The sequence below is a fragment of the Tetrao urogallus genome (genome assembly GCF_951394365.1).
Source record: "Tetrao urogallus genome assembly, chromosome: 6".
Classification (NCBI taxonomy): Eukaryota; Metazoa; Chordata; class Aves; order Galliformes; family Phasianidae; genus Tetrao; species Tetrao urogallus.
In genome coordinates, this window is record NC_136819.1 from 12,733,045 (window position 1) to 12,805,133 (window position 72,089).

At 42.7% G+C, this 72,089-nt stretch overlaps 4 protein-coding genes across 5 annotated transcripts; 1 reads left to right on the forward strand and 3 right to left on the reverse strand.

Moving 5' to 3' along the window:
* Positions 1-1,028: 1,028 nt before the first annotated feature.
* Positions 1,029-5,922, forward strand: LDHA (lactate dehydrogenase A; the record flags this gene model as incomplete). The annotated part of the gene is made up of 7 exons (XM_079537214.1): positions 1,029-1,154; positions 1,917-2,034; positions 2,721-2,894; positions 3,337-3,510; positions 4,320-4,437; positions 4,829-4,952; positions 5,134-5,922. 7 exons carry the CDS (start codon positions 1,029-1,031, stop codon positions 5,296-5,298), a joined length of 999 nt encoding a protein of 332 aa, XP_079393340.1. The 3' UTR covers positions 5,299-5,922.
* Positions 5,923-6,628: 706 nt separating this feature from the next.
* TSG101 (tumor susceptibility 101) lies at positions 6,629-20,064 on the reverse strand (the record flags this gene model as incomplete). Of its 2 annotated transcripts, none has more annotated exons than XM_079537573.1 (10): positions 6,629-6,718; positions 7,767-8,006; positions 9,113-9,315; positions 13,068-13,159; positions 14,529-14,592; positions 15,874-16,000; positions 16,714-16,877; positions 17,231-17,296; positions 18,154-18,238; positions 20,023-20,064. In XM_079537573.1, 10 exons carry the CDS (start codon positions 20,062-20,064, stop codon positions 6,629-6,631), a joined length of 1,173 nt encoding a protein of 390 aa, XP_079393699.1. The 2 variants fall into 2 exon arrangements, with proteins under 2 accessions (XP_079393699.1, XP_079393698.1); XM_079537572.1 differs by having other exon boundaries at positions 13,068-13,162.
* A 1,742-nt stretch (positions 20,065-21,806) lies between these two features.
* UEVLD (UEV and lactate/malate dehyrogenase domains) lies at positions 21,807-31,913 on the reverse strand (the record flags this gene model as incomplete). Its single annotated transcript, XM_079536915.1, has 12 exons — positions 21,807-21,971; positions 23,591-23,714; positions 24,342-24,426; positions 24,977-25,150; positions 26,071-26,241; positions 27,786-27,891; positions 28,300-28,424; positions 28,962-29,097; positions 29,780-29,943; positions 31,121-31,183; positions 31,651-31,735; positions 31,872-31,913. The coding sequence occupies 12 exons, from the start codon at positions 31,911-31,913 to the stop codon at positions 21,807-21,809; spliced, it is 1,440 nt and encodes a 479-aa protein (XP_079393041.1).
* A 5,559-nt stretch (positions 31,914-37,472) lies between these two features.
* Positions 37,473-49,392, reverse strand: SPTY2D1 (SPT2 chromatin protein domain containing 1; the record flags this gene model as incomplete). The annotated part of the gene is made up of 6 exons (XM_079537190.1): positions 37,473-37,569; positions 39,696-39,773; positions 40,359-40,518; positions 41,093-42,655; positions 44,065-44,179; positions 49,333-49,392. The coding sequence occupies 6 exons, from the start codon at positions 49,390-49,392 to the stop codon at positions 37,473-37,475; spliced, it is 2,073 nt and encodes a 690-aa protein (XP_079393316.1).
* Between the last annotated feature and the right edge of the window lie 22,697 nt (positions 49,393-72,089).

The following is a 72,089-nucleotide window of genomic DNA, read 5'->3' on the forward strand; positions in this document are numbered from 1 at the left end:
GCCGTTCTGCCGCCGGCCGCCCGCTCCGCTCCCCCTCCCCCGCCGCCTGCCGCCCTCCGCCCCGACGTGTCGGCGGGCACGTCCCCACCGCCGCGTCCCGCCCGCCGCACGTCAGCCGCCCGGCCCTTACTTAAGGCGGCGGCCGCCTCACCCGCCCCGCCGCGACCGCCGCCGCGCTGCAAGGGAAAGACACCGGGTAGGTGCCGGCCGGGGCGTTCGCTGAGGGGGAGAGGTGAGGGAGGGGAGCCGCTCCGGGGAAGGTGCGGTGGGCGCTGGCTCCCGCGCCAGGCCTCGAGCCGCGCCGGCACCGCCGAGCACCCAGCTGCGATTCCTCTCCTCGCTGCCCGAGTGCCTGTGTGCCCTGCTGGGAAGCGAGAGCTTGGCACGTGGAGGTTACGGCCCTCTAAGCACGTCGATGGCTTTAAAAAAAAAATAAAATAAAATAAAATAAAGACTGGAGAGCTGGTAGCCGTACTCGGGAGTATTATTATGTTCCAGGGACACGAGTAGCAAGGTGCCTTATGCAGGATGCAGGTTCTGCTTGGAAACAAATCCATAAAGTAGACTTTAAGGAGCACAGCGTTTCAGCGAAGGCCTTGCGAAGGTGTTGTGTAACTTCAGCTCCAAAAACGCTTGAGGCATAGAATACCGGTTTTTCAGGGCAGCGGGACTGGAGGTTGGCAGGCTGTACTGTCTGTAGAAGCACTAAAATGGCTTCCTTTACCTACATGTGACATGGATGGTCGCTGAGAGCATTCTGCTAATGCTGCAGGAGTGCCATCCAGCTATATCATCAATACTTCTCAGGTTGTGTTTGCAGAAACAATCTTAAATGGTGGATTGGCAACAGCAGTTCAGCTTTTAACCGTTTGGCCTTATTGCCAGACACCTTAGGCATGTAATTTAGATGCATTTTCCTACTATCTTTTACCATCTTATTTTACTGTCTGCTTGTTGTGAACATTCCAGCGTCTGGAAGCTCCCAAGCCTGCAGAAATAACGCACTGCTTTTCTTTCAGCTGTGCACCATGTCTCTCAAGGATCATCTCATCCACAATGTCCACACAGAGGAGCACCCTCATGCCCACAATAAGATCAGCGTGGTTGGTGTGGGTGCAGTTGGAATGGCTTGTGCCATCAGCATCCTGATGAAGGTAAGTGTCAAGTGGGAATGAAGCAATGCAGTTCCGACTACCTGAAACCTCAAAGGGTGGGACAAGAAGTAATCTCCCTTACTAGACTAATTGAGCTAGCATGTATGACGACCTTTTGGTTGTAATTCCTTTACTTGAGCCTGAAAAGAAGCAGCAAATTTCATCAATTTCCTGTTGATGGCTTGTAGTTCTTCTAAACCAGGTTTTCTCCAGTATCAGATGCAATATGCTCTTAGGAGCTGTATTTACCATTGGCTGACTTCCAGGTGCCCTTCTAAGCAGAAGCCATCTAACATTCTAGGCATACAGAAAAAGTAAGAACTCAGGAGTCATTTTGTCTGAAGCTGAGAAAAGTAACGGAATAGTTCTTTGCAGAGTAAATTGGAAAAAGAGGTCCAAGGCAGTCTGAATTGTCTTCCACACCGCGTTATTACATTGAAAATACTGTGGCAACACCAGGCTTGTTTTACTTAATTGCAAACTAGGTTGCTTATAAACAAGTATTAAGTTATTCTTCATCACTGTCCTGCTAAATTGTCCAACTGTTTGACATCCAATGTAGATATGAAAGGTATACAACTTACTCAAGTGGATATCCCAGGAGACTAATTTAAATACCCAATTTGGGAGGAAATTAAGTCATGATGAATTCAGTTGCTTAAATTGATCGCTACTCATAAAAGAATCATAACTTCACAGTTTTCTCTGAGGAAATAACTCAATTTGTAATAAACGGAACTCTTTAATGCTGGTCTCACACAGGAGTTGGCAGATGAACTTACCCTTGTTGATGTTGTGGAGGACAAGCTGAAAGGAGAAATGCTTGATCTCCAGCATGGCAGCCTCTTTCTCAGAACACCAAAGATTACATCTGGCAAAGGCAAGTAGTTGGTTCCAATGGAGTCACCTATTTCTAGTCGATAGCGACATCAAACCGGCTATCCACGTCTAGCACTTGTCCTGTCATCCTAATCATGAGGGATGCTAGCTTCATTTCTGTTCCTACAGAAACAGTATTCATGTGACACATTTTCATGCATCTTTTTAAGGTTGGTCCAACTAGTACTTTCAGTACAGAAAAATAAATTTCTTAAGTACCCATGAACCTCTTAAGAATTTCCTTTCACAGGCAGTTAGCTTCTGAATCCTTTGCTGGTTGTCAGCTATAAATGGTGGATGGCTTAAAGCTCAATGGTAGCTTGACCAGGGCAAGTAATAGCAGTCTCACAACCTAGTAAATATGTGGCTCCAGAATCCACACGTAGTAAATGATGAGAACAGTGCCTTCTTGCTTCTCCTCCTGTGCAACTGTTCCACTAGAGGCCATCCCAACAGCTACCCTGCATGCCCACCAATGGCTGACAAGTATGAAATACTGTTAGTCAATTTCTGCTTAGTAAGTCTTGAACATGCTTTTAAGGTTGCCACTTGCAGCGATAAACTTTTTATAGAAGCAAAAAACAACCCTCAAACTTGAGAGTTTTAGATATCAATGCTAAAAGCAACTGGACTCCTGAACCATAAATAGAAAGAGGTCACGTTTGACACGCAGCCTTTTGTTTTCAGATTACAGCGTGACTGCACACTCCAAGCTGGTCATTGTCACTGCTGGTGCCCGTCAGCAAGAAGGAGAAAGCCGTCTTAACTTGGTCCAACGCAACGTCAATATCTTCAAATTCATCATTCCCAACGTTGTGAAATACAGTCCTCACTGCAAGCTGCTGATTGTCTCAAACCCAGGTTTGTCTCGTGTTGCTTATCAAGAGATTCGGTTTAGAATACTATTTTCTTCAGTATAGTGGTGTCAGTATATCAATATAGGCAAGCATAGGTTTTAGTAAAGTAGCTATGCCAACTGAGTGCATAACAAGAAGTGTCATCTTCCTTCTCCACACTCAGCAAGTTGATTCTTTGAGAAATCAATTAGGCTCCCTCCAACTTTGGGCTGCCAGTTCAGCACAGAACAAAGTAGGGAGCACTGGTAATTATATGCATAGCAGCCTCTTAATTTTGCATTTAAAATAGTGCTCATGTTAGCCCACTGCTGGACCTGGTGATGAGCATTGCTTCACTCTCTGTGCCACCTGGCATGCACATAAAATCCCTACAGATAAGCAGAAGATACTACCCCAGATATCAGACTGCTTGTGACTGGCACTTATCCTCCCTGTTCTACTTACAGTGGATATTTTGACTTACGTGGCCTGGAAGATCAGTGGCTTTCCTAAGCACCGTGTTATCGGTAGTGGCTGCAATCTGGACTCAGCCCGTTTCCGCCACCTCATGGGAGAAAGACTGGGCATCCATCCTCTGAGCTGCCACGGGTGGATTGTTGGAGAGCATGGAGACTCCAGTGGTAAGGGCAAAACCTGGCTGTTACACAGAGCTTCTTCTCATGTTGTTGTTTTGGTGTTTTTGTGTTTTTTTTTTTTTTTTTTTTTTTTTCCAATAAACATAATCTGCAAGGGCTACACAAGAACGCTGCTCACAAATTTATGCACTGCAGGAACTTAAGAATGCAAGTCCTACTTTAAGTCTTCTACAGCAACAGAGTAACCCTAGATGATCTATATTTGACCTGAGTTACTCTGCTTAGAAAAGGTCATTACTGTAACCTAAGGAGACTAAAAATGTCTAGGCTAAGTTGTTCTCATAACTCTCTAAAAAGCATACTGAAGAAGCAAGAGGGTGAAGATCTCGGCAAGAGACTCACAGAGATCCCCACTATATGTAGAGGGAATCACTCAGTTGTCTTCACTACTTCAAGAGCCATATTTAAGAATGGAAGTGTGGAGTCAAGTCTAGATGAGAACAAGAGAAAGAACAATACTCTTCTCACTTAGTCTGCACTTCTCTAGCAACAGCAGAGCAGCACTGTCTGCTTCCTGACACCCAATAGAGTGCATTTGGAATCCATCTTTATTTTGAGGAACTGTTGCAAAGCATGGACTTACTGCCATTTTTAGTTCATGAGTTGTGGGGTTCTTACCCTACAACTTCAATTGGTCTCATATTTTATACTATTTTTGGAATCAAGTCCATGTCTGTGATGTGTCACAAACTAATCCAGGTAGTTCTACCTTAACTGTTAATCTGAGCATTACATTCTTGTCTTTTGGGAAGATTCTTTACTTTGTGAGGTAATTTAATCTCTCTGCAACTCAGTGCCTGTTTGGAGCGGAGTGAATGTTGCTGGTGTCTCCTTGAAGGCTCTTCATCCAGACATGGGAACTGATGCAGACAAGGAGCACTGGAAGGAGGTTCACAAGCAGGTGGTGGACAGGTAATACCACTTTTAGTTCTCCATCATATGATCTCATGTTGAAGAACATCTCTGAACTGCATTACTGATTTCTGGTTTAGTAAGTGGCCCAAAACGAAGGTCAAACAATGCAGAAATAATACAACTTCAGTGTTTTAAGGACTAACATAGATTTGGCAGTTAACTTTTCATGGTTAGTGAGCTTTAAATAAAGAAAATGTTTTAACTTCCAAGTTTCTATTGTTAGTGAGGGGCACGGTGTGAAGTACAAACAGTGCATTTCAATCCGGTCAGCTATCAGTCAAATCTCCGCTGTCTCCAAATTGTTTAAGGGATCAAAAGCCTTTCCTACAGCTGTCAATTAGTTCCATTGATGCTACTTGTTTTTTAATAAGTAACTTTCACTCTGCAGTGCCTATGAGGTCATCAAACTGAAGGGGTACACGTCATGGGCTATTGGCCTTTCCGTGGCAGATCTAGCTGAAACTATTATGAAGAACTTAAGAAGAGTGCACCCAGTCTCTACAGCTGTTAAGGTGAGCAGCTCTTTCTTGCTAACTTTTCTTTGTTTTAACTGAGAACTAAAAACTTAAGAATCCCGAGGAACAGTGACAACATTCACATTTCTCTTAAGCTTACTTGAATTTTCCACACTAGAATACTCTCTAAAGTAGATGTGCACAAATCCTAGCCTAACTATCCTTACCTACTTTTCAGGGCTTGCACGGAATAAAAGATGATGTCTTCTTAAGTGTTCCTTGTGTACTGGGCAGCAGTGGCATCACTGATGTAGTGAAGATGATCCTAAAACCTGATGAAGAGGAGAAAATAAAGAAGAGTGCAGATACACTCTGGGGAATTCAGAAAGAACTACAGTTCTAAAGTTGTCCAAGCAATTCACTATTTGCAGTTTAACGGTTTAGTGGTTTGTCTTAATGTTGCACTTTCCAAGTAGGTCAAATCCTTTGGTGTATTTCAACTAGAACACAAACTAAAATCTGAACAAATGAGTTTCCTAAAGATCGCTATTAGGAAACTATTCTAGGGTTTTCCCTGTCCTCAGACACTTATATTCTTAGCCATAGCTCCAGCCACCTAGTATTGTACAGTGAAGTGGTGTGACATCAATCCAGCATTCAAAGCAGCACTGCCTTTTCCTCACGTTGTCTAAACATTAGCCAGAACAATAACTAACCAGCTAACTAACACAACGTGAAACCAAAGACTATTTTCTTGCAGTCACAGGATTGTCAAACTGATTGACAAACCTTCTCTGCCAGCTGAATAGCTTAAATATTTCACTGTTGGTAGGTCCAAATATTTTCCTAACACTTCTTTGGAACTTGTGTATACCTTTTTTTTAGAGGAACTTATTTTTGTGTACTGTATCGGACTAGTTGTAAATTTGTCTCCAAAGCACATTTAAAGAAAAGGTTGAAGTTTATATATGCAACAAGACAATGACCTGTAGTACCAGCTCCAACACCAAATAAACCATGAAATGTATTTCAGCCTCCTGAGTCTTTTTTGAGGGGGCATTCTGGTCCATCGTGTTCCTGGCCTTGGAGGCAGTACATCAACAAATGCAGAGGTCTTTGTTTTTCCTAGCATTCTTTTTTAGAAAAAACAACAACAAAACATTAAGGCTTCTAAGGTACTGTATGATACACTCTACAATGGCCATAACCTGAGGGTAGAACAAGGCAAGACAAGAGAACCATTGCTAAGCTTACTTAGGAAAACAGTCATTGGCTGTCAGCAGCTACATCAAACAGCGGTGCCTTGAATTTTTGAGGTTTCCAGCTTTCATCTATCATAAGGGAGTTTACTTACAAACTCCAGCTGTGAATTATTCTCAATCAGGACACTGGCACATCTTCCAGCTATCGTAAGTAAAGTGAAAGAATGGTTAAGCTGATACCACATGAGCTAGGGCTGTTTGTAAAGAAAGTGCATTCAACACAATTCTATAGAGGAAGAAAATATGCAACAAGTTTTATTCAGCTTAAGTCCACCAGCACAAAGATTACAGGAAATAGAAAGTGCATTAATAAAAGCTAGTATTTACCAAAAAGAAAATATATTATTGATTCAAAATATTTTACAGTTGAATGATGCAATAACTTATTCTGGGCACCTACTGATTAAGAGAAAGATCAAGAAAATGGCTGCTTCACAAGTAAATCTAACTTCCCAGTTAAAGTCTGAGAGTTTAGTAGAGATCACTGAGTCCAGCAGTCTTCCTTGCTTTCTGCATTAATGCTCTCAGCTGGAACTGCTTGCGAGACAGAAGACGTACATGCTGCAAAGAAATAATAAGAAGAGCTGGCTGGTAAAAATGGTAACTCTATAGCGATCCAAGTTTTGAAAGCATGACCCAATGAGATGTCTGTTTTGGGGAATATTAAATGTGTTGGTTCATTAAATGGCTTTTTCTTGGCTTAGAATGACTTGCTACCATATACAATCACTATAGTGTATTTTTATAATTGTAATAATCAGATCCTCACATTCCTATCAGAGAAGTCATACGTATTCTAAGGTGAATCAAAGACAAATACAATTCCCATAGTATCATTTCCTTAAATAGAAGCTAAACAGAATTAGCAAGCTACATAAAAACAAAGTATGTCTCTACTTAGGACACCGTCCACTGAATGTTTAAAACAAACCTGAAGTGGCAGTGAGGTGGAATCTCACCTATTAGAAAGGGACCTGACTGGCAACTCTGGTTACCACTCTTGGCCAGGGGACCAAGTGAAGAGTGTTACACTTCGACACACTGATCCTTTCACATCCAATGGCTATACTAGTTACTAGGACATTTTATGAAGTTCTAGCCTCCATGTTAAGTGTTCTTAATAAATTCAAAAGTTCAAAATAGATATGAAAGAAAACTCTAAGCATTAAGAAAAACAAAGAAAAGGAATAAGTGACCTAAGTTCTTTACTAAAGGCGCAAAACGCGTGGGCTTCTCAAGAACAGCTCTTCTTTTTCTTCTGTGAGCCTAACACTCCAGTGCCTGCTGCAAGAATGGCATCAACACACTGCAAGTGGAAAGCTAACAGTTCTCTAGTCACCTCTAAAACTGGTTTCTCCACAATCAGTAGCTCAGACCAAAGGAAACTGTATATTGACACTAATAGTAAATAACCTCTATATATCTACAATGCTTTTAAATTAGCCCATCCTAATCCTGATATTCTTTTGAGACTCATGTTTCAACCTATATGCACTTACTGTATTTCTTCAGCGAGGACATCATTAACATCAAAAAAGCTGAACATAAGAGTTCACAGTACTTACACACATTTAAAGTGCACATATTAAGAATATCTCAAGAAGCCTACCTTTAAAAAGACATCTAGATCTATCACTCCACGCCTCAATGCTTCCCCAAGATAAAAGATGGTGTCTTCAATTGCATTTTCCTCTGCATACAAGTTCAGGATCTGCTTGTAAAGTGGTGCTGTAGGAATGATAACTTCATCTATGTCGTTGTTTTCTGATTGACTTTCCATTTTCTCCAAGGCAGAACTGAGCTCCTCATCCTTTTTTTTGAGAAGTTCAATGTTCTTGTCAACTTCAGCCTAAAAACATTGAAGATGTTTATTTCTTAACTCTCAAGAGCTGAATACCTGCTTCTGCCAAGATGACTTTAGAACTATGAAGAACTTTAGAAACACTGCTTGATTCTTTTTACTTCTATATTCACCTTCATCATGACTTTCGTAAAAGAATGAGCTAGCAACTTACAGATTTGAGATTCTACCATCGAAAAAGTAAATGCTCTTTTAGATTATAATGCCAATCTATTGCCATTTACATTTTTAAAGAAGGCATGCTAGCAGTCTGAGTATTTTGAAGATACTACATAAGGAAGAACGATGGTTTAAACTAACTAAAGTAATAAAAGCAAAGCAGAAAAAAAAAAAAAAAAAAGGGTTTCTTTTGAGGTGTATGTTTTGGAGCAAGAAGTCCTAACTGATTTAGTCATGTCTTATACAGAAGGCAGCTCGTACATTTCTGCCTTTTTGTCACATATCAACAGTTCTATTATGTCCCTCATTTCCCCAATTACACGCTGCATTTACTGTGGTCACATCGTGGATTTACACAGCGCAATGGTACTTCCTGTTCTTTGTTCCTCATTCATAATTGCAAATACTCACTTTAAAAAAAAAAACACACAGAATTTGAACATGAAGCTGATTGTTTCAGAAACTGGTCATCAGTCCCAAAACCTTACCCCAAGCAGTAATGCAAGGAGCAGACACAGGATGTGGAAGTTAGGCCTTCATGAAAAAAATTCTGCAGCCATTTCTGAGCACGAGGAATAGGAAAGATTCTTGTTCAGAAAAAATCTGAAGTTACAAAGGAAGCTGTGACTAAAATCAGTGTGTCTGCAGCATGACACTGAAATGTTCTCCAGCACTACTGTCACGCACTATTAGCTAGAAAATGACAAAGTAAGTACTCCTATACCACTTATCATCTGGGGGGGGTAAAGCACTGATGCTGTTCCCCTGCTACTAACAGTAACGCTTATAAGACATCAGACAGTGCATCTTGGGATCACTAGGATTTCCATCTTTCATCTGTCTAAACACACGCACCTCAATTTGGAAAGAAAATACACACTTCAAAAGCAATACACTCTCATGCTGATACAGATCAGCGTTTCAACTCAGCTTACCACTTCTTGATCCAGACGAGTTACCATCTCTTCCAGTTTCTGGTGTCCTTTCTTCAGGTCCTCTTCCGTGCGCTTCAAGGCATTGAGTTCAGCTTGAGCACGATCCATTTCTTCTTTCATCCGCCATCTCAGTTTATCACTGACTGCTGAAATAAGGGAAGCTCTAATGGTGTCTTCACTGATTGTTCCATCTCTACTGGGTCCTGTGCAAGAAAATTCACCAGCACACAATTAACTCTCAATTCTGCACCAGCTTCAGTACAAAGCCAGTTTGGAAAGAGCAGTGTACACAAAACTTCAACAAGACCACACACCTCAGAGAATCCTTGTAACATCCAAGGAATTTTTTGGATCTCCACAGCTGAACAGAACAAGACTGCATAAATCCATCTTTATTCCCTACGCCTCTTACATTATCCCTATATGCTTTCTAGCACACAAAGCTTACATAAAGCCATGTATTTGGGAAAATAAATCTATGCAACTGACAAGAGTTACTATGAGAAAATTTACATTGTGCTTACTAACCATCAATTTCTTCTGAAAATTAAGGAAGCATCACATGTTGACAATTACTAATGTTACTACTTCTTACACACAAATTGTACCGGCACATGTATAATTTCACCAGCACATGTGTAATTTCTTAAAGCTAAAATGAACTACTACTGAGAAAAGAGACTGAATAAAGTACTGCAAAGACAGGCTCGTGAAAATACAAATGGCACAAGAATTGACCTGCTCTACAGTTCTGGCTTAAGCAGTTCAACCTGCTGCCAGTCAACATGACCATTTTTAGCATTTGGTCAAGTATCAGAATCAGCAGCAGAAGCTGTCAAACTGCACCACACATATAAACTCAAGAATTTAGCACCACTACTTCTTATGGAAAGGAGTTAAGAACAGCATTTTGTGCACTGGCAAGTAAAACTTAAATCAAGCCAGACTTAAACCATGAGGGACAAAGAGTTCATTCACAGTTTAGGACTGTAACTGTAAGGCAGCCAATTGTAAACATACATCTTCCTAATCCAAACAAAAAGGTCTGATTTCACTTTAAGAACAGCATTAGCATGAATTCAGCTACTGTTTAATTTATCTAATGAATTATTCTCTATGCCAGAACCATCAAGCAATTCTACTTCTTTTTGTCCTCCCCAGTCTCTCTCACTCTTGGATATTTTATGCAAAGTTCACCTCGTCATTAAAGCAGGACAGAAAAAAATCACAACACAACTAATGATTAAAGTTCACGTGTAAGTGCCGACAGACCAGAAAAAGGTCTTTGCATGCGGATCATCAGTTAGATTTTATATATCTTCCTAAAGAGCATGAACCCTTAGCATTTTCTGCCACTTCCATAATTAGTGCAGCTTGGGGAAGACTTTATGGCAGAGAGCCAGTAAATCCAGAGAGCACTGAAACCCTTAACCTTTACCAGGCAGAGTCTGGTTTCAGAACTGACCTTAGAGAATCAGACTCGTATCTGAATTAGATCATTAGTGGCACACAACCGAACTGAATGAGAAAAAAAACTATTTGAAAAAATAATTTAAAAACTGAAGCAAGTCTGAGTATTTTTGTCCAACTCAAAATAAGCTCACTGAAGGAAACACTTCGGCACCATATATACAGCTTTGCAAGTTGTAGCTCCCTGTAAGCTCCCAATAAACTGGCACGGTAAACCATAGTCCAACAGCAGGGAAAAAAAAAAATCAGAATAGGAAAGAAACATTTGCAGTCTCAAGGAAAATAAGTTTACTGTAAATACACTGGATGACTATAGAGACATCTCCACATTTCATCTGGTGTGGGATAAACCACAGTCATGCACCTGCTATATCTTAGTTAGCTGCATCTAGTGAATCTGACTTGTGTTAAATTGCTACTACAAAATCTGGCATTACAACATGGTACCAGATGACCTAACAGAGGACTTGTGAAGTATTCTGTAATACCTGGCATATACTCCACCCCTCTTCATCTTCACTGAGAATGAAAAGGAAGAAAATAAATGAAATGTGACATCTATTTTAAATTAACTCTTTACACACAAAAGCAAAACAGGATTTGTTTTCAGAGAGAGACATTGTGGAAAGCCAATGTTCTCTAGAAAGGTTCCCAACACTTTTCTGTATGTCTGACAATGAGAGCCAGCATGGACTATCAATCCTCAAGGACCCAACGACCCCACAACAGTGAGCAATACTTGGCTTTCTTGTAGGTTGTGTGGTAGCCACAACTCATGTCAGAGTGGAAACGACAGCTGAAATGACTTTCAGAGAACGCTTCTGTAATACACAAATCTGAAAGAACATGGACATGAAGGATGGGATCAGGCACAAAAAATAAGAACGATCATTTCTTGTAGTTTCCAAATTCTGTAACACAACAATTTCTCAAGTATTGTTAAGAGTAAAACTAAAGCATTCACCTTTCTTTACCAATCTATGAGCTTGCTTTGTTCCCAAGGCAAACTAAAGCTTCAAGGGGGAAGAGCATATATAAATAACTGGGAGTTCACACATGAAATTACAAACCTGTGAATACTCCTTTAAATTACAGAGCAAGAGATTATAAACACCTTATATTCTGAAAAAAGACACAAATGTCTTTGTCCTTACCATGCAACTGTTTCAAAAGGACTGCCCAATTGCAAAGTTATGCACCTTCCTACTAGAGAACACTTGCCAGTGGTTCCCTATCCATCACACATACCCATATTAGAAATGAGACAGAGCAGAATCACAGAATGGCCAGGGTTGGAAGGGACCTCAAGGATCGTGAATCTCCAACCCCCTGCCCATGCAGGGCCACCAACCTCCACGTTTAATATCAGACCAGGCTGCCCAGGGCCCCATCCAATCTGGCCTTGAATGTCTCCAGGGATGGACAGGGCATCCACAACCTCTCTGGGCAGCCTGTTCCAGCACCTCACCACTCTCTCTGTAAAGAATTTCACCCTGACATCCAACCTAAATCTTCCTTCCCTCAACTTAAAACCATTTCCCCTTGTCCTGCAGTTATCAACCCTTTCAAAGAGTTGATTCCCCTCCTGTTTGTAGGCTCCCTTCAGGTACTGAAGGCTGCACTGAGGTCACCCCACTGCCTTCTTTTCTCCAGGCAGAACAAGCCCAGCTCTCTCAGCCTGTCTTCGTAGGGGAGGTGCTCCAGTCCCCTGATCATCATTGTGGCCCTCCTCTGGACCCTCTCCAACAGCTCCCTGTCTTTCTTACACTGGGGGCTCCAGACCTGGATGCAGTACTCCAGATGGGGCCTCACAAGAGCAGAGTAGAGGGGGACAATCACCTCCTGGCCACCCCAGAAACAATGCTAGTGTATTTTGCTAGTACAGGATGACTGAGCAGCAGAATGGGAAAACATGAATCAATGCTCTTGGTTTCACTGCTGACAGGAGGTAAGAAGAAAGTAAAACAAGGAGCAACAGCAAAGAGGCAGAAAACAATAGACCTAGGTAAAAGGCCTACCAAATATGCACTGAAAATCTCAGCTTCAGGACTTTCAAAATAAATAAAGTATAAATAATGAGTAAATAAAGCAAGTCCCATAGACAATTAAGTGAAGACAAAAGCATTTTAAAAAGCAAGACAACAAAGAGCAGTACAGACAATCAAAAGTCACCTACAGTTTAAGAGTGAAAGGAAAAAAAACCCTTCGGTTGCTTATATACACTGTTTTTTAACATATTCATAGAGCAGACAGTGCACTGCACATAATCAGGAATTTTATGGGTTCCTGAGTGAAAAAAATACGAAGAACATAAGAAGTGTCTTCTTCTGGGTGACATCTTCTTCCCCATTAAAAAAAAATAAAAAAAAAAAAAAATCAATATTTTGGAAGGCTGGATTTAAGAACAATAAATTCCTTTTCTCACTGGTGCTCTTTATGCATCAATTACAGTGGGAAGCTTTGCTTTGATGAAATAGTTACTCACCAACAGTAGTCACAGGGGGCTGAGAAGGATAGTATGGAACGTTAGTGGTAGGTGGGAATGGAACACCAGCTGGATAAGGATAGTTCGGGAAGCTGCTTTGACAAAGAAACACAGGCTGAAGTTATTTAATTACTAGTAAAACTTGATCCATGTCACCATGTTAAATATTTATTCATATCACGTTTAAACTACAGGCCGAATTACACTCTTTTCCTGTCCCCATTAACATCTCTCACAACTTGTAGTTCTGATACAATGGATGATGATATCATTTTAACTGAAGCCCTACCTACTTATTTGCTGGTCAATCACGTAGATCATTCCAAATTCTCAACAGGCTGCCTTTCAATATCTAAACTGCCCTTCTAAAACCCAGAAGTACCCAAACCAAATTGTTTTAACTACAGACTGACAAAACATTCAATCCTAACAATTCACAACATTATACGAAAATTTTACAGGAGACTTTGATTGAACTGCTTCAAGTAAAAGAGAACATGCTGCATGCAGAACACACCACGAGCACTTCCAATAGGTACAATAGGAAAATGTCTGCCACACGACCTCTCTTTTTTTTCCACTCCTTAAAGCATGCTCCCAGTGCTTACAGTTCCTTTGCTTTTCAATACCACAGTGTTATGTACTACAGCAACTCCTCATATTATCCTAACAGAATCAGCACATTAGGATGTCCAGAATTAAAAAAAAAAAAGGTACAAACTAGAAAACAGGCAGCATTTATTTGTCAAGGAAGAATGCTATGTGCTAAGAAAGAACGCTAATAGTGAGTGGCAGAGCTGATGCACAAGCTGCTCCTCTTTTTTGGAAATCAGAAATTTCCAAAGAACACACCAGAAAGCAACAGTTTATTTCAAACTATAATTGCAGTCACTACTATATTTCTGAGGAGTTAGTTCTGTTGGACTCATTTTCAGTTTTTAATCTCTGTGAAATAAGACCTAGCACTGGCAAGAACAAAACACATCAAGGTTCATCTTAATCCAGTAGCTGCTTTGTTCAATTATTTGAGTTGCTCATGACCCAACCAATGCTATCAATGCTGTTAAGAAAAAAAAAAAACAACAACTTTTAGGAATGTGTATCTTTCTACAGCATATAAGCACAACTACCTTATAAAACTAATTATGTAAGTGAATCAAGAGAACATGCAGGAATTAGGTAATCATTTTTCAAAACATAATTGTCACACAGCTGTATGATAACTGAAGTAAGCAACACTAAGAAAACGAAATCTTCCCAAACTTTCTCTTGGTCATTAACAAAGAGTTCAGTCCTCTCTTCTACACAAACAGCTATCACGATAATTACATGATAAATACCAAGATCCAAATCCATGGTAATAAATAAATAAATAAATGGAACAGAAATAAGACTAGATGCTGTTCAGTGAAGCCCCCCGTTAGGTCAGTGATGATGAAAAGTGCTCAAAGTGGCTCTTACCTTGGGTTTGTAGTGCTTCCTGGTGGATAGGGAGATATTCCTGGCATGCCAGGCACGTAGGAAGCTAAATAAAATAATGATTTTATGTATTTCTGCTTTTCAGAATTTTACCGCATACAAAGATCACACTAGTGAGAAGCATTATGCTGTGATACTATGCTTCTCAAAATACTGAACAATATTTATTAAGATATGAATTTGAAAGAGCAGTAACTGTACTGAGTAAAGTATGCCTGCTTAAGGAAGAGTATCTGCAGGAAGGGAACTCAAACAGGAGGCACGTAAAAGATGACAGACGTGACTCTTTTTTCAGATAATAGCTGAGAAAAATAAGATAACCTTCCCAATGAGCCACTGTTCTCTACTCTGCTCATTAAGTAACAAGCACATCATTTAAGTAGCTTCAGAATAGACAAGGGTAACAGTCAGTTAGCTGCTTAACAACCCAATGTTATTCAGTGATTTCTTCCATTTAGAAATCTAAATAGTTCTAAAAAACTTTTACCAACAAACATGCCTTAGCAATTTTATGTTTCTTCTTAGAAAGCTGACAATTCTATTATAAAAATTGCATTTTCAATGTATTTATTGCTGATTAGTAGTAATTATAGGAGCATTACATCAAATACAGGAGATTTTTTTTTTTCTCTTTTTCTTATTTTTGTTGAAGTCTCCCTAGCTATTTTCACCTTCTAAAACTGCAAATGATTCAGGCTTTTTATTTCTCAAAGTGCACCTAGAACTTAAGACAAACTGTTTATAAAATAGATTTTTAAAAAAGACTACACTAGTAAAACTAAGTAGCTATTAATCATGTAAAATCCAGAAACACTGTTTGTAAAGTTACTTCCAATACACCAGCCTTCAATGACTACAAAAGAACAAAGCAGTGATGTTTCAGCTGATGATCTCATCTTCCTTAAAGCACCATACAGGTCACAGTCCCCACCAAAACTATACTAGTAGTGACACCTGCTGTTCTTGGAAAACTCAACAGCTTGTTCATTGAATCACCTGGTGCTCTTACAACACCAGACAAGCCATAAAGCCCCACGCACTTACCTTTAGCCAATTATCTCTACCGGTCCCATTTAGTTACTCCTCTTTGGTCCCATTTGGTTATTTGTTTGTGGCTCTCCCTCGCCAATACAAGCATTAATTTTGCCCCCACCTCCACACAAATTCTTCCAGTAGCTCAAGTACAGCACAAGTGAACTACTTGTGAATATCCATCAATGTAGAAAGCCATTTTAGAATGATATTTATCAACCATTGAGGCAGAAAGCCTTTGGTACACACTCTGGAGAGTGAGGATTTGTATAAATCAGCAGCCCAGAGCACTTACTGGTTGGTGGGCCAGTTGCCTGGTACGATGGGTAGCTGGCTGAAACAGTGGGCCGAGAAAAGACTGGAGGCTCCTCAGCAAACACCACAATCATAACTTGAATCAGTTCCAGCAGGTCTGACTGGGGCTGCAAGGATACATACATGACAAGTTGGTGCCATCTGCTAACAGCTGGTTTTACTGACTGTAACAACAAAATGGGACCATTCCACACGCACACATACACATGTATTTATTGCTATTTATGCTACGCAAACGCTGAACTACCACTCGCATTTATTACATTTATTCCTCCCAATCACTTTTGATAGAACTAAGCCTATTCTACAGTTACGGCCCCGTCAGCACATTTCATCTTTTTTGAAAGTTCACATTTTAGTTAAAATGTCTGAGGCCTGCACCGCTGGATTTAGTTATTAACAAATACACTCAAAGCCCCAGCAAAGTCTACCTGAAGCAGTCATACAGCACTTCATCTCAATCTGAGATCAATTTCAGCCCAGAGATGCGTCAAAGAATTTGTAGTTCACCTTCAGTAAACATTCTGGTCTCACAGTAAATATTCTTATCTTCAGGTCAGCTCCCTACTAGGCAAGGAAGCCTATGCTGCACTGTTCAATCAGACAGGCTGTTACTAAAGGCACAATTAACCAGACAACAAAACCCACAGCATTCTGAATGTTAAGATATTAAAAATAACAAGCAGTTGTTTCAAAGGAAAAAAAAATCTGGATTAATATCTCAGAAAAAGAGAGTTATGTTTCTTGTTACAGATTGTACAACTATCTGAAAAAAGAAATTAAAAGAGTAAATTAACAAGCTGAATTTCCCTCTACTTACGTATTTCCACTCATGCAGGTAAGGAAGGTATATCTTTCCATTAGCATCAACATGCTTCCCAGTTTTTATTGTCATTGAGCTAGTGGGTTTAACAAAACAGATTGGGGGATTGAAAGGGTAGGTGTCCAGCAGCCACAAGCAAATGGGGATATTGTATATGTTACCTAGAAAGATGATTTGAAAGATTTTAGGAGTGCTGTCCTTTTATATTCAGATGTTTAAAGCATACATAAAGTACCGAAAAGAGTACTGAAATATAAACAGAAATTAGAGAGCTGCACAAGCACAGAGCAGCAGTGATACGCACTACAGTTTGGTTCCATAACAAAACCAGAAACAAATATTTAAAATATGACACCATGACAAGTAAAAGCTTTCACAAAAATGGTGATCACTGAAATAGTGTAACTGAAGCATTACGAATATACACAGCTTTTCACGTGATTCTGTAGAATAAATATAACAAGCAATAAATATAACAAGCACAACAGTGACTATATTAATAATAAAGGCATACCTCTGTAAGGCACAGGAATGGTTCCACTGAGGCTCATCAACTCTCTAGATGAACCATCGTTAAAAACTGAAAGGGAGCAGAAGGCATTTTGAACACAAACCTATTTGCTGTGTCAATCTCTGTTCAGGTGATAGGCTGTCTACTTGTTAATGTACATTTTCAGAAGTCATGTGTGAACACACGTACACATACACAGATACACTGTATCAACACAGCTTGAGAAGTTCTGCTCTTGCACATCTCCCTGGCAAATGGTTGCCTATAGTCAGATAACTCCTTATGAGTAACATATTCCTGAGAGATGGTTTACTAATTATTGACAAACTACCATTACTGCAAATAAAACTGCTTCCTTCTTTACAGCTGAAGTAACACATGAATTTTCTCATTTCACCCTACCAACCAGCTGCTATTGGCTCTGTGCTCAAATCTTCCAAGGCAGCTTTGGAAGAGACAGGTAACAGAAATGAGCTTCTTGCTACAGCTCAATGCTATTCTTAATTCTTAATCTTCATTCAAACTTGCATACTTTAAAGCACTGTCACAACTGTTCATTTTTAGTGAAGTATTTACATTTATTTACAATACTTTTAAAACAGACAGAACTGTAGATGTATCTTTGCATCACAGCAAATCTGAACTTGTAAGATATCAGCAATCTCCAGGGCTCTCAGCGATAGGACTTATCTGAGTGACCAAATAAAAGCTAAAAAGGTGGAAAAACATACCACCTCCTGGCACCTTTCTGTATTACTGAGTCTATTTCAGAAAATTAATGTCTGTTCCAGGAGAGTACTGACATCAAAGTTCAAAAAGAATAACTTTAAATTCTAAATTCTAGCTTTAACTCCCTACTCTCCACAAAAACTATCAGATACATCTTATACAATGAAAATCTGATAAGAACTTGCTCAAAGCCTTACCATATGAATCCATAACAGGTTTGAGGTCCTTGTACTGAGAAATGACACTGTTTGTCTCCTGTATAGTTAGGTCTCTGTACTTATACTGGAAAACAAAAGAGAAAAGAAGTCATTATAGCCTAAAGATGCAGTGTAAATTGCTTTTTGTTTCACAGAATAGCCTCTGTTTATGGAAGGTACCGATGGGCATTCTTCGGCACTCTTACTTTTGAGTGAGATTTTATTTTATTTTTTTTACATAATCAAACCAAACACTCCATTAACACCTTGAACAAGGTATTAGGACATTTTTATTCTTAAATAAGAGTCCACAGATCAAGTTTTGGGGAAAGCTATCACATTTCATTCATATTCTGCCATAATCAACAATGCATTTTAAGCAAAGGCAAGTGTTGGGACAAAGCATTTATCAGAAGTTAGTTACCAGCATCATGCAAGGCACACATTAGAAGAGGCCATACTACAAACACTGGTTTCATCCCCTTGCTTTCATCTCAGCACAGACCTGAAGTCTCAGAACTATGACCCACAGACAAGAGGAGATGCTCCTGGCTAGCAGAGAGCTGTTTCACCACATGGTGTGGATCTTCACCCTTGTGGCCTTTCTTCTCGCTAATAACCACTAAAACCTAACAATGAAGCCCCTTGCCCACACTCAATGCATTTCCAAAGAAGGCAACCATCAGGTGGCTCAAGGAAGGGATGCTGTCTAGTCCACCAGCCGTGGTAGGAAGACAAAGGGCCCTGCACCAGGTGATGTCTGATACCCAACACTGCCTGCACTGCAAACAAAACAAATGAATTCCAACATTCTCCAAGAGCAGAGGAATGTAGATCATTACAAGACAATCTTTTTCTGGGTTCATTTAGCCAATAACTGAGGATGTATAAGAAATGTTAAAACCTCTTTGGAAAGAGCAACACCCTGGCGACTTCTATAAAGATAACTACAATTGATTCATTTAAACACGCTTTTCTTCCTCCTGAAGCCTCAGACAGCAAACACACCTTCCCCATTTTACCCATCAGGAAACAGAGCAGAGAGACGAAGCTGTCCGGGATCAGCCAGCAGGCGAATGCTGATATTTGTGTTCACTCAGAGTAAGGCCTTTTGCTGTATCACACACACAGGGATTCCTATAGGAAGTACCACCAAGCTTCCCTCAATAGAACAGAGCATGTAACTACTCATGGAAAATGAAGGCAAGTGGTGAAATAGTAACTTCGTTTTTCCATCAGGTGCAAAAAGTTTCCCCCCACTTTTCACTGAGCTGACAGGAAGCCAGATGCCACTTGTGGTTTAAGAAGGGCACGAGGTGGAGTGGGAAAAGAAGGCACCGCACTGCCTTACCTCCTTATGGCATGTCGCACCTCAGCCACTCCTTTAGGGAAGCCGGGTGAGTACAAAGACGCACACCTGCTTACCCCACGTTAGCGATCAGCATTCAGTCTCCAGCCGATGACAGAAGCACCAAGTGGAGGAAAGGACCTCCAACCGCGAGCAGCCCTTAGCCTGCCACAGCTCGCTTTTGGGCGGTACCAACAATACGACTGAACGGTAAGAAAGCAAACGCCCCCAAGTCAAAGCCACGGCTCCTCGCAGCTACCCGGCCACAGGGATTTTCGTTTCAATCTGCTGGACGAGGCCCGGTTTCCAGCTGACTAACAGCGTACCGCTACCGCACTGCTCGCACCGCCTCGATGACCAGCAGCCATTTACCTCACCGCGAGTTTTGTTTCCTCAAACGTCACCCATTAGAAAACAACACCCCCCTCCGCCGCCCCGCCGCAGCCCGTGCCCGCACTCCGCCTCCCGGCCGCGTCCGGCGGAGAGGGAAGGGCCTCTCGAGGCGCCAGGCCGCCGCCTACCTTGGCGAGCATTTTCTTCAGCTGGCTCTCCGAGAACGCCATGGCGGCGGCTGCCGCCCGCCCCCCCAACGCAGGCAGCGCCGCGCGCCCGCTTCCGCCTGGCACTGATGGCACTTCCGGGCGGGAACAGCGCCGCCCGGCAGCACGGCGCGGTACGACTACGGCCCTGCCCGCATGGGGCAGCGCCCCCCCTGGAGGCGGGACGAAGTGCCGGCTGCTGCCGCTGCCAGCTCGTCAGTGATTAAAAAAGGGCGTGCGGCATTTGGGGATGAAAACCATTACCAAGAATCCCCAACACGAACACCTGGACTGTTCACGCTGGTATAACAAACGGAGGAAAATAAACACACAAACCAACACAAGTCCGGCCCCAGCACTGGGCACTTGTTTAATGTAGTGTTTAAGTCACACAGCTGCTGTTAGCACCCATTCTGCCCCACCAGAAAGGAAACTTTAGCATTCACTGAAAACCCATCTGAATTACCCAATTACTATATATGTATATAGTAATATATATATTATATATATATATATAATTACACTATTTTTACCAATATAAAATCCTGGTTTATGCAGCGCTGGCTCTTTGTAGATACAAGTGGAAGGCAGGAAGGAATAATCTTTGGCTCTGACAAGTATTCTACTTGTTCTCTGGAGGTTCCACTGCTATTTCAGAAGCCATAGTTCAGCACATGCCCAGGGAATGACAAGCTGATGCTGCACATAGCAGCAGAGAGACCCATGCTGCTCTGGTTCTGCAGCCTGATGCTTAGCTATACCTGGGCTGAATGCAGTCTGCTCTCTCAACAGTGCAACTATGCCAGAGTTTAGAACACAGAAAGCTCTTCACCTTAAAAAAATACGTGCTTTTTCATCTAAGAATTTGCATCTTTTTCCATCGTGTCTTTGGCCTTCCTGCAGAAGGATACAGATCCTGTTGCCTCCTCAAGGAGCTACCCTCTCCTCCTCAGTCGGGCAGCAAGTAGCTTTGGATCAGAGCTTGAACTCCAGCCACCTCCACGCTGCCCAATGGGCAGACCTCATTCCCTACCTGGTGCCCATTCCCACTTCTCCTTTCAGGAAGGGCACCCATTCCGCTGCTGCACGGGACATACCAACACCTGCAGATACTTCGGTGCTCTGAACACCCTTAGAAAATAAGAGCTAACAAGTCACCCAATGACAGAGACTCAGATATCAGTAAATATACAACAGAAATTCATATGCAATACTTCATGCTTTCACATTTTCTTTCCCCATAGTAATATGCAAGAATAGAGTCCATTGGCATTAGACTGCCTGCAATAGGTTGCTGCCCTGCAACCATATTCTGAGCAAGCCCATACCAGCCCTCAGAAACCAGGAAGAGCTCTTGTTGGCTCTGCACACCAGAGCTTCCAAGGTGCTGGATAAGTTCTTGTCCTAGGCTGTGTCCTAATGAGGTGCACAGAGCTATGAAAAACCCAAGAATCAAGCCATCATTAGCAGCAAAAACAAAACAGAATACAAAGAAAAAGAACCAGGCAAACGTTACCTGATTTTAGATAAAGTATTCTTGCACTTCACTCTGCCCATTTTGGCTACCGAAAGTGCACTTTTCAAGTGAGACATTCCCACTGGGCAGTGCAGTATTAAATTATTTCAACCAACAGTAAGTAAGGAAAACACTTTTGAAAGCAAGTTAAAAAAATTTGTTTTGCATAGAAAAATGTACGCATCAAGCAACCCTTCCTGCCTAGCAAAGCTTCAACTTGTGTGAGCAGATGCTGTAGCTTCCTTTGTGCTTACAGTTTCAGCTGCTGCTGAAGGTCATGAATTGATCCTGCACTGCTTTGCAGTTTCTCCTGTACCAGCAGATCTTCTTCCAGTGTGATCGTTTCAATTACTCCACTGGTTCCAAGAACACATGGAAGGCTTAAGAATACTTCACTGTTTATACTGCAAAATCCCTAAAACACACAAAGAACACTGTCACACAAACACATATTTCTGCTCTGTTCTTACCTGAAAAGCATGAAGTAACTTTTTTAATTTTAACTAAGCAAGGACACTTTTTCACATGGCATGACTTTGTAAATCTCCAATTATTTTAGATTCTGTGCAACAGATTATAGCAACAGTAAAGTATTACTGCACAGGTAAAAAAAACTTTGGTGCCACAGGAATTATTTCCCAATGCAAAAAATATCAGACCTCTGCAATGCAGGCAAAGCTTATTCTACAAGATACAGTTTAAGCAGTTTTCTGGGTAGAACAAGCAGTGTTACTTTTTGTATGATCAGTTCTCCTGAGACTGAGCAAAATGGTTGTTACAATACAGCCAAACAAAACTATCCAAGGAAAAATTTTCAAATACTGATCATGTATTCATTCTATAGAGACTTTCCCAAAGTTACATCACTATAATTCACTAACAATATTGTCACACTATAATGAGATGATAATAGCAGGGTGGCAAAGTCTTTGGCTACAGCAAATGAAAACGAGCTCAAATGCAGCACCATGGATACAGAAAGGAAGGAAGGAAAAGAGCTGCTTACCTTTGGAAGGCCTCAGGTAGGCAGGAATCTCCAGCAAGAGATGCCCTCCCCTGCAGTGCCAACCCTTAAAAGAGGTCTGGGAAGGGGCAGATCCTGGCTCCACCCCTTCTGGTCACTCAGATACACTGCATACACATGAGCTCCCCTGGGTTGGCCCTGCCTTCCCACCAGGTGCTCAATCACTGCTTCAAACTGTGACTTAGCATTTCCACTACAAGTACAGGTTTTGTTTCTTTATAGGAGCTGTATATGAAATTTTACATTCTGTAGTTACTCTACAGTTTAAGAGACTTGGCACTCCTCTACTTCTGTGTTTCATTTGTAGACAATTACAAACTTGACTTGAAAAAATGATGAAATTAGCAGTATATCTGTTACAATTGACACAGTAAGAAGAGTTTTGCGCTCTATTTCCCTGCACTGAGAACCGGGAGGGGCATAGAAACAGCCAATAATGGTTTCTATAACTTTTTTTCCTCCTCTGAAATGCCTTAAAACTTTAGTGAAGCCTCTTTGGATGAACTTAAAACTGTGGGCTAAACCTTGTATGACATTACATGTACCTTAATCATCTAAAGAATGCAAAAGCAGATAAACCTTTCAAAGCTGGTCAAATAAAGTACTGGCAGGAAATGCATTTAATACTTTCCTAAGTGATACTGAACTCTTTTGGCCCCTGGAAAAATATACACTGAACACTTGGAAACTGTGACGCATTTCTCTTCATTTGCCAAACTGAGCTGCTCGTGGGGAGCTGGTCAGCAAACATGGACACATTTTCCCCCAAATGCTTCTATTTGTTTTGAAAACAATCTACTTCCAATGTTGGTTTCAGGTTAACGCAACAACTGATCCATACTTCATCTGGACTGGAATTAAAATCTCCTGTTGGAAGACGGCAGTAACCATAATGCTACTTCCAAACAGCTGCTTTATGCAGCAGGTCTGTGCTGATACAAATTAACTATCACATCCAATGTAAATCACATAACTGTAGTGGCAACCAGAAGATATTAATAACACATTACCTTCGCAAGAGTGGATACAGAATGAACCTTCCTTTTATCTTTCAGGATACTGTCAGTTAAATCAGCAACTGAGAGCCCAACAGACCAGGATCTCTGACCTTTTCCCTTGAGAACTTCCACAGCTCTAAATAAACCAAGAAAAGGGGAAACATAGAATGTTTAGATTTTAATTAATCCTGTTTTGATTCGTATGTTGAAACCTTATAGACAGGTAAGTCTACATAAGAACATGATTCTTCATTCTGAAAAATTACATAAGAAAATAATGAACTGCTAAAAGAATGTCTTCATATATATTTTACCCAGAGTAGTAACAACTCTTTTTTCTGGCTAATTAAATCATGTAAATTGATCCAAATTTCTCCCTAGCTTTGAAGTTTACTGCTTTCACACAGTCTCCGAGAAGTGTGCTAGAAAGCTTGCCTCTCTTTTTCTTTTCAATGCATGTAATCTGTAATTGAACTGGCAACTCTGAAACTCTGGTGTATCTTCCACCAAGCTCATCATCTCATCCTTAGGGATCACTGTGGGCAAAACATCGTTTAAAGCAGAAGAACATCAAGTGTATACGCTTGCATGGAAATGAATGACACACACACCTATGGGCTCCAGGAAACTCGATGTGTGAACATTTTACAGCAAACTTCCTCCTGTTTGTGAGGAACTGAGGAAAAGAAAACAAAAAACCCCAAAAAACTGCAAACCAAGTGTTAAAGCATGTAGAAAAACGTGAAAGTTATGACAGAGTTACCTGTTAGCCACCTTTTCTCTGGAGTCATGAGCAGCAATTGTTTCTGTTTCATTTGTAACTGACTTAGAGCTGGTCCATGATGGTACTGGACAGAAACAAACACAGCATTAAGTGTACACCTAAGCAGCAACTAAAATAAGGATGAAAAAGGTTGGGGAGAGATAAAAAAAGGATATTAATTAATTAACTAAAAAGGAAGCTTCCAAACCTCCCTTTCCTCATAACAAGCCAAACGTAGGGTCTCTAGATTGCAGAAATAAAATGATAGCAGCACTCTTCCCAAGACACTTGCTTAAAAATGAATTGCTATGCAAAAAATGTCACATCAGCAGTAGCCTAACATATCTTACACCACACTTCCTTCCTTTTTCAATACCTCTAATCTGCATCGCTGCACCAAATACAAAGCATTTGAGGTTATATACGTATATTTTTTTAAACAGTGACAAATGCAAAACAACTCCAGGCCTACAGGCTTGGGCACAGACCAGAATCTTATTCTTTAGAACCACTATTAGTAAAAATCACTACCCTGCTCATTACTACCTTTAGTACATTTTTCAATCACTCTGTCATTAATACCATTAGTTAAGTACTGTCAGGACATTAAATACTCATAATGAGTATCACTTTACCTTTGTCTTCCCCTTGTTCACCAACAATCCAAGCATCTTTTCCCAGCGTCTCTGCTTGCAAAAGCTTTGTGAGTATGTACTGAAATCTCTCAGTATCCAGATTGCCACCTACTCCAATAACTCTGCTTTTGGGAAATGCGCTCAGCTTCCATGATACGTATGTCATTATTTCAACTATATACGAAAGAGAAAAGATGTTGACAATAAAGGATCGATCAAAATTCAGCCCATTTGCAAACTGTTAGTCAGAGTTACGTAACTCCAGAGCAACTCATTTACTTTAGAAAAGGAAAAAGCATTTTTTGAGAATATTTCAGTTTATTTAAACCAAAACAGCAAGTCAGATGGGGAGATGACGAAGGAAACTCACAGCCCACATGAAGTTTTCAGAGAAGGCAAGTGAAACCTCAGGATGAGTCACTATGCTTCCCTTCACCACAAATCTCACATACTTCTAAATTTAATGCACTCAGTGGTTCCCTTCCCCGATCCCCATTTGGCAAGAACTCTTTTCCCCATTTTTACAAGTCTAAAAGATAAGAAAGGCTAAGAAGCACTTGAAAAACAGAAAAGGGCTAAGGATGCCTTCAGCCTGTTTAAAGGACAGATGGGTTCACTTGTATTTCTCTTGTAAGAGCATTTTTGCTTTTCTCTTTTCATAGTAATACTGAGCACACAGATTTAGACTTTTCCTTAAAATGTAGCTGCAATATAGTCCATGAGTTTCATCACAGAACACACAACACATACACACATGCATCTACCCTTACTGCACAGGAGAAATGTAAAAAAACACTCACAGCTGACAAGACAACAGTCAATGGTTGCTAATCTTGTAGATACAGTGACATTTAAGCTACATACAGAAATATGCAGAAATACATACCTTTCAAACAAATCAAAGTACACTATTTTCTTTTATCTTGGTAACAGTTAAAAAAACACTGTGTCCTGCTCAGTGCTGTAAAGGAAAACATCTTTCAGAGTAGCAAGAATTTCTGACTAAGAGTGCATATTCGACAGTAATGTGTTTTTTAAACAGCCTAAAGAGAAGCCATCACAGGGACAGAACATCAGGTGAAGGGCCAACACACCTGGCTGAGAAGCAACAAGCAGCACGCAGTTCTGACTGTAGTGCGATATTGCTGGGATAATTCCTCGGAACAAATCCACATTGCTCTGTATGACATCCAGGTATGTCTGAGCATTACCCAGAGAGTTCACTGTAAGCACCACAACTTTTGAATCAGTTGAAGCTGAAAAATCTGAAAATATAAAGAAAATGTGTTTTAAGAACGTGTGTAATTGTATCAAGTTTTAGGTGCAAAACCAAAACACTACTCTAAATGCTGAACTGCAACATCCAATTTAAGTTGAGGATTCTTTCCTTCCTATCTTGCTTGCCTCCAGCTCCCTGCCTGCAACGTGGAGCACTTCTGCAGCACCTGTAAACAGCTCTCCCACAGAGCTAGTTTTCCCACCTTCTAGTTGACAGACAGAAGAGAATGAAGTTTGGCCAAGATGACAGAGCACAGATCACAAAACAGTTCTGACACAAGTTTCCCATCTTAATTTTCTCAGCAAGGGAGAAAAAAATACATTTACGGAAAAGATCCTTCATTTTTACTCCAACTTAAAAAAGAAAGGCAGAGACTTCATTTCAACAAATAGGAGCTTGCTATATCACAGCTACATATAAATATTTAATACGTAATGACAAAAACATAAACAGAAACTTGTGGCATGGTTACACAAGGAGAGCTTAGGAAAAGAACGCACAAGCATCTGAATTTGCAAGATAAGATCAAAGGATGTAGAACAGGCAATGCCAGGTGGAAACTGAACAATCAAGTAGAATACCTGGTGGAATGGGAAACTGAGATAAACTACGTTAGAGGCAAATGAAAGCCTCACTTCTTGTCTTGCAGAAGGTCTGAAGCATGAAAAAGCACCGTGGACAAACAAGAAGCGAGGATGAAAAAGGTCATTCTACTCACTTCCATCTTCTACTGTAGAAGAGCTTTTTTTACCATCTCAGCCTCTGCAACTAAGCTTATCAAGGACTGTACTCATCACCACTAAGTATGGGGACATGATTATTGATTCTGCTGAACTGTACACTAGCAGCTAATTGACAACCAGGTCACAGATTCATCTGGTCTGGAACAGACTTCAAGACCACCAGGTCCAGCCATTCATCTGACCCAGAGTCCCATCTCTAAAACATGTCCCTTAGTGACACATCCACATGTCTTTTGAACGCTTCCAGGGATGGGTTAAGAATTAATTTCTTGAATACATAATGATAATGATTAAGAATTAACCACTGGTCATAAACTGATGTTTAACAAACATCAGTTGAGGAAGGTAGTACTTTGAAACTCACATTATTTATCAGTCTTTCCAACACTGCTGTCAGGGCTAGGTCTAATTCCCTACATACATACCTCTCCTCACCTTGCCCTCTCTGCAGCAGTGACATTGATGCACTAGATTGTTTTTCTACATTTCTGCATGTGTCCAAATTCAGAAAAAGCCTCTTAACCCAGAAGCAGGCTCAGATACTTCTAACTCTATCAACAACAAAGCCTGAAACAGAAGCATTTCAAGCTTTACTGAGTCCTCCCTTACCAGTTTTTCCACAGGAAGATACGAAAAAGCAAGAAGCTATGAAAAGATAACACCCTTTTAGAAAAATGCCTTGTATACTAGAGCTTCTATAGCACCCAGGGTGCCCCGTTCTCACTGAGACAAACACAGGCACACACACTACAGCATCAGCTCCCACTCTAGCAATGACAGCCAGCACCTTTGCTGATCTCTACGTTTGGCAAAGCAAAGATCTCCAAATCCATGGTTCCTCCTTTTGCTGCACCTTCAGAAAGATCCAGAAGAACCACCTTGTCAGCAACACCCTATATGAGTAAAAACAATACAGATCAACAATAAAACCTAACTTGTTCCTGCCAGTGGTGGGGAACTATAAAAATATATTTCTCCAGTTCAAAACAGTGTTTGTTGCACTGTGTGTACAGTAACTTCCAACAAGCCACAGCTTAGGCAACGAACTCTTAATTATGGATTTTCAAAATAAGTGCATTCCTAGTTTATCTGTCTGTATTTACAAAAGCAGAATGAGAAAGCATAGCAGAAACTAACACTTCTGTGTGTCCATAAATTAACAGGACAGAAGAGGCAAATGATATAGGCAGTGGCAACAACGTTAAAAGTGCTGAGCTACTTCTGTATCAGACACTAAGAACTAGACTGGAAGCCCCTGTATTAATTAATCAGGTGTACAGTGACTTACATTAATTACATACCTTTGCTACCACCGCCAGCACACATGCAATGCCGAGATCTCCAGCTCCAACCACAGTAACTTTGTTAAAGCACCCTCCGTTTCTCACTCCACCCATTTTACTCTTAGATTTTATGTCAGTCTCTCCTACAGTTAAAAGGGAAACACAAACTTAAGTGCTGACCCATACTACATCAATACAGCTACTGATGCTTCACAAAGTGTCGCGTCACAAAACACAAACCTCTTCAAAACAGCGGTCAAGTCTGATAACGCAACAATTCTCATACTGAGCATAATTCATGGAGACTTGTAACAGAAATGTGAAGATTAATTGGACATATGTATTGCACGCACAAAGATTCAGTTACTAACATTAGGTAGGCATTTATGTCGGGAGGAAGTTCTTTACAGAGAGAGTGGTGAGGTGCTGAACAGGCTGCCCAGAGAGGCTGTGGATGCCCCATCCCTGGAGGTGTTCAAGGCCAGGCTGGATGGGGCTCTGGGCAGCCTGGTCTGGTATGAAATGTGGAGGTTGATGGCCCTGCATGTGGTGAGGGGTGGTGGGCATTCATGATCCTTGAGGTCCCTTCCAACCCTGGCCATTCTGTGATCCTTATGATATCAAGTAATAAATAAAACATACGTTGCCTTAGAACTACAAATATATGAAGACAACTGCACCTTCAGTAATCCTTGCGATGTAGGAGAGAAGTTCTGATTGCCTGTCTGCATCAGAAGATGACAGTGAATACAAAGGCAGCTCCTCCTCAAATTTTGCAATCATTTCCTTGATTAATCCAATGATAGTTGATTTAGGCTGAAATATAGGAAGAAGACAAAACTGTTGAGGAGCTCTTTCATATCGTTTGGTACTTGGAGCTGTGAAGTCAGTAGAAGTTAAAGCAATAAAAGCAATTCCCATCCGTGGGAATTTCTATAATAATCAGGAAAAATACCTCTCATCATTTTTAGAAAACCAGCTTTCAGTAAATCACCACCGTGGGCCTGACAGTTGCATTTAAGTATGTTATCTAGATGGAGGACACAAAATCATTTAGAAACAGCAGTGGGTTTTCAATCTCCATCCATTCATAATGTTATAGTCAGAAGAGACATCCCCAAAAGATAGGAATTTCTGTGGAACTTAACTGGAGATACTCCGATTGTCAGGTATTATACTATTCATTATTCACTGCAATATGGGGGAAAAGAGCCAAAAGGCCCACGTGGCACTTACAATGTCTTGTAACAGAGACAATCCCCCTATTTTTTTTCCATCTGAAAAGAGTTTTCCTTACAATCACCTATAATCTTCCTTGTAAACCCTTTGGATGGGCTGAAAGCTGTAATTTTATGAGGTGAAATATCACTTCTCTTAGCATAAGCATTCCATATTTAACAAGCAATGCAAAATACAAAAAGCTCCAACCAGACCCACTGCTCTGCACTGCTCTCCATGTAGCATTGTGCATTATTCCCAGACATCTCCCTCCTCTTACATGGCTCCAGTTCTGCAGATAGGGCAAATAAATCCTGCCGTGAGCATCCACATGCTTCCCCACTGCAATGCCCATGTTGGCAGTCGGCTTCAGGAAGCAAATGGGAGGAGCAAAGGGATGAGAGTCCAAAATCCACAGACGAATGGGTATATTATAGGAGTTACCTGTTCAACATAAACCAAAAGCCATTACAAGCTTCCGCACTGAGAAGAAACACTAAGAAACAGGTCTGTGTGCATTTCATAATAACAAAGAGAAAAGAAGCCAGACAAATAAATGTCCTGATTTGCACTTAAAGCATTTATGTCACTTAGGCTGGTTGACAGAAGCAGACTTGTCTGGATCATCTTGGAGCGTCACTGATGAGTTGTAATTAACACAGGAATTTTTCCTTTTGTTGTTTTTCCACTGGCATTTTATCAGCCAACATGACCAGTTCTATAGGCAAATAAACTTCTTATTTATTTTTATTTTTTAAGAACTCACGATAACTGATACAAAGAGGCATCTATTAAGAGCTTTACCTCAGCTTCAAAGGCTTTAAGTTCAGAAATAAATACTTACTAGTTCTTTTTAAGCACTCTCCATACACGTGTAGGGCTTTCAAAATTCAAGCAATCTCCATTGGAACCAAAATGTTTGTCTACACTGTCTCACGCTCCATGACTTTTTTTAAATAAAGTGTTTACTTGACTTGAACCATAGAACGGCTTGAGTTGGAAGAAACCTTAAAAGTTGCCTGGTCCAACTCCTCTGCAATGACCAGAGACACCTACACTACATCAGGTGCTCAGAGCCCCATCCTGCCTGACCTTGACCTGTCTCATAGCACCTTATTTCAGTATCTATATGTACATAAAGAATAGAAATGGCTTCTGCCAATTCAGGCAAAATCCTAAGCCACTTTTAATGAAGAAGCAGTTCAAAGAGCAGCACAGGTTATACCAAATCCCCAAAGGTACAATTTGCAGACCTGTATTCACATTCTCGAGTATTTGATCCTAGCGTGTGTAAATTAGCCCTGAGCACACCCAAAATGAGAAAGGATGCCTCATCTCATACATGTAAGCTTAGCACAGCCTCATCTAATAATTCAGAGGCATAGCTGGCATGTTGGAATCTGCCGTTTCACTTCATTTACAGCACATTTAGGAGCAAGCTTAATTCCCACTAGTTGCTGGAAATGAGGCGCAGCACTCTCCCTTCTCCCCTTTTCTCCAGCCTGACTCCCAGAGGAGAAAGGCCACTGCTGCCACTTCAGCCATGCCTCTTTCTCAGGCTCTCCACAGTGCGTCGCTGGGATGCACAGCTGGTAAGGAAACAGTACACAGCAACTCCTACCATATTTCACCGGGACAGTGCCACTGAAATTCAGGAGGTCTTTCTGGGATCCATCCTTGAAGGCTGAAATTAAAAAAAAAACAAACAATCCTAATGCAGAATGACAACAATACGCTCCTAAGCACAGAATCATAGAATGGCCTGGGTTGAAAAGGACCACAATGACCATCCAGTTCCAACCCCCTGCTATGTACAGGGTTGCCAACCAGCAGACCAGGCTGCCCAGAGCCACATCCAGCCTGGCCTTGAATACCTCCAGGGATGGGGCATCCACAGCCTCCTTGGGCAACCTGTTTCAGGGCTTCACCACCCTCTGTGTGAAAAACTTCCTCCTAAAATCTAACCTAAACCTCCCTTGCCTCAGTTTAAGACCATTCCCCCTTATCCAAATGTGTTCCTAGAAACCAGAAGCATCACTCTTGGCACAGACAGTACAGAATCCCACCCTGCCCCGCAGCCACTGGTGTTTCCCCACAGAGCCGGGCAGGCAAGAGCCCACTCTCTCCTCAGAGTAGCGCGTCCCTCCTTACTGTAAGTGTTCATGGAGAAGGAGAAGTTCGGGTGCGCCCTGCTGACAGCCGTCACTTCCTCTACGGTCAGGTCTCTGAACTTGTACTGGGAGCGGGAGACAAAAACCCAGACAGAAACGTTTCGTCTCGGCGGCCCCGCCTTCCCCTTTCGCTCTTCCCAACCGAGGACCGCCGTAGCGCCGTGCCGATCCCCTCCCGGCCCCGCGCGCCCCGTCCCGCACCTTGCCCAGCTGCTTCCGCAGCGCCTCCGCCGAGAACGCCATGGCCGCAGCCTCCCAGGCGGCCCCGCGCCTCCAGCCCGCCCCGCCCCGTCCCGCCTCCTCCAGGCGCCGTGCGCGTTACGCGGCCCGCGGAGCTCGTGGGTTTTGCTGGAAAGCCGAAGGTTCGCAGTACGTCGTTGGTAGCGACTCACCTCAAGGCTGAGGGCTGGAGCACTGGTGAGGGGCTCGGCTACAGCTGCTGGCTGTTTTCTTTGAGGCTTGATAGAAAACGTGGCCAGTTAGCGGATGAAGTAAGCTGTGTTTTCTCACGTGCTAAGAGAGGGTAAAATAAAATGAGGAGCTCCTGCAACGCGGAGCACACAGCTTGCCAGTTCTACTCGGTGCTACACAAGAGGAAAATAGCATCTCCTCTGTCTTACAATGGCATCCTTTAGGTCTGACCCTCGGCTTAGCCTTGGGCTTTCTGTATCTTTGTGCTAGCTCAGAGCACAGAGTTCTTGAGAACGTGAAACTACCCAATAAATTATTTCAAATAATTCCCCACGGCAGAAAAAAAAACCATGCAGTAACACAAGTGGTCTGAATTAGGAGTAATGGAAGAGGAATTGCAAGTTACACATATTACGTGCTTTGTGCAAAATGCACGCTTCTGGAATGGACCCGAGTGAACTCTTGCAGATACTGAAGGTCCCAAAACAAATGAAGACCAAGTGGTGGGAGCAAAAGTTTGCTCACCAAACCCATCACGTTGGCTTTGGCTCTGGCAATATCACAGGTAAAACATTTAGCTCGCTGTCCACCTCTGTCATCGCCTAAGAGATGGTAGACACGTGCCTTTCCTCAACTTAGCAACACAGAGAAATTGAGATGTTGCATTCAAAATATAAAAAAACTTAATGAAATGGGAAAAGGATATACATAAAAAAAAAGACCCTTACGAAGAACTGGACAGAGAAAATCTCCAAAGCAAATAAATCACCAGTTCAAGAAAGCCATTTAGCAGCTAACCTAACAGAGGTTAGGACCAAACCAGGGATACATTTCGTTACCTCAGCAACCTCCTGTGTTTGATTTCATTCTACTCAGTACATTAAGCATGATAGTTCAAGGTTTTTTGGATCCCCAGACTTGTGAAAAAAAAAAAAATGAGCGATTCCATATGCACTTATACTGGTAAGTAAAAGGCCATCTTTTGGATGACTGAACTGCAGTTCTGCCTTGTGGGATAAGATGTTATTTCAAATTCAAGCCACAACTAAAAGCTGCCCTCCAATAAGGAAAAGAATTAAAAAAAAATATCTGAGTAAAATAGTTCTATTGCTTCCAGAGAGGGACAGCTTCATCGGCTGGATTATGCTAAATCAATGTAGAGTGACCTGCCTATTTTGCTTTAAGATAACAACTTACTAGAACGTTGAAGATGCATTAAAAATCTCAAGGGCGTTCCATCCAGGGTAAGATTTCATGCCTGCAAAACAAGGTGCTGGTTGGCCGCTGATCAAACAACTAAGGGGCAATATAATGTTATTATTATATGGCTTTTTAAAAGCACAACAGAGTGCAAGCATCCATTTTTTTTTTTCAAGCAAAAGGAGGCAGATGGGCTTAATTTGAGGGAAGGTTTTCATTTACCCATTTGGAATAGTTTGCAATGCTAGCTAACCAGAGCTAGCACTGGCACTGACCTCCAGCTGTCAAAGCAGTAAATGGTTCCATAGCAGACAGTGGTAGAAAAGGTGCAGGTTCTTCACGTGGGAAGAAGAGAATCTGAGAAAGATGCTGCTCATGAAACTGCAAGATGAAACACCATATATTTCAGGTGGAAGAGATGAAAGGCAGCTTGTATACTTGTTCATACCATTTTTAAGTTCATGTTCCTCCAAATATATATTAGAAGCCTAAACCGTAGGAGATGCCAATCAATTTCAGCTCCTTTTTGAATGCTTAAGGGACTCCATTAATTTTTTTCTTGCATGCTGCATGGGAACAAGAGAACAGTTTTTCTTGGAGAACGTTCAGCCTAATGCTGTTTCATGTAACAGCTCAGAAGAAAACAGCAGGAAAAAAAATGTCTTCTATAAAATAGACCAATGAGATGTAGCAGTAAAATGTTTAATGCCTGTAATTTATTGTCTGCAAAACTTATATGCATTTGGTGTGCAAAAGTATACACTTTCTTGACAGCACCAGAAAACAGTTAAGCTATGTAAGTTCTTAAACCTGATTTGTCACATTGTGTAAAAAGACATTGTGCACAATGGATATCCCCAAAGGAAATCATTGGCTAAACCTAGAAGCACCCTTATTTACAACTACCACTTTAATATTGCATTACACCCACTCACCAAAATAAATAGAAATACATTCATCACAACTTAAACACAGTCTCTCCATATATTTATTTTCTGACATGTTTTGGTCTCCAGAAATACGCTGTATCTAGAAATAGGCATCAGCTACTAGATTATGTTACAAAATGCAAAAAAAATAGAAAATTAGTTTTCCTGGACAATATTTTGGGCTTTACACAAAAATAAATCCAGATTTCCATAGAGATCTCATAAACTTCTTGAAAGATTTTTATTTTAAAGCACAGCACAGAGTTGCACACTAAGGCTTCCTGTGATATGCAAAACCCTGGCCTCCAAAAAGACTGCTGTAAAGTGAAATACAGCTCAAGCGTAAGTACAAGACATTTTCAAAAAGTAGTCATCAATAGAAAGTGCCCTTCATTTGATTTAGCGTTATCAGTACAGAAGTAGCTACTGTAATTGTGCAATCAAAGCCAGACCTGGAAGGGCTTTACGCAAAGGACGTCACCATCTCACACTACCAGGCTTAAGTACACAGAATCTGAGATAGCAGAAACTGACCAACCTGTTCATACTCTACATTCATTAGTTTTTGACGCAATTTAGTATAAAAGGCACATCGTCAAGCAGTGAATTAAAAAAAGAAAGAATCTAAAATCCAAACCAGAATTTCATTAAACACAATTAAGTCATTAGCTTAACATCAGATCCGCATAAACCAATAGAAGGATTCTTCCAGTTTTTTCTTAACCTCAAATTCGGACGCACTTTGGATGAGTACCAAAGTACTCTCGTGAAGATTAATAATGTTAATCTGGCAAACAGCAAACATGATTTTGAATACGAGGCCCTCCCAAGTCCATTTACAAATACGCAGCACATGCAAACCCAACAAAACCCAAACACTTGTACAAAATTTGAAAGCCACTGGTGTCCCGTGCCAATTATGAGAAAGTACTTGATTGTAAAATGACAAGTGTGTCCTTGAGCAATTTTTCATACGAAACAAAAATCGAGCAATCATTGTGTGAAGTTAAACAAGTGTCTTAGGGAGGCTGGAAGAAGAGACCGCATTCCAGTCAGCACCTCAAAGACCAAAGTGCTTTAGATTAAGAAATTTAACCGACCGTGTGCAAAGCAATGAAATCATCAGGGTTTATTTAAGCTTCGGTTATCTGAAATGCAGATTTAATTCCTAACCGAATTCCAATTTCAAATTATTACGTGAGCATCTTTTGCTTCATAAGAGACTGTTTTCAGCCAGGCAGAAAATTGCTTGCAAGTGATAGTTGTCCAGGCTGACAGACCTAGGAGCCTTTCTCCAGCTAAACAAACCAAAAAATCCACACCAAGCAAACAAACAAACCCACAGTCAATCATGGTCCCAGAGATCATGGCCATGTTTGGGGAATTCGGGGAACTACAACAGCAAATGTGAGGTGGTCCCATTAAGCAGAGTGAATACAACGCACTTGCAGACAAGCACTGAGATTACACTATCTTGCACGGTCTCGAGTGTATACACTGAGAAACACCTTTTTGTTAGTTAATATACAAAGTTAAAAATACAGAGGAGCAGTGACAGTTACCATCCGTGCTCCTACGCAACTAATACTGAATTAGTTTATAGAATCCATCCCAATAGCTTACTCATGTCAGTGTTTCGCTAAGGCAGTGAAATGCTACACCATCAAAAGAAAATGCCTCAAAAAAGCAAATGTTTTTTCCTTCATTAAGAGTTAGATGTGTAAATTCCAGCAGCTTCCAAGCTGTCTGAACTGTGTTCTGGAAGCAGCACTGTTTAAAAAAAATTGCCCTCTGAAGGAATCTTTAAAGGTTCCTTCACTATTTTTCTAAGTAATTTTTTCTTTTTCTTCATTTTTCTTTCCCCCAACATATATCCAAAGCCCTTTTTGTACTTTTCTAAGTACTTCAAGTATTAAAACATAACAGTTTCAATAGCTATAGCTGAGGGGTTATCAGCGGGGTCTTACTGCTCACTGAGCAGTGATACTGGTGAGCTTTGAAGGATAACTTGGTGAATCAAAGCAGATGCAACACCAGCTTCGAGCTTCGGACTGTTCTTACAACCCCTATTGATTTTGATGAACCCCATGCTGATAAGTAAACAAACTCAGTTACTGAAGGAAACAGTCTTCAAATGCATAGTTAGAAATAATGTGCAAACATGGGCATTGGGTAACACAACTAACTCTCCTGACATGCATTTTAGATTTCTGATTTGATGAATTTAATCAAAAGTATTCACTGTGTCATACAAAGTGATCGACATCCAAGAGCTAGCTGCAAGTACTTTGGAAACGTGTTTTCCAAATAGTACACCTGATTAGATAAGTGACTGCTCCACATTTTAAATCATTTAACACACCTGATGCTTAACAGAAGAAAAAAACATGTGCACAGCACACAACCTGTAAAAGAACAGAGGCTTTTAGACAAATGCAAAGACTGACAGGGCAGAAAAAGAATTCCTAAGCATATGCTTCAGCTCAAAAGCACAAGTTACACACAAACACTAGAAATTCCTATTTTCAGGATGACTATTTATCCTACTGAATGTGATTGGCATTGAAATTCCAGACGCAGCAAAAGCCAGCCTAACCTTTTGGTGATATCTCTAACTGTGCATTTTGCAAGTGACACGCACTTCTCCATTAGGAAACAAGACGATTCCAGTTCAGTTATTGTGTATGGGTCCTCAAATCAGAAAAATATATAGCACTTTATTGCTTTGAACATTTGTGGCAACGGCTGAATTCACACCCAAGCTGCTTCTGTATAGAAGATGATGTTTCAGAAACTTTGAGGCTTAACTTAGGAGACAGAGCAGGGTATAAAGCAATTTCTCTCTACATCTCAAAAAAATATCAGGGAACAAGAACACTACTCCCCCAGTGCTATTCCTTCCTTTCAAGTGAATGCAAAATTGGTTTACTTGTATATGGGCCCGCACAGTTCCACGTCAGTGCATAGCTAGTCAATATTTCTGCTGGCATCTTGAACTGATTTAATCAATGGAAACATTTCTTAATTTTTCTTCTACTTAATAATATGCATTAGTGCATTAATTTCTCCATAAAAAAATCAACCCTTGGCAAGTATTAAAAATAAATATCTTATATAAGTCAAACTAAAGCCTTTATTTTTCAGTTCTTTTATCCCTTTACATATTCTTTTGCCCTCTAACAAGCAAATGGAAACTGAAGAACAGGAGATGTATGGAGGAAGAGGGTAGCAAAAAATGAAAGAAGTCGACGCTGTAAGTCAGTTAACGGGTCCTCAGCTTCTTAGACTGTCTCTTGCGTTTTAGTTCTTCCTCTTCCCGTCTCAATTCCTCAAGGTCTTCCTGAACACCGAGTCTCAAGCTGCCAAACAAGTTGAAATCCTTTACAAACTGCTACTCAAACATGAAATTTGACTTCTCCCCCAAGAAAAGAAATCCTAAAATTATTGCAGCTGATTTGAGCAAAGGTGTTTTAGATCAATTCAACAGTCATAGGTTTTCTTCAATTACAGTAAGCATACAGCTTAAAGGAAACAAAGAGCGTACCTAAGGAAATCAAGATGCTCTCACCATTCGAGCAGAATCAAATCTTTTGAGGGAGAAACGATTTAAAGTTTTCTTTAAAGAAAATTATCATTATTTAAAAAAGGTTTTACTAAGATCATTCTTTTTTTGAAAAGAAGATGTTGGAACATGCATCAATTCCTGCCAACATAACTTAAATACAAGTCACAGCAGACAGACTCAGTTCAGCTTTTCTGAGAACCACCTACACCTTTCTCTAGGCAAGAGTGAGAATGGATCCATCAAACAGAAGCAAGAGGCTTTGTGGCAGCTTCACGTAGCTACACGAACAATGCTGCCTCACCCTCAGAACCCACCTAGTTGCCCTGCCTCTGATGAACAGGCACAGAGAAGAGATGCTGCTGAGCACTGCATGTTCTAGCTGTGTCCTCGTGTAGCCTCTTCAGCTTCTGGGCAGCCTGCTGAAAGCCGTACTGAAAACAGCACCTACAATCACTGCCTACAATCACTGACCTCCACTTAAGAAAGGCCGGATGGCCTTGCTAGTTTGATGCTAGGAATAGGTGTGACAAAGCTCCTATTTTGTCATCAGCTACTGCCTGCCTTGTCTGCAGGCCTGCTAAGTGCATTTGTACTTCCACAGTTCATTAAGAAGCAGCTTAAGGCAGTTTGCACCTCATTACTACAAGGTCGATAACAGGACCACCTATCATTCAGCTGTTCTAGGGTAACTGCTCCAGTACAGGCTCTGCTTATGCCTATAACAAGCAGAGAGAAATCATCATGAATTCAGGAGACTGCAGTCATCCAAGTTCAGGCAGTAAAAAACCAAACACTTCAAAGATCTACATGATTGAAGTGTGGCTAGAAGCATCATTTTCCATTTCAATTTAGAACTTAGTAATTTTAACAGGCTCTTCTGGTTAGAGAAAGCTCCTCATGCCAAGGGTCACGATGCTTTTAACCAAATTCTCAGTGAAAAGCTAGCTGAAGATTGTTTTACTGAAGTTTCCTATCTGCCCTTTTTTATAATAGCATGCGCTAGAAGCTTAGTCAGGTGTTAAACTTTGCAAAATCCCACTGTAGGTCTTCAACACAGAATTCAGTGGACAGTAATATCACTGTAAAATTCCATTGACTTCTCTGATTAAGAGACTACAGCATGAGCAGCAGCTGTTCCTAAGAGAAGGAATAAGCTGTCCCTAAGGGAGAAATAAGAACACTGACTCTAACTTCCAGAAGGCTCTCAGTACTCAAGGCACTCTCTGGATAGCAATGTAAAACAAAAAAAATATCTCAGAAGTAAAAATTTGACTTTACATTTCCAGTTTTCCTATTGCTTATTAATAAATAGGTAAAAACCTTTTGTAACTCCTACAAGGCTTTGCAAAGTGTATTGCAGACATCTTCCCATCAGGCATGGAAAAAGCAGAAAGCAAATCACTTCGTGAATGCCAGGCTTTCTAACAGCCAAGTAAGGAATGTGCAGCTCTGGAGGCTGAAATTAGTGCTCAAAACCAATATGAACATCAAGCCTTCGTTTCTGAAATCTCTGGTTATAAATGTGTGTCAGAGTATTCTTTTTATATCCATACACACAAAACACACATGAAGAGATTGTTAAGTTTCCTCCCAGCCCTCAGGAGCTAACAGTATCTATGTTTGGGACAAACCAAAGGGCTTAGCATTTCAACTGTAATTCAAATACTTTTACAAAAGTTTTGGGCATCAGTTGGTATAATTCTCACTGGTAAAGACTGTGATGCACTGGAATGAACATACAGGATTTATTTACTGTACTCACTATCCCACTGGCAAACTAGTTGGCTGAGCTTCTACCTAAGCTTTCTTATCAAAGACGGGAAGACTTAGCTGCTTTGCTATAAGTAGCAGCAGATATCCCCATGACTTGGGCAATAAATAAACCTCCCACTTCCTATTTTAACTCAAGTCCATGCATACCTCCTGGCTTCTTCTTTCTGTTGCTCTCTCCAGCTGCTCTCCATGTAGCGTAAGGCATAATCGCTTTCATCTTTATATCTGGAAATTAAATAGTAGCATTTAGACACTAAAAAAACACGATCATGTACAGCTGAGGGAGGAATTCACATCCTGGTAGAAAGAAAACTTAGCTTAGATTGTAATGTTTTGAAAGAGTGACTACAAGTGTTTAAAATGTTTGCTTTTTTATATCTTGTTATCAGACAAAAGGAAAGTAATTAAATAAGCCAGAGTATTAATTTTGCAATGGTTCCTAGGTACACAGAGATGCCAACTTCAATTCTCACAGAACTGCTAACACCATTGCATTTAGCCATTCATATTCAAGCTGCAACACCTGATGAATTCTGGAACACTACTGCTATAAGAAAACATTTTAACACATGTTGATAGAAAAGAGTTGCTATGGGTTACATAAGTGACAAGTTACAGAAGCCATATTGCTTTCCATTATGTCCCATTTGCATCAGACTTTCTCTTGCTTTCCAGAAAAGCATGGCAACAAAAAAACCCACGTTTTTTAAGCCAGTAGTTTGCTTATTTCTAATAAATTAGCCCAATGACCTTATCTCTGTTGTTCCATTGCTCACTTTACAGTATATCAAAATTTACATTTTTTCCTACCTTTTCCGGTCATAGCCAAATATTTCCCGAATATGTTTTGATATTTCTTCTTGGGGTTCCCCTTCATCTTCAATAAAATCATCCATTTCAGAGTCATATTCATCATCTTCATCATCATCATCTATTTGTCTTTTGTAACCAACAGGTGGTCTCCCAATACCTAAATGAAAGGGATGTGAAAAAAACCATCAATGAATAACACACATTTATCAGTACTTTCTGTTGCTATGCTTTGGGCTTTGAGGCAGAAAACTGCTGCCTTGAGCTAATTAGAAATTCTTAAAGTCAGTAAAAGGAAACACTTCCTCCGCTAACATCAACTGCATCCCAAGGAAAAGCACCAGACATAACTCTGCATTCTTGTTCAAAGTTTTCTAGGTACTTATTTGCTAGAGTTCATGCTGCTTTCTCCTGTTCAGGAATCCATTTTTAGAACTACTCACTTGCTGATAAGGTGAATCAGTGAAAACATGTAGGTATCAATCGCAGGTCTGCTGTGAATTAAGCCCCAGGCCCTTACCTCAAAGAATGTGAGCTGGGGTCAAAACAAATGAAGAGTTGCAAAGGGAAAAAAACCCCACAACATTCCATTGCTTAATGCATTCTTAAAAAGATAAATACGGTATTTTGTCTCAGTTTTCTTGGATAAAGATCATCACTGACCTCAACTCAGATATATCAGAAATATGGGACAAACAACTAATTAAAAAATTAATTGCTACAGAACTTTGTACCTTGTGAGCGAAACGGAGGCCTATGCCCTTGAAGAGATCTCATTCCATTCATCTGTCCATTGCTGGGCCTCGTCACTAGGTTTTTGGAAGAAATAGTTTCTGATACGACAGTACACCTGGGCTTTACAGCTGTAAAGCCAGGTCGCCCAGGTCCTGCACTCGGGCTGACTCCTGGCCTTCCCGGCCCCGTTCCTGAGCTGCTGCCCGGCCGCCCAGGTCCTGCACTCGGGCTGACTCCCGGCCTCCCTGGTCCCGTTCCCATGCCGCTGCCCAGTCGCCCAGGTGCTGTATTTGTGCTGTTGCCCGGCCTTCCCGGGCCGGTGCCTGAGCTGCCACCTGGACGCCCAAGTCCAGTGCTTGAGCTGCCACCTGGCCTTCCAGGTCCCACGCCTGAGCCGCTGCCCGGTCGCCCAGGTCCCATGCTCGAGCTGCTGCTTGGCCTTCCAGGTCCTGCGGCCGAGCTGCTGCCCTGTCGCCCAGGCCCTGGGCTTGAGACGCTCCCTGGCCTTCCTGGTCCCATGCCAGAATTGCTGCTTGATCGCCCTGGTCCTGCACTTGATCCTCCGCCTGGATGCCCGGGTCCTCCCTTTCCTAAACTGCTGCTGGATCGTTTTGCGCTGGAGTTCATTTCATGCTGGAGGGCTGCAGCATTTCCTGGTTTTGTATGGACAGGCTTTTTCAGGCTGGATTCTTTAGCAGACGGTAACCTTTGAGCCCCATTGGCCATTGGCTTTGAGGATGGCACAGGAAAGCTTGAGCCAGACTTTCCCATACCGTTGACAGGTAATTTACTATGACTGCCAGCAGTAGGGGTTTTCAAGGAACTATTTTGTGAGGTTTTTACTTTTTCCATTTGACTCAATTTGGAAGAAGATAACGACCGCGAGTGCTTGTCCGTCAATGCTGGTGCTTTGGATTTCTTATCAGTACCACTCAGAGAAGAGAGGCTGCTTTTTGGAGAGGCATGTTTATCTGCTGCATTTTTGCTAAGTTTTTCATCTGCACATTCCTTCAGGGAAGTTGCTTTTTTTGAAGAACTGGATATCCCTGTATTCTTAACCTCCTTCTCGGTTTTCTTTTTCTGCATTTCTACCCTCTTATTTTTGCGTTCCAAATACTCCCTCTCTCTCAATTCTTCCGCAGTTCTGGGTCTCTCTTCTATCTTTTTCACTACTTTTATTTCTACCGGTTCATATTGTTTTTTTTCAGCAAGCCTTAAAAGATCTGCAAAGTTGAGAGGTGCTGGTGCACTTTTGGATGGTGCCTTTGGCTTGACTGCAGCTTTGGATGGTTTTTCATCATATTCTTCTTGCTCATACTCCGATTCAGTTTGAGTAAATTCGAGTTGCTCTGCGTCATTTTCTGTTGCATACTCAGCCTCGGGGGCCTGAGAAACATTCTCACAAGTCCTCCTCCTCTTTTTAGACTTCTCTTCAACGGGAATACCGTTATAGCCATAAAAGTTATCCTTTGTTCGTGAGGCCATAGCTCTTGCCTTCCTGTCATGTTTCAGTTCAATTCGCTTAGCCAAGAGTCGTTCTTTCTTTCTTTTTTCTTCCAGTTCTGTAAAAGAAAAATCAGAAGAAAGTTAAACAAAAGCACTACTTTTTATTTCAGGGTCTTCTAAACCGATAAACCATCTGAGACAATAGGGTATCTGGCTAACAGCTATTCAGAATAGACCAGAACACCATCAGAGGTCTGCCAACAGGGCAACGTGATCCATCTGAGTCAGCTGTTTTTACAAAAGTGAACTATTAAGCCAAATACAGCTCCTACCAAACCTGCTAAGCTGACTCAACAGAAGCAACTCTCCAGAATGCTACACAAACTACAAGAACTCCATGGTAAAAAGACACAGGACATGGGATCTCTGAGGAGAAAGAGTTCTGACACTGACTAAAAGAATTTTGAGACTGCACAAAATTTGCTATCATTTGTTTAAGTAAAGGTGAGGAAAGGGAGGGATGGATGGAGGAGTTTTAAGGCGAGGGAATATGCCCTGGAAAGTAGAGTGAGGTGGGGAAGGCAGTTACTGATGAGCAAGCTGCGGGTCACTGCTTCTGTGTGACAGTGCCCTGTGCACCATCTCCACAGCCTGCCCTATATTCTTCCTAAATTGTTTTTACCTATTTCCTGCATGAGTAGGCTCTCCATCTTATGTGTCTTGTGTATGATCTGCTGATGTAATTCAGGCTGAACTCGATGGTGAAAAGATGAGAGGTCTGAGCACCGGATACTGGAGAGACAGGGAATAGGGGCCAAATACCATAAAGACTCAGGAGAAAGGGGTATCTCTGAGCATCAGTTCCTAGAAATCAGATGGGGCAACTCATGCTGTGCTTTAAATGGGTTCCTGTAAAGGTATCATCCCCAGCCTATGTTGTTCTATTTGTCAGCGGCCATGACCGACCACAGGATGAGTAAAAGCATGAGTATTTCCTATTCACACTCGATCTTGCCTTTGGCTGCACTTGGCAGCAGGGATAAGGAGCTGGCTCATGGCTGGCCCAGGAGAGGAATACTCTGGACTACCCAGTCCATCTCACTGTGTTGTAACATAGCGGGGAAAAAAATGTGTCTTAAAGCCTTTGCAATTTAAAACCCAAGCATTACTGAAAGAGAAGATTAAGACATCACCACCACAAACTGTTATCATGTTTAGACAAACACGGATTTTCAAAATTAACAGAAATTCAGCATGGTTTCTTGCAATCTTTCCAACTTAATTACTTCCTGATGTCCAAGAGTAAATGCTAGCAAGCTGATTAACATTTAAATCCTTAGCAAAGCATGTAAACATCCCTCGCAGTGACTTTTCCACTGGTGTTCCCTCAGCATCAGCAGTTATATGCACGAATTCCAAAAGCAGATGTAAAAGTCCATTTGCCAGAGCTCTTAATGGGATCAAAGTATCAAAGAGTCAGTGAATGTCTTCCACAGAATGTAGTTTAGACTGCTTTAAAAATTACCTTTTTTCCTTTTTTCTTCTTCTTTCCTTCGGAGAAATGCTTGTACTGCTGCAGACTCAACACCCTTGACCTTTGGAACCTTTTTGGGAGGGCCAACAGCCAAACTGTATCTTTTCTGCAAAGAACAAATGAGTATGTCAGAGAAATTAATAAGTATCTCTTTTCTTGAAACGGAAGGATTTCATATCAGTCATATTTAAGCATAAATAAGCATAAAGTTCATTTTAAGCACAGATGGTACAGAATGATAATGCAATAGCTGCGTCAGCAATGGAATAAAATTATTTCAGGTCAGCCTTATGAAGTCTCATACAGCCTTATGAAAGTTATCTAAAAAATTATCCAGTAAAGATATCTATATCCAAATATTTCAGAGGCAATAAGCCGACAAGTTGGTAGCCTGATTTCCTATTGATTTCAACAGTTCTAACCTGATCCATTCAAACAGCAGCACATTACTCAAATTACTTGATGTTACTGATATACAAAGCTATACATTACCTTACATACACATACACTAAAAGCCAAGGTTCAGAGATGATTCTAAAATACAGCCAACACCGTTGGCAGGCAGGGTGGCTACATACCAGCTCTTCATAGGCACTCTACTAACTTGCAAATGACCGACACAAAATTACAGGATGCAACATCCATCTACATCACAGCTGTAAAACCTGACAGGTTTCCTCAGCATATTAAAGAGCTTTTACAATCAACTTTTACAATCAAGCCCAGCTACTGTAATCTATCTAAGCACTACCAGCACTTCGCTGCTACCTGAGAGCTGGTTTGGTTACCCTTACGGCCCTCAGAAGCCTCATTTTCTGCAGTGCAGTCCTGATATACACAAGGAAATTGGAACAGACAGGCAAAGCAATCCTCAGGCTTGATTGAATTATCCAATTTCTACACAGTTTTTAAAAAGAAAGTCAAAACAGAGGACTTCCTAAAATGGTTTTAGGCAGAAGGAGCACTTCTAAATGAATACTGCCAGACAGCAGGGGACACGCGTAGATTCATCTCTCCCATTAGGAAGCCTTATAAAGAATTAAAATGATGGGGAAGCAGTTTTTGGGCTTTGTTTTGCTGCACTCCAACCGACAGTCCTATCCAGAAGTGGGTTTGTAAAGCAGCCTGACAGGCACGCTGTTTTCTCACTTCCATTAAGGTGAGAAATGGTGCAAAATTCAAGATTTCTGTTCTTCCTAGCAGTAGCATTTTTTGCTATTGATGCCCGGCTGAAAGCAGAGCTAAGTGTTTCATCAATGAAGATGGAAGCGAATGAGGTTCTGCACTGTGTACCACAACAGCTGTTGATAGAAATGAGCACTTTGGTTAGAAAAGGATTAAATAAACTGCTTTATTCTTTTAAAAAGCATTGGAACATACACATACTCCGCAACTACTGAGAAAATAGTTAACTTTCAATGCAAACCAACATGCATCAGACTCCAGGTAAAAGTGGCAACTAAGTCAGGACATGTCACTGCCTTATCATCCAGGCAGCAGCTGCACTGCTCGGGCTCAGCTATCTCTAGGGTGGTTAAATAACAGGGAAACAAACATTCTGCCTTTAGAGAGCAGGTCACGCTACTCCAGAGCACTGTGCTACCCAAGCTGTGAGCAGCACTCACCCTGGCAGGCAGCAGATCCAGCAGCTCACGGATAGTGCTGAGGCAGCACGGGCACTGCTTGAGCCAAAGGAAAAAGGAAAGGCTGCAGAGGTGCCGTTCTTCAGCCACACACCCTCAAGTGCTTCCTGTTAGCCAAGGGTATTTTCCAGAGGAACCAACCTGTGTGAACTGTGCCATAACCACCTCCCCAGCAATTGCCCGGCACGACATGAGTGGTTGGCTCTGCACAACCTGATCTTGAAACACAGCACCTGCGTAAGCAATAGTTTGCTGTGGACTCACACACCCAAGCTGAAGACAATTCCCACTTGTCCTATCACGTACAGGCAACTTTCACAGGCTGTCACATAATTTATGCTTTGTCCTCTGTATGTTACCCCACTTCTCGTCTTTCTTTATCACACACCAAGACACGCAGCCTTCTGATGTGGGAAGCTCCTGCTCCCCCCCCTTAGACATCCTTCAAGGTGCAACATGGCATCAGTTAACACAGCTAGCAGCTCGAGCACATCAAAGCCCACACACGTCCCTGTGGGTGCTGCCCTGCAGCCACTTCTGCTCAGCAGGCAGCCATCACCTTCACCTGCAGGTCAGACAGGAGCTCTGCTCTATGGCAGTGCTCCACGCTTCACAGCCACTCCTCATACTCCTCTGGAAGGGCTTCTCTTGCCTACAGGCAAGTATTCAGGAGTTTGCAAGTTTCACAGGAAGGCTTTGCAATGTGTATCAGTCCTCTGAAGAAATCCTGGATTTTACTACAGTTTTACTTCCTGAAAAATGCAGCCACTTTAAGCAGTTGAGCAGCTTATTCTAGGAAGTGAAACGCAAACCAAATTTCTAACAACTGCAGGCACTCATCCATTGTGCAGGAGGTTATTTTGTGATGCATAAGTTAAAGTGAGGCTTCAGCAAGTGCTGACGTGGACGATGATGACAAGCTGTTTCACTTCTAGGTCACCTCCGTGGTCACATCTGTTTTGGGTTCCAAATTCTATCCACTCCAGATACGCCCCCTGTTAAGGGGAGCAGGGACCGAGGTGAGATTGCTCCTAAAAACTACCAGTGACGACAGAAACCAGATAAAACAGAAGGATGACGGGCTGACTTGGCTCTTAACTACGCCCTTTTTTTTTTTCCCCCCACTTTAAAGTAACTGCAATATTGTTTTATACAGTCAAGAATACCTTCCATACAAAGAGCTCAAAGTGCTTCCCAACATCCACTACATCCCAAAACACTCTTGCAGCATTAATAGAGAGTACCAACATCACTGAAAAGAGGCATACAGGCAGGATTTAAATCTTAAGGAGGTCAGCAGTAAATGCTGTTACTGTTACCACGTCTGATCAAAGCAAGCCTGCATTGAAAATCAGTGAACCACTGAACAGAAACACGTGTAAGGAGATGCATACAAAACTTATCCTTGCAATGTTACAAGGGAAAACTGAGCGCAAAGATTATGCACAACACGTGGCTAGTTACTACTCTAGTTCACAAACACACTACTGTATTTAGAAACAAAACCTGATGCAAATAACTGGGCACTGGAAGGTGTATTTTAGCAGTTCCACTGGGAGATGAACAAGCAGATCTATTTTTACAGGGACATGATGCAATCCTGTCCCTGTTTCATGATACAGAGCTATATTATTTCTGAGGCTGAGCTTTTCTGCAGCTTCTATACAAGTACAACCTGTGCACATTACTCTACTTTCCATTACAGTGAATGTGGGATATCTGAGTGCACTGTAAAGATGCTTTTAAACTTCTGCAAGGGAAATTCTGGGGGCGTGCTAATTAAAGCAGGAATCAACATTTCTGGAAACCTGTTAATGTTACACACCAGTACATTTCGTAATTAGACTGTGCAGTGTTTTTAATCAGAAATATTTAAGACTAATTTTTTAGTCTTTTCATAGGGACAGGTGTTGTGCACCAGTTTCAGTCGAGTGCAGTGACTTGGATGTCAACTGATTGGCCTTTTTGGCAGGCAACTTCAAGTGGTGCCAAGCACAGCTCCATTTCTGCTCAGAGATTGTCTTTAGAGTTAAAGGCTGCACTGGCAGCGTGCAGAGAAGGCAGGAAACTAAAACTGCTTCAGTTGGGGATTGAATTGCACTCACTGCTGAGTTATCAGGTAAACCCTAACTCTGCCTTCGCTAAAAACAGCACCAAAGCTCTCGTGCACTGCACAACAGGTAGGGCTGCCTCCATAGTACCATATCTGCATTGAGGATGTGGCAGATAGAAACCGGGATGTCGAGTAGATGAAATATACGTGTGACAGAAAACAGCGGTGCAGCACACAGGAAAACTAATGAGGTCAAAGGAAACTTTGCCACCACAACCTCAAGTCAACAGTGAGATACCCTGGCTTACAAGACACAAAACACCTTCAAAAACATACCAATGACACCAAGTTAGGAGGAAGTGTCGATCTGCCAGGGGATAGGAAGGCCGTACAGAGGGATCTGGACAGGCTGGATTGCTGGGCTGAGGCAACAAAGCTGTGAAGGGTCTGGAGCAAAAGTCTCACAGGAAACAGCAGAGAGAACTGAGATTGTTTAGTGCGGAGGAGGTGCAGGGGAGACCTTATCGCTCTCTACAATGACCTGAAAGGAGGCTGTGGCAAGGTGGGGGTTGACCTCTCCTCCTATGTAACTAGCAATAGGACAGAAGGGAATGGCCTCAAGCTGTGCCAAGAGAGATTCAGGTTGGATATTATGAAAATTTCTCCTCCAAAATTCAAGTCAGTCAATTGAATCACCATTCTGGAGGTGTTCAAGAAACGTTTAGATGCTGTACTGAGGGAAATAGCTTAGTGGGAAATACTGGTGATAGGTGGACAGTTGGACTGGATGATCTGACGGTCATTTTGAACCTTGGTGATACCATGATTCTACATTTACGTAATTGCTACTTTCCTACGTACGTTACAAATCACATTTCTACTCAGAGTCAGTCTGAGACCAACTAGATGACGAAACACTGAACGTTTCCTAGGGTACTTCAAGAACCCAATGGGACCTGACGAGTTACACACCTCTCCCCTATAGCTGCTCACAGTGCTGCTGCACATCCACCACGCTTTGCCAGGGCCACAGACCACGGGGCAGCGCTCGGTGCCTCTGCCTGTCAGTGCCAGGCAGGGTGCTCAGCGCTGCGCACCTCCTCCGCCTTCACCAAAAGGCCGGCGCCAGCTGCCCGTGGCAGAGCACGGCTGTGACGCTCGGTTATGCTGAACACGAGAAGCAGCGCCTACCGAAAACATTCTTTATGCAAATGAGCGCGCAGGCGGCGAGGGCCGCCCGTCAGCACACGCCCCATCGGGCTCACCCGGAGCGAGACGTGGCAGCCCCGCAGCTCCAGAGCGAACAAAAGCGCTCCTCCGACTTTTAAACGCCAGCATCGCCGGCGACGGCGGCTCCGCACTCGGGATCGCGGCGTCCCAGGCCCGGCGGTACCGGACGGCCGGCACGCAGCGGCTCCCCGCGTCCCGCTCAGGACCGGGGTGAGGCCCGGCGGAGCCACGGGAAGGAGAACGGCGCTTCCTCCGGCCCCGGCCCGGCCGAGCACCGGAACGCCGCCCCAGCGTTCCGAACGCCTCTTCGCCCCTCGCGACCCCGCGGCTCACCGGCACGGCGTTCAGCCCCTGCTGCTCCGAGGCCATCACGAGGATGTTGTGGAAATCCATGGCCAGTTCCGCCGCGGGGCTGAGGCGCCCGCCCCGCTTCCCCCAGCCCGGCCGAGGCCCCGCCGCGCCGCTCGGCTCCGCTCAGCTTCCGGCCGCCGCCGCCTCCCCCTTATATCGCCTCGCCTCGCGCCGGCGTCACAGTCCTGCGTCACTTCCGCTGGGCGGGACCCTCTGTGAGGGGCGGGGCCGAGGAGCCCCGAGGAGCCCCGAGGAGCCCCGAGGAGCCCCGAGGAGCCCCGAGGAGCCCCGAGGAGCCCCGAGGAGCCCCGAGGAGCCCCGAGGAGCCCCGAGGAGCCCCGAGGAGCCCCGAGGAGCCCCGAGGCTCGGTGCTGGCGGGCTGATCGCTCCCGCACCGCTTCCTGAGCTACGGGCGCCCGCAGGGGCTGCGGTCCTTGCTGTGATGTGTGCATGCGATGGCTCTGCGCGGCGTTCACAGAGCCGCACCTCACCCACGCTGCGTTCTTTTCGCCACAGTCCCGATTTAACCCCTTACCCCATAAGAGCTTCATCTTTCCCTCCTCCCCTTGTGTTTTTGACCTGAGAAAGGCTCTGCAATGCCTGTTCTGACTCAGTCGTGGGTGACATCTCCTGGTGTTCGCCCTATTTGCTGTTCTCTTTAAATCTTCCTTTCAAGCATCCTTTCCTTTAAGACCCTCTAATCAGTCCTCTCTTACAGGCGGTGCTTCACCAGTTTTTCTCCCATTTTCCTCGCTCTGTTTTCCTGTGATGATCTCAAGAAAGATACGATGCCACTGTTTTGTACTCTTATCTGCCATCTCATCGCTGCTGCCGAGCTTCTTCAGTCAGAGCTCCCCTGCCCCGGCTGGAATTTCTTGTCTCCACTGCTCCCTTCTTGAGCAGCCTCTCGCCGTGACTCAGATTCCTGTATAGCAACATCAGTTTAGGCAGTGATGACTATTACTCTCGGGCCTTTTTATTTGCTTCCTTTGGGCTGTGTTGGGGTTGGCAGGAGCACCTGGCTCCGTGCAGCCTGCTTTCTGCTGACTGTAACCATGAGGACGAGTGGCGGAAATCTCTCCCCGTGTCTCAAACAGATCTCTGAGCGGGGCAGGGGATGGCATCGCGGTTGTTGGAAACCTTTCACCACAGTTATTACCTTTTCCTGTAGATTGCAATTACATCCTGCAGCAGAGATTGACGTCTGCGTGGTTACCATTGGGAGCAGTGCTGTCGCTCTTTGTGCCCGCAGCTGGCATTTCGTAGGGCGGAAACCAGTGCTGAGCTGTGTGAGGAGCCCCAGGGGCACCCAGGGAGTAAAGGGCACCAAACCTCAAGCCTAGCATGACACATCAGCACAGCGCCTCGATGTGCTCCGCTTTCTTTTTGTGACAGACGTGCAACAAATGGGAACCTCGGTGCTGTGTCTGCCTGCAGCTGTGTCCCTGCAATACCTTAAATCATTGCCCAAACCATCTTTGTTCTTTGTAAGCTCTTTGTATGCTCGCGATGTGATGATCTGACGGAGACTGCAGGTTTGCCAGGGTTTCCAAGAACAGTGAGTCTGTCAGGGGCAGGAGAAGGATCAATTCTGGTGCTTTTAAGCCAAACTGGTGTTGCTGCTAAAAGAGAAATGAAGATAGATAATGCTTCTTATTTTTGTGACTGTGCGATCTGACTCCATGCAAGCTTAATCTCAAGCTTGGTTTGAACGAATGGTGAAAGTCAGCGAGTTTAAATCTACGTATTCCAGAAAACCACAATAACCCCTCTCAAATCTCCCAAGCCCTGTAATTTCTGCCTCAGAAATAGTTCACCCATCTGCTCTTTCAGTGTACAACGCTTTTTCAAACAAGAACTTTGCTAAGTTTTATTTTTATTAGACATCTTCACGTTAGGAAATTACTTAGGATTAGAAGTCGTTAGAAAATACTTAGTATGTATCAGACAGGATTCCACTGGAAAATGTCTTTGGCACAAGTTTTTTCACCAGCTGCACTCTATAACAGTTTTGCACACCAGCCACACACACTTTGGGCATACAGTTAATCCTATTAACTTCAAGTGTTTAGAGAATTAAGAGACTTAATTGCAGTCTATCTGCAGAGGTCAAACATCACAGACTATTCCAAGCCCAAGTTTTAGCATTTTCAGGATGAGTAATATATGTGTAAGTTATCCTTTCCTCTTTTCATCCATCATCCTTTCTGCACTAAGTTGTGTGGGTATACTAGTAAAGCCTTTATTAGATAAACTGGATCATCCTAATGTCCAGCAGATGGGTCCCTAGATCATAAACCATTTAGATGTCAGCAGAACTGGCAGTATATGCTCAAAAGAAGCCTGGGACTTGGAAAACACAGGTTTGAATGAATAGAGTTTAAACTGCATTGTGCCAGCCTACATTATAGCTACTTTGGATTTAAATTATTGACTTCTAAGATGTTTTCCTAATGATATATTAAACAGAGATGGAAAGCAAGAGTCTCAGGATGATAATTAGCTGGTATCCACAGTGTGTAATTTAGACTTCTAACTTAGGTGTCTTTGGCTCTAAATAGGAATATCAGCAAAATCGGTTTGGGAAGTGTCTCCTTCCTTCCCAAAAAGCAGGATCAATCACGTTGAGATAATTTCTGACATAAACATGTCCAATCTGCACTTGAAAACTAACAAAACAGGGCTGTCATACCCCATAGCAATCTTTCCCTCTGTTTCCATAACCGCACCATGAGAAAGCTGTTTCTAGCCTGTAACCCAGATCTCTGATGCCCACCGAGCCTTTTCAGCAGATGTTAGGGATGCCCTGCCACATCTCCCCCTTCCTTAGGACAAACCACTCCTATTCCACCAATGTTTCCCCACAAGACCTCTAATTCTCTATTCTAGCCAAAGCAGAGTACAGTACACCAATGGGATGTTTACCAGCCCCAAACATAACAGGAGAATGACTTCATCTGCCTGTCAAACGCTCTTCCTTTTTATATACCCCCTGGTGCTGTTTGTTGTTTTTGTTATGGCGTGACGTGGCTGACTCCTGTCTGCTTTGTGACCCACGCTAACCACCAAGCGTGTTTACATTGTGATGCCACCAGACCAGTAATTCCACAACCTGCATCTGGGATATTGGTAATTCTGCTAAGAACAAAGAGTGAAAGCATGTCTTTTGAATTACTTCTTCCCCCTGACCATACTTTGCCAAGTTCTACAGCAGTATCCTACAGCACTTGCTGCTCCTCCCAGCAGTGGGTTTGCTAAGCAATTTTTCTTTTACACTATCCAAATTATCCAATGAAAATATCCCATTGGTGCTATGGGAATACTCCTGTAGAATTCTGCTCGATGTGTCTGGCCAAGTTAACAATGTGTTCACCCAACCATGCACTCTCCCATTCCAGACTTTCTACAATTTGCTTGTGAGACCACCAGTCCCATGTGACAGTGCTGCAAGTCCTCCTAAAAACCAGATATCTGCACCTGCTTTTCTGCTATAAATACTGCTACCTAGTCAATGGGAAATGAACTCATTTGACAAGATTTATTCTAGACAATGTAATCTCACTCATATATTTGCAATCTTTTAGGTACTCAAAGGTGTTAGTGGAAAGAGGTTTAACTAGAGCAGTTCATTGTTTAATGGCTCAGCTGAACATGGAAAGGCACAGCTACCTTACAAGGAATGCAAGGGAATTCAGAGAACATGAATTCCTGTGTATGTGATCTAAAATTATTGCCAATCTAAAATGTTACTTTTAAATTCCTGCGTTTGGGGGACAGAAACAAGATGCCAAGAAACAAACATCACTGATCTTTGAGACAGATTTCCAAACAACTGCCTTGATTTGTTTTAGGACAATTGCAAGTGCACACAAATTGTGCCTCACCCAGCAGTCAGCCATGCAGCGCTCTGAGTCTGCATGTGAGCATTAAAGTCAGTGGGTGGACTCCATCACAAGGATGAAGAACTGGGTCCTGTGGACTATCTAGTACATAAGGACACTACTGATGAAAGTCCACCTTAGAGAGAAAAGAAAGAATGAAATCAGATATGCCAGAACTAGAGGATGATGATTCTGAGTAAAACAGCTGAAGGAATAGCTGTATTTGCAGTGTTCTCTTAGTTGTAGATGAAATAAGAATAGGAAAAAAGAAAGCTATTATGTTTAATTTAGTTGTTTAGCTTATTTAATAGTTTAGTTACCAAAAGTATCTTGTTGCTTAAATATGTCAAAAAGTCCACAAAAAGAAGCATACAGGAAATAAAAAAATGCCTGTAATACATGTTACGTGCATATATAGAGTACCCACCAGCCCATGTCACTGCTCACCAGTTTGTTCTTTCTACTAAAGGGAGCAAAGAAACACGTAAGGTATAAGAATTAAGAACAACGATGGATATTAGAAAGGTGAAGTTTAGAAATTAAGGCGCTGACCCATCTAGCCTCCATGAGGACCTTTCCTCCTTGGTTGAGTTGGGTTTGAGACGGCAGATGGCGCTGGTGCCTTTATTATAGCAGCAGCCGGAGCCCGCAATAGGCGGCGATGTTGCACAATTGCACGTTCGAACAAGCATCTGTGACCCTTTCCTCGTGCCAGCCGCTGTTGTTCGTGCTGGATTCTTGACAGGAACTTTTGTATACAGTGTCTTGCCTTGAAAGGCTCTGCATCGCTTCACTGGGGATTTCGAACCCTCCAGAGTCTCCAAGGTGGGGATCTTTCCACAGAGAGCTGCTGAGAGAGAACTACGTAACAAAAAGAGCATACTGAAGGTTTATCTATTCTACTGCGAGTATTCAGCACTCTTTGCAATCATACATGCCCGTGAATCTGAGAAATATGTGTTTGCCACATGCAGTTGCAGATGGTTGCGGCATCTGAAGCGGATCAAATAGATTGTACATTTTCTCATATTGCTTTGGAGCCAAAGCATCTTCTTTGCAACTGAAATATTTGGATTTATTTCCCAAACAGTGCTGAGAGCCTGACTGGAAGGTCTACACCAGGACCATGGCATTCCTGAAAGCCGGGATCTTGGCTGATTTTACAGATCTGTTAATATCTTATATGTGAAAATAAAAATACAATAAGGTGCCAAATGAAAGCAACCTAAAAAATAAACTGCTTCTTGTTACACCTCTTAATCTTAGCCTCTTTTCTCTTAAAGAAACTCATGTCCAGATTACCAAGTCCCCACATACTCCAATATTAACAAACCCAATCTCTTTTGTATATAATTACAGAACAAGGTGCAGAATCAAGAACACAACATACCTTCACCTCTCCATCAAATCGGAGTACTACGTTCAGTATTTCCACTGCTAATGTTTAGCCACTGTATCCAAGGATGATGCAAAACAGCCTAGGTAGAGTTTCACTCACTTTCTCATACAGACTGATCCAACCTTTCCTTTAATGTGTGTGAAGCTGGAGATGTGCTCTGCCACATATGTGCATGACTTGCACTGGTACAAGCCAGGAGCTGCTGTGCCTTCACCAGCTGGGCGCAGTCCTTCACACCTAGATAATGATAATAGAATCCACCAAGAGTCCCATCAAGGCAAATTAATCAGGTCCAGGGTCCAAACTATGCAGGTCAACTATTGGGCTTCAGGGTCCATCCAAGAGCAGCAGGAGATGAGGCCAGAGGAAAGGCTGAGACAGGGCTGCAAAACAGTTCTGAGGTCTACCTTTGGCTACTGCTATAGGGCTGAAGACAAAGCTACAGAGTAGGTTCAAGGTCCACTAGGAGAGAGAGTTGGAGCCAAGCTGCCTTCACCTGGAGGCTCACCAGAAGGCAGCCTGAGGTTTCACAGAGCCAGTCCTTGAGAAGCTGCACAGTGTACGCTGCAATCTTGGTGACCTGATTTTGGCCCATCTGCTCATGCCTCTCCTTTATCCCTTCTTGTTTTTCTTGATGATTTTGCACTTGTACATTGCCATTCATACTTTGTCCATATCAACCTTAATGTTTATCTGCGAAATTCCTAGGCTGTACAGTTGCATTAGAGAAGTCTTTATCTGGTGGCCAGGCTGTAAGCAGTTAGCTGCCAACTAACACTTCAGACATCATCAGGTAATGAATCAAAACGTAGTGCAGGCTGAAAACAGCAGAGTAAGGTGTTACCTGTGTGAAACAGAATGTAGCAAACAGCTTGCTGCCTCTGCCATGAGCTCTGTCTTCTGACTGCAGCCCCACACTGAGCTCTTTACAGTCCCCTAATCACACACGCAGTTTTCTCAGCATGGCTCTGAGTGGTGACAGGCAGTATTTACTATGCAGCTATAATTGTCAAAAATCAAGAGTATTGTATTTAAAACTAATGTAATACATTATTGACTGTCTTCCTCTGGTGAGTCTGGCATCTTGCAGTATGTTGAGCCTCGATGCAGGGTTGGTGGGCTTAGAAATAAAGAATGTGAGGTCATCTAAAGCAATGTAGTTTCAGTTAAGCAAACAGAAACGTATTTTCATTCCAGAACACCTTCAGCAAATCCCTTGGCTGCACATATTTGAAGTTTTATGCAACTGTTTATTAGCTGAACATATTTCAACCTCAGTTCTTCACGTTCATCTCAGATTTCCTGGAAGGGCTCTGTAATTTGTAGAGCTCATTGTATTCATTTAGTGCAACTTTGAGAAATAAATGAAGTGCGGCGCTGCAATGAATGATGCTGTCACTGCTTTCTCCAACGAAAATATCCTCTCAACAATTTTTTATCTAGATAACCCACCATTTTATCCCTGGCACAAAAAAAAAAAAAAAAAAAAAAAAAAAATCGGAGAGAAAAGCAATCCATTTTGTCTGAGCATACCTTGGTAAATCTAATTCCATCCCAATAAATGAGCAGTGCAAAGAGGATTGGAGCTTACCATGAAATACTGAAATAAAGGTCAGATTTGTAGGAAGCATAAATCAACATTCTTGCATGGCTTAAGTGGATTTATGCCTATTTATTCTAGGCAAGAATCTGGCTCATTACCACTGGATGAACTACAAATAGACCATCAAGCAGGAGTTTGAGTTTTAATACTGATTTCCTTGACTTTGTTAGCTTAAATCAGCTTCTAAATATTTGCAAGACTTTATTCATCTACACTGAGAAGGAAGTTGGTCTCTGCAAGTTGGACATATTCCCTCCCTTGAAAACAAGCTTTTGAAACAGGATCTGTGAGGAGTTATTAAACAGCTTGAGCAGAATGAGTTGTCAGCTTTTCTAATCCATACATCTCAAGTTTCAAAGTGCAGCCTTTAGGGCAACATAAATAACACAAAATCAGCCGATCGATCATTCAAGGTTGAGGTGCTTCGGTGGCACTCAGCAGCAGATGATATGGTGTTATAGACTCATTCCCTTCTGAAGCACTCTCCTTCTGATAGTGCCACGTGAATATTTAGAATCATAGAATCATAGAATGGCCTGGGTTGAAAAGGACCACAATGCTCATCTAGTTTCAATCCCCCTGCTACGGGCAGGGTTGCCAACCACTAGACCAGGCTGCCCAGAGCCACATCCAGCCTGGCCTTGAATGCACCCAGGGACAAATTTCAAAAGCATGCAGCACATTCAAAAGCATGCAAACAAAGTGAAGCACAAGTGAGCCAATACTGGGATCTGTGCAGAACGGCGGGAGGATTCAAATAATAATCTCAGGGTTTTACATTCACCGAATTGGAGCAGGTGTCCCACATTTGTGGATGGCTTCAGCTAGCCAAGCTGGCAGCGCAGAGAGAAGAAACCTGGCCAGCAGCACTGGCTGTTTCATCGTCCCTTATTTGTGCTGGCACCGGTGTTTGTACAATTGCGCAATGAATCCGGCTGGGGACCATTCAGCTGACAGCAAACCCAACAACAACAGCAGTATGTTAGTTCCCCTGAGGCCATAGCTTTCAGCAGAGCAGCCAGGCTGTTCACTCAACTCTGCCCTCTCAGTGGGCTGGAGAAGAAGGTTAAGGTCATTGCTCTGCAGAAGGACAGCTACCTGCCATTTTCCCTTTAAATGGGCTCAAGTGCAGCTGGGACAATGAATTCCAGGCTTGAAGTCCTGACTGTCTGGCCCTCAGCAGGGCTGGAGGGAAGCGGGGCATGGCTGCACAGGAGAAAAAAACTGGGCCACAGGAATATGCCTGGTGGGCAAAGGGGAGATCATGGACTGAGCTACTCACTGCAGGAGCTCTGCCCTGAGACCTGGGTTCTGGCAAAGTCAGATTTGCTTTGTGAAACCCCCAAAATGCTCACAGTTGCTTTTTCTTTCTTTTTTTAATCCTTCCTTTTTTTTTTTTCCTGTTTTTTTCCTTCTTTTTTCCTTGGTTACCAATTGATGAATCATGAATGCTTTTCAGCTGTGCCATTATCTCAATTTCCTTTGCTGTTACTAAGGTTGTCTCACTTTGAGAGGGCTTCTCCTCTCAGCTTGATTTCTATAGCCAGATCCTTTACCCTCTAGCAAAGTCAAACTCTTAGATATCATTTACTGCCACAAAAAGTGGAAAATCCTAGAGTTTCCTGCACATGGCTAAGAACAGTGAGAAAGCCATTATTTGAACAGAAACCTTGTTTTCTGTTTGTTTGTTTTTTTTAACTAGTAAAACTGTTCAAAGCATTTGACAAACACCACACACATATATGAGCAAAACAAGATTGTGCCAGAATTGTGCCATTATATCCCAGAAACTTAAAGGCAGAGCTGTGCTGAGCAGGCAGGAACAGCCTCTTTGCCCACCTGATCCACCTTTTAGATGAATCACAAAGCAGAGGCCACTGCCGCTAACAGATGTCACATATCTCTCGGTATTTCCCATGACCACAGAAGTTTTAGCCTGCATGACTTACTTAGCTAAGGCTGCCATGAGTTATTCTGTTTCCCTTGTTTAAATTCCCTGGCAGTTTTCAGTTCAGTTAGTTAAATAAACCATCATTTCCTGTCTCAAATGTCAACCATTGTGGCCTAGGCCTCCCTAAGGATCTGCACTGCCTTCAGATCAGCTGCTTCACAATCTGAGCACATTCTGCTCCTTCTTTAAAGCATTCTCTGTGCTTTTTTACAGGAGGACTTCCCCCATAGAGGAAATCCAGGCTTCGGTAAATATAATGGGCAAGACATCTCCAGCATCAGAGGGATTGGAGGAAGCATTGCATCTGCGGCACCGAACCTTGGATTCAACAAGACTCAGATCGTGCCACTCAAGGAGACATCCTTTGGATGGGGTTTCAGACACTGGAGGGGCATGGCAAAGTGCTGTCTTATTGGTAGTTAGAGGCCTCCACCACATCGCAACATTTATTTTGGCCCGTATTTCTAGGCTACTGCCCTATGCAGATTTCTGCACTTTTGCTTTTTGGTCAACAATCCTGAAATCTCCTGAAGATAACTTTGGACTTTCCACTACAGGTGAGGTCAGGGCTCCTTTATCAGGCAAACTGCTGACCCGACAACAAGCTGCAGATTGCTGCCCATTTTGTGACTGCAGATATACAACTTTAACTCTTTCCTGTGAACTGGTATACTGGAGGCGAGGAACCGATACCCGCTTTCCTGGTAAATGATATCTGAGATAATGATCTCATATACGTTGTCAGTGTTGTCAGTGCTAATCAGCATTCACTAAATAAATGCCACATCCTCCTGAAGCATTGCTGTGTTGGAGCAGCAGAAGGATGGCTACCATCCCCCTTTGGATCCAGTGCCAGTGTCTGATGTCAGCTTCTCACTCCTCAGCAACCTCCCACTCTACTATCTCAGCAGCACTTGGCTTGGCAGGTCAGCAACCCTCCCAATCTCAATTCAAACCCACAAGCATTTCTGTTGGGAGCAAAGGGCACTGATTTATTTGCATGTTTGGAAATGTGATAGAGAAGCGGGCAGCATTAGTCAGACTGATAGTGACTCCCATCCAATGCAACAGTAATACCGGACTCCATCTTAAGCAGGGGGCCATCTGTCTATTGAATGTTTTTGTAATGACCAAGTACACAAAAGTCCCAGGCATAGATTCTTCTGTGTGTAGGGATCTGAACAGTGCCCAGGGCCCTGGCCACACAGCTAGGCAGCTCTTGCTCCCAGTGGCACAAAGATCTCTGCCCAGAGGTTTCTTCTCAGCCTCTTCCCCTTACAAACTGAGCTCCGTTTTCCACTTCTGTGGTAGGGTAAGGAAGTCTTGTGTCCATAGAGAAATCACTGAGCTTGGTTGCCACAAGAATCACATCTGCCTAATGCTTACCTTCAGGTCCTTTCTGTATGAATGGTCTTTGTGACAAGCACAGTGCAGACTAATTGTGATGGCTTATTTATACAGACACGCGTCCAAAATTAAAGGTCATATTCCAAGGTCATTAGTGAGGCAAAGCTCTTAGCCAAGTGTGTATTTCACAACTTAGCCCATACTGGGTAACTGGTTTGCCTGTGGGAAACCTCTCAGATTTGCACAGAGATATGTGAATAATAATTGGCTTAAAACCTATCATTACTGAGACTTCTGTCAGGTGCAAAAAACAAACAAACAAACCAAAAGCATGTCTTTCCTCATACCTATACAATATAAACTCTTCCCCCAGTATTTTCCCAAAGCCTACATAAATGAGCAAGCCATTGAGTCTTCTACTTTATGCTTTTCGTAGCTAAAGAAGCAGTGACCACCTGAGGTGCAGAGAAGAGAAAGGTAGCAGGTGGGAGGTGGGGACCCTGCCCTGTGCCTGCAGCTGGCTGTGCTCTGCTTATGCAGTGTCAGGGAAGGGAGCTACTGCTCATTCCTTGCTGATCTCTAGAAGAATTAAGTTTTCTCCTCCTCACTCTAGTTGTCTCCAATCTTATGTCAAACTCCTGGCAATTGTCATGCAACACATAAGTTGCTGTGATTCTAAGGAAAACCAATCCCAGTAACAGCAGCATGTTTCTTTCTAAGTTTGAATGTACACAGGGAATCTGCTGCTTCTTGAATCTTCTACATCAAACATGCCCCCTCTCCCATTTACAGCCTAGCTTTTTGGAACTAAAATCAGGTTCTGGAGCTAAAATTGGGGTATGGAATTGCTATTGACATCTCATTCATCCATTTACCCAAAATTCAGGGGAGAAAATCTCTTTCAACTGAGCTGGGCTACTTTCAAGCCCTTGCTGATAATGCCCCAGGCAAATTCACAACTCTGACATTTAATGAGCACGGCTGATTGCCTCCAAGAGTTTGACTAGCTGCCAAATTGATATGCCTGTGTATCCCATCAGTGACTGTTATATCTCATTTGTTTTTTCCTTCTGATCTCTGTTCAATTGATTTTTGGCCAGCTTGTTTGGCAATTTTGCTGAGGCACTGCAAAACGGACTGGAGATAGGAGCAACACTAAGCAACCAGATGTAGCATTAAGAAAGCGTATTTGTTTTCCACTGTTTAAACATAATTTACCAGCTGGGAAGCTGTCTTGCAGGTTGTATTGCAGTTCCATTAAACTAATCCAGGGCACAAACATATCACACAGTGTGGTCTCAGGAACATGCCTCGTGCAAATACCCCCGCATGCAGGAAGTGATACGGTAGGAATGGCTTCAGCAGCAGTAGCTGAGACACAGGCAGGAATGAAGGGCTGCCTAGGAGAAATGGGATATTGTGTTTAATATGCCACAACCAAGTAGGGCTATATTTTCCCCATGCCTTGAATTTTTTTCATCTCTCTTTATCTTGGCTCCAGCCCTGGTGCTGCCAGTGCTCCAGTGATCCCCCAGGATCTCAGAGCAGGTGCTGAGAGAAGGATGGATGGAGATCCCTATGGTGGGAGAAAATTGCAAGGAAAGAGGATGAGGAGGGGACTTCAGTTGCTCACCTGGAGCATGACTGCTGAGTTCGTGCCATAAGCACAAAACTAAAGACCCTAAATATAAAATTAAAACAGGCAGCTAAAAAAACAAAGCACTGCCATGACAGATCGTGTGCTGCTCACCTCTTGCTGCTCACTGCTGCTGATCTTAACAGTGAAGTTACTTGGATGAATAACTTCAGGTAGATGCCATTTTGAAAACCTGAGGACAGACCATTAATGGCAGAGATCTCTGCTGAATCCCCACCTTACTGGCTTGCCTCCTTTCAGATTATAAATGTTGACTTTCCTTGCACACATCTAAACTCTTTGTGTTCTTCATTTGATATCCTGTTCATTTCCTGGACTGAGAAAGAGAACACCAAGCAGAATAGTAAACTGCGTCACTGGGCAGTGTGATGTTGCCCAGACCTTTTCTTGCCAGGCCTGAAACTGCTCCCAATTGCAATAACAAAAACTAGTTTGTGAGGCAGTGGGTCCCACTGATGGGGTAAGATCAGTATATTTCACATGGCCTGGAACCACAGACTTTTAAGGCAACAACTATGCTTAAGTTAGTGGGAAAAAAATCATAGCCCGCTTTGGCCCCCCCAATTCTGCAACCATGTGTGCAAGATTAAACACCTCTTTCTTCACTGTTTTAGTTCTTCCCTGACTTCCCCTGGCCTTCTCACCACCTCCTGTAGTTGTCTTCTCCCCCTTGGCCAAGCAGCAGCTCCTCTGACCTGGCCAGGCCACCTCTTTCACTCAGAGGAGAATGGCAGGGAATGGGCACAGCCTTGGCTCTGCCTCTGCCAGCTCTGCTCTGAGCTCTCCTGGCCCAGTAAGGTGGGTCAGACCCCGTGTGGCAGAGCCCTGTGTTCCAGAACCGTGGTGAAGTACCTTCACCCATCAGCAAGTTCATAATTCTTCTGCAGAGCTGCTTTGTACCCATCAGTCTGAAAACCTTAAGGATAAAAAAGGCTGCAGTCCACTGTGGGAAAGGGGACGATTTTGACTTTGCCTTGTCAGATTTATTTCTAGGCTCACGACTTCACAAGAAAAAAATCCATAGAAATTGCATCATTCCGATTCCCATCACACCCTTTTCTTCCTTCTCTGTCTTGATCTTACAGGCTGCTATTTTAAAAACTGTTTGCAGTTGAAAATAATGCTGTGCAACACTGAGAGGGCTGGAATGCTGCCTTTCCCAAGGGAAAGCACTTGCCCTCCCATCCCTGTGGGATGGGGCAGCATTCAGCCACGTCTCTGAGCAGCTCTGCTGCCTCCTGCTCATTGCTCCCTTTGCTTGGTCTCCTCATGCTCTCTGGACAAGGTAATTCACAACCAGAGCAGGGTAATGTGCCTCTAGATACACTGGTGTGTCTGTGTGCAGGGTCTTTAAAGAGCTGGGGTATATGGAAGCGTGGTGGTTAAATGCTGATGTGTGCATTAAGTTGTTGTGGCCTATTTTTAGCAGTTGTGGTCACTGCATACTACAACCCAATGTCACCTCTCAATTTATAGTCACAAAAAAGCAACTAAAAAAGTACATTAATCAGATCTGTAGACTGGCCCAAAAGGAATTTTGTCTCAGTATTTATAGGACAAACATTAGCAACCATAAGAATGTCTTTGTTTTAACCAAAGAGAGCCTCCTCTGCTGCCGACCCCTTGGCTGTGCAGTACAAGTCCCAGTGTTCGTTCTGTGAGTAGCTGTCACTGAGGCCTGGTGTTCTTTAGAATGGTGCCACAAAGCTATGATGGCCATTAATAAGTAGGAGGCCAGGTTTTGCACTTAGTATTTGAGGCCTGACCCTTTTATTTTTGACTTAAATAATTGTTACTGTAGTGTATCTGTGCTGAGATGAGTTCCCTGAGTATAGCTGCTTCTCATTTGCATCAGTGAGAATCAGAAGAGCACCAGGCTGCTCATGCTCTCTTTTCTTGTCTGGTTTGAAAAAAAGCCCAAATCTGCATATTCCTCTGGCTACTGGAGTGCTGGGGTTTCTCATCTCACACAGTTGGCTTTGTTGGCTTTGCGCTGTGCTCTGAATGTAGAGGAGCCTTTTTTTCATGTTTGCTATCTGATTTCATGTTTTCTCGTGCCCAATCTGTCTGACTGCCTTTGCTTTTCTCAAAATGGCTCCAATAACCCTTTTTTGCCATCTCAGAGGAAAGGCACAATTGCATTATTGTACTGTGTGAATGCATTTTCTCATACGTGTAGCTGAATGGGATATTATTTAAATATCTTAAGCATTCTCCTAATTGGAGTAATGACATGCTAGGAATGGGAGAGTGAGGAGAATTTACATTCGGACTCCTGAATTTTGGTGAATGAGTAATCAAAGCTCCATCACTTCCTGCACGGTTAAATATTTTGTTAAGTGAGTGGTAAAAACACCATTTGACCGTGTTAAACAAATAAACCAAAAGCCAACAATGGTTATTTGTGGTGATCTTCAGATCACGTGAAACCTTTGCTGAGCCCTTTGCAAAGGAGAAGCTGACTTGAGGTGCTGAGGGCCAGCCAGTGCCTGCTTCTGAACCAGCCATCCTGCTTCAGCTCACCTTGTGCTACCGTGGGATGGTTGTCAGTGCCAGCACCCGAGAGCCCACGCTTGGGGGCAGACCAGGGGGATGATTTGCAATAAAAAATAACCTGATAAGATATGTTTCCTTGTATCTGTGTGTGCATGCTCAAAAGTGGGCTCAGTTTCACTGCGTGATCTGTGAAAAATCTGTACCAAGTTCAGTGCTGGAGTGAAGGCAGGCAGCAGCAAGGGGTGAAACGGAGCATCCCTGGAGCCAGGAGGGAAAATAACACTCACTGATATTGCTGCCCACTATGTTGTCTTCTGAAGCCACTGCCTTAGACCAAAGCAGCTCAGTTAGTGCCTGGAGTCTGGTCTTTAGTAAAGCTAAGTAGTGTTCCTACTATTTACTTCCTTTTGCATACAGCTTTATTCTCAGCAACAGGTTAGTCATTCCCTTGGTAAGTTTATTGCTATGAATTGAATTATATGCAGTTATTCAAAAGTCAGTGTGTCATGCTTCAATTTAATCACTTTTTAAAATAAAAAACCTAATCTTTTATCATCATAGTTGCTATAATTACCTCAACACTTTTCATCATTTAACTAAAAAAGCCTTCAAGCAGTTCTAAGCAATTAAGTTTTGTTACCATCATTCTCCTTTGCATCCTCCAGTGCTATGCTTTCCTTTTCATTGTTTGCTTCCTGAAAAGTGTTTCTGTAATTAATTTCATTGAATTAATTAATTTCATGAAGCCTATGGAGGTGAATGCTGGGACTTTCATCGTCCTGAACAGGCTGCAGATCAGACAGCCCATGACTGCTTGAGGAGGCAAGGGTGAAGAGTTTGAAATGAAAACCCACCTGGTTTGCTGTGTGTTTTTAGAGGTTTTTTTTTTTTTTTTTTTGATAGCTTCATCAAACTAATGGTATTGCTGCAGAAGTGCAAATGTGTGTAGGCACAGCCCTGGAAAGCAGAAGTTTACGCTATATTTCCTGTAAGAGTACTGTGTCAAGCACAGAGCACACTGCACTTTTTTTCACTCAGAAACACTCTCCAAGACAGAACGAAAGACAAAGGAGAGGTTTGTGGCAGAACTGGGACTAAAATCCAGATAATGTGAGTGCAAATTTTGTTTCTGACCCCAACCCCATTCGCAGCTCTGCCTCTCGTTCCACTGAAGCACACATTTATCTGTAGTATAATACTGCAGTATTCTGCAATCATTTCTTTGTCTGACAGTGTTACAGGAGGGATGACATTGATCTTAAAAGAAGGGCTGACTCTTCGGTGTCTTTATCAGCCTTGGTGCTGTTTGCTCCAGCAGCAGTATTTATGGACTCTGCCACTGACAGCAAGGAATAAATCCCTCCAGTGTTTCCCTGATGACTCTTTGTAACAGATCACGCACACATATCTCACAGGGCTCAAAGTTTCCTAATCTTCCTGCATTCCTCTTTTCAGCATTATTGGATGCTCTGCAATGTCCAGCCTGGGAAGAGAGGCTTGAGCGGAAGGGACTTTTGGTGCCCACTTTATATGGTGCTGTTAGAAAGCAGCCATTGTGATTTGTGACTGTGTGTAGCAAAAACATACAAAGAGCTGTACTTGTTCCCAGCAGCACAAATACACATGGGTTACCATGAGATGAAAAGCACTTAGCAGTGCACCCTGAAGTCAGCAGTTCTGGACAGAGACACGGGCTGATCTCAGCATGTTTCCTTCATAGCAAAACCACATTGTTGTCTTCGGACTGTTTCCAACTCAGGAAAACAAATGAGCATTAACAACCCAGAAGTTTTAAAAACTTTAAAGCTTAAAAAGTGTGCAAAAAACCTATCTTTAGCAATGATGATAAGTTTTAAAGCTCTTCTTGAAGCTTCTCAAACATTTGAAATTCTCTTGCTGCCAGTCTAAACTCAGATTCATGCTGTTATTTATGCTGGATCTATTGTTCCTTACAATTTGGCCACTTGCTGGCCCTTTCTCAAGGACTGCAGAAACTGGTGACAAACACAGTGTCCTTTGTGCCAAACAGGAAAAGGTAATGCTTTCAGATAGGACTGTAATGATAACAGTGGGGAGAAGCACTTTGGACTTTTCCTAGAGGGTATGCCGATCCTCCTTATCTTCTGTTTGTGCTTTCTTTTTGCCCTAGGAAAAAAAATATGAGGAGAAAGGCAGCTTAGCTCTGTGCCCAGCAGGAATACAGAAGGTGATATTACAAGTTCTTCAGCTGTCCAACAAGAGCAAATTTGGAGTGCAGTCTAACATGCTGTCTGAAGCATTCCCTTAGTCCAGCTCCTAAACGCTACCTAATTCTCATCTCCCAGAATTGGAACGTTAAGTGGCTTGATTTCTACAGCTGGTTAGAAATAGAGGCAGGAGTCTGTAGGCACCATTCAGATCTTTCTCAGTAAAATCAGCTTTTTTCTTTAACTAAGCCTTCAGTGGTCTAAAGAAAGCATCTAATTTAAACCATCTCATCCTGCATAAGGTAAGGCACGTAAGTAGAAGAGCAGCTGGGATCACACAGATAAGCTGTGGTCCAACACGCAAAGTACAACTCTTGCAGTATTTCCTGGAGTGAAATGTCTTGTTAAAGCAATCTCCAGGTAAGGCACTCTGGGACAACCGTCCCAAAAACAACGAAGTTGGGAGTGCAGGTGTTCCCAGGCCAGGGCACAGTGTGACAGCAGTGCTGAACTTCAATGCTGGCAAAGCGCCTGAGGCCTGACAGCACACCCAGGAAAAGAAAAATCCCTAAGGGAAAGAAAGCAAAACAGCTCAAAAATAAATGTGAGCCCTCCAAGAGCTCCCTTATGTGGGCTGGTATCTACCAGCTTGTGCTTTGGTTTCAAAGGGGGGCACCTGGGGCTGAGAAAGCCCTTCTCACCACTGTCTCTGACCTCTCCTGTAGTCCCAGCTGCATCACACAAGACCAGAAATGCTGTGTTGGCCTTGGACAAGAGGGAGCCTCTGGCATCAGCAGTGCAAATTGCCCTGTGCTCCTCGCTCTGATCCCACCTCTAGGCATGAGCAGGTGCCTCACTGCACCAGTACCTTTCCAGGCTCACGTCTCTCCTCCCTGGGTTTCCTGTAGGCTGTCTGCAGAGCTGAGGGCTCCACGATGAGATGCAGACTTGGTAAGTGGAAGGGATGGTGAAAAGGCTTGAGAGATCCCTCAATGTGATGGCCATGTGATAACAGAGTAGCATTAAGATGTTTGGAAAAAGCAAGACCAGCTGCTGATTTACACCATTACATCAGTTTTTACTGGGGCAGCACCGTATGGGGCTGTAACATTTCTGTTCCTACATTTCTTTCTCCTAAACATGGATTTATGGATTCATTGTTTCAGGACATGAAGAGGAACAGGAGTTTAGGTGCCTAAATTCCAAAGCAATGGAAACACCATGCCTTGTCTTTCCAGCTTTTTTCTAATCATCTGTTATTCTGTGTCTTCCCTGGAGCAGTTTTCATTTCCTTCTGCATATGAAAATTAATCACTCTGAATCACATCCTGGAAACTGGCATCTACTAATTAGGTGTCTGTAAGGGCTGCAAGTGGGGTATGCCTTGCACAGGGCTTCCTGAACTCCTCCCAGAAAGATGGTTATGTAGTGCTTCCTCTGGTGGCAAAATTTGTTGGTGAGTCTCCTCCCTCCTTTTCTCCACCTCAGCTGCTCCTTGCCCCCTCCTGGACTTTTTCAGCCCACAGTTTTTTTCCTTATCACTTCACAGAAAGTCCCACAGAAAATATTTATGGGCACAGTGATGAAATCAGGAGAGGAAAAAGGCTGATAGGAGCCCCTTTCTTCACAGAGCCTCTGCAAAGGGCTTTTAGCTTTCTACTGATATCTCCCAGGGCTATAAATACAGGCTGCAAGTACGTCACGATTCCCAGGTGATAAGCATTAGTGGCAAGATTCAGGTGTGATTTTCTAATGCTGGATGGTGATACAAAAATGCTGACCATTAAAATCAGGACTGTCTGTCAGGGCAAGTCTACATCTGGGACACGCATCTGCAACCACATGCAGGTCTCTGGTGTGAATTTTGTTGTGTGAGACCCCAAATGCCAGTTTTTGGTTGTTTTTTTTTGCTTGTGGCTGGCTCACTGGAACCAAGTGTGACTTATTAGGAAGGTTATGAACACTGTTAAGTCTGAATAGTAGGCTCCAAGGTAAAGACCTTTTCATTCCCACACACAGAAAGCAAAGATCCTCCTGGTTACTTGCATCTCAGCTGGATTTGAATCAGACTCTGAAAGGGCCAGCAGACAAGTATGCAGAGCACATACACATGGGAAAGCCACCCCATATTATAATCTGCTTCCTTCAATAATCAAACACTGGTGTTTGGCTGTGTATAAAAGCTTTTGCAATACAGTAAAGAACAAAGAAATCTAAAGAAGCTTCTCCTGAAGCTTTTTAATGCTTCTTCTGCAAGCTTAACACGTACTGTTCTGACCCTGGCCAGCTGTCTAACAGCTATCCAGTACTCTGGATGGACCACACTGTTGTTTTGAGACTGGTTTTGGTTCCTTTTAAGCTATTCTGGGGGCTTTCCTGCTGACTTAATGGCTTATAGGTCTTCTCCCTGTATCTGTGGAAAAACTGACTGCTGATTCAGCTGTAGCTCAGGCATGAAGGGGAACCCAAATTTTGGTTTTAAGGAGGTCAGGCCTGCCTCCAGCAGTCTTCAGCTTCTCCCAAGGAACAAAAGAATCAGGAAAGAGAACAGAGCACAAGTTTCAGTTTCCCTTTTTTTAATCAGTGCCCTTTCGAGAAAACAAAACAAAACCCCCCAAAAATAACAACCCCCCAAAAAACCCAGTTTCCATAGCAACAGGAAACTGTGGCACCATTGTGAAGACCCAAAAAGCCTAGGCTGGGTGTATAGCCAGAAATCAGCAGTGCTGCCAGCTCTGAGCGACCTATCCCTGGGCCATGCCTGCACTTGCAGCGGGGCTCTGCTGCAAATAGATGTCTTTGCTGCCTAACCCACCACTTCTAACTCCTGTGGGTTGTGCTGCCCCTGAGCAGTACAGTTTGCCTTAATCGCCAGTACAGTTATGGATTTCCAAAAAGGAGAAATACTCTCTGGCTCGTCCTTCGATTGGCATCAGCTGTATTCAAACTTACTTTGCTACAAAGTGAAAAGGTTGATTCAAAGACAGATTTCCCTTAGCCACTACTGGCTGTTGCTGTAACACATAATTGTGCTAGAGCGGCTCAGAAAATCCACCAGGCTTGGTTCCCTTTAAGGTGACTGACGGTTAGTGAGTGACAGATCCTGCCACTTAGTGCTTGTTTGTTACCTTCTGGATTATGTTGCACCAGGTAGTTTGCAAAGAGGTACAACTGCAGCACTCAGGTCAAGTCTCAGCTAAAATTATAGTACATGTACAGTGCTCTGTTACTTGTAGCACTTAGGAAATGTGCATTATGCATGTGTTAGTGGTAGAGAGGAGTGTTGTGTCGCTTTGCTATTTATACAGATCACAGAATCACAGAATGGCTAAGATTAGAAGAAACTCCTCACCCGGTTTCCTTGCTCAAGCAAGACCACTTAGTGCTGATTCCCCAGGACAGCTTTTGGCCGTCTCTAAGGAAGGAGACTCCTCAACCTCTCTGTGTAAGCTGTGCCACTGCTTGGTCACCTACACAAGAAAGAAGTTGCTGCCAGTGCTCCTTCTACAGCACCCCAAAATATCTGCAGCCTTGTTTGCAGCAAGGACATGCTGCTGGCTCAAGTGCCACTTGGTATCCACTGGGACACCAGGATGCCATTCAGTAGGCCTGGCACTTGCCCAAACCAAAATGATTTCCTCCAGTGCAGTATTCTAATTCGAACGCATAAGGCCATTTTCTATAAGATAGGAAGCACAAGAGAGGTGTATTTAGATCTGTTCTTATAGCAGTACTTTTAATTTAGGGGTAGATGTACTGTGCCCAGATTGAGGGCTTGTCAGACGTGAGGCTGACAGCAGTGCACTGCTGCCCATCCCAACACATGCCAAGAGCCCAGACGTCACCGCTTTGTAAATTCCCAGTCTCCAGCAACCAGTAGCTCAGGGATGGAATTGTGTATAGATTGCCAGGACAAGCTAAATGAAAAAAGAACAAAGTGTGCCTGGAAAACGAATCACTAGGATTCATCAGAACTAGCTGAATGAAAAGAGAGGTAAAAATGCACCACCCTGATGGACTTATGATGGTGACTGAAGGCACAGTTGGACAGAAGCATTTCCTCTAGGAGACAAAAATTTCCCTTCCTTCCTCGAGACCTTCAAGTGACCCTACTGAATTGTTAAAATTCCATTAGAAAGCAGTTGGTGGGAACATGTGCAATAAATAGCTGCTAAAATCAAAGGCTGCTTCGCTGATACAAAATCAATGCATTGCTTGCTGGTGGTGCAGGGCAGTGTTTTTCTCTGGGAAATGTAACAGTGATTGGGTTTAAATATAGCGGCACAAAGCTTTACCTGAACTCATTAGTGACACAGGCTGATTTCAGGGGAAGTCAGAAAATGCCCATTGCCCACAGACAAGACTTTGTGGTGATCATTGACCTTGGGTGCTACAGCTTATGGCAGTCCATCGGAAAATGCTACAGAACAGAGCAAAATTACTGCAATTGCTCCTGGAAGAGCAGAGATTTCAGGTCGCTCACACCATCCAGCCAAAATCAGCACTCCCTGTTGAAGCCTTGAGTGAGCCACACCCCAATGGTACTGCTGTAACAGCCACCACTCTCTCTCTCCTCTCCCAGACATCCTGCATGCACTGTGGGTGTAAACCCCCCAAACCAGAGATGCAACCAGCAGGCAGTCCCACACCTGCTGCCAGCAGCACTCACTTTGGTTTGGGCTGGGACCCTCTCAGAGGGTTTCTCCCTCATCACAAGCATGATTTTCCTGCCAGATGCTCAGCTACATTGCTTCAGTGAAAACAGGCATTAAGGCAGTTGCTCTACCTACATCCTGTTTTGTAATCTCACCATTTAATTACAATATTTTTTCTTCCCCTACAAATCACTTAATGTCATTTCCCAAGAAGAGCCTTCATCTCTCTTGGTGCTTATTGCAGCACAGCAGCTATTAGCACTGCTGCTTGCAGAAAGGTGTATCGTTAAACCAGAGCTCTTTTGGAGTAGGTTTCTAAATGGGGAAACCTCCCTGAGTGAGAGACAGAAATGGTACCTCAATCAGAACGAGGAGGTGAGGTGGGTGTTCAGGACCTGTTGGCTTAATTAAGACTTTCTTCTCAGCCTCAGAAGAATTGCTACGTGTCTGAAATAGCTGTAAAGAACACTGCAGGGATGATACAAATTGTACAAAATGTAAACTTTGTGATTTACTTCCCTACTGTGGAATAGAGAGTTTTAAAAACGGTTAATATATTTCCTTGCCTATTAATCTTCTTGATCAGATTTAAATGTTTGTTTGGATGAGTATTAGAACAGAAACCAATCACAAAAAGGTTAAGTCCCATCAGGGACCTGAGCTTGGGATCCCACTTAGCTCTCATCACTACCAGCATTGCCTTCTCCATACACATGTACACACACACACAGGGTTTATTAAGCCCCAACAGCAAATTGATTTTGTGTCTGGGAAGAAAACTCTCAAATACAAGCCTATAAATAGATGATGTGCTGCTTTTCTGGCTCAGTAAATAGCCTGAAAAAGCACTCTGATGAGGCACAAATTTGCAGTGCCCCCCTTTATTTCACCACTCAGCATGAAGTTGGAATGTTCATTACTGTGATGGGAGCTGCCCATGAAGGAAGTGAAGGCAACTTTCTGAATTTCTCTAGCTTTCAGGAAATAAATCTGTATGGAAAGGAAACAGATCCTAATAATCTCCCTCTCGAGAGAAGCATCAGATGACTTGACATGAAAAGTGTTGGGAACAAGCGCAAGCCACAAAGGGACCAGAACAAAGCAGGATGTGCCAAAGCAGAGAGCCACATGAGATATATCCCACAGGGGCTGCCACTCCAAGGTGTTCCTAACTTAGAAGGAATTACTAATCTTTGATGTAGCACTGACTTTGATAGAGAAAAAATGGATGTCATCATTGAATAATCCTGTGAGTGATGTGAAATTCATCTGTATTATGCAAACCAAAAGAAGCATTTCCCCTTATACAAAAGTTATAAAGTCATTGTCATAGGGTTCACATCTTTACTGCATTTACTACAAATGTCGGATTTGCTGTTAGGATTTCCACATTTCTATTCTTGAAAGATTTGTCAGAAATTAACTGTCGGAAAATCACAAGTAGTCAACTCCCTCTCAGCAATACTAAGGGGGCTGAGTTTCCCAGTCTGAGAGGAAAAGCCAGGACATGCCCAAATTTCCCATTTACTTCTAGGTAGGCTTCTTTGAGCTAATAACAGCATGT